This window comes from Schistocerca serialis, chromosome 1, assembly GCF_023864345.2.
Source record: "Schistocerca serialis cubense isolate TAMUIC-IGC-003099 chromosome 1, iqSchSeri2.2, whole genome shotgun sequence".
Lineage (NCBI taxonomy): Eukaryota > Metazoa > Arthropoda > Insecta > Orthoptera > Acrididae > Schistocerca > Schistocerca serialis.
Genome location: NC_064638.1, coordinates 212,848,381 through 212,920,469, shown reverse-complemented (window position 1 = coordinate 212,920,469; position 72,089 = coordinate 212,848,381).

The window sequence follows — 72,089 nt, the reverse complement described above, 5'->3', positions numbered from 1 at the left end:
CGTCAATTGGCAGCCTGGCGTCAGTTCTCAGCGGGACTCACCAGCAGAAGCAGCATTCTCCATGAAGATGGCGACCAGTTGTATAGCCGAAATTTCGAGTCAAGTTGATTTTCGGATCCGGTAGCAAACCCGAAGAGATTTTCTAAAGATCTAATTGCAGAAAGTCTTTCTGATAGTATTTGTGCGGAATATAGCTATGTCTGGATGTGAAACATGGACGATAAATAGTTTAAATAAGAGGCAAACAGAATCTTTTGGAATGTGGTGCTACAGAAGAATGCTGAAGATTAGATGGTCAAACTATGTAAATAATGAAGAGGTACGGAATAGACTTGGGTAGAAGAGCAATTTATGGAGCAACATGACTAGAAGAAGGGATCGGTTGGTGGGACACGTTCTGAGGCATCAGGGGATCACCAATTTAGCGTGGAGGGTAAAAACCGTAGAGCGAGACCAAGCGATGACCACAGTAATCTGTTTGAGAAGGATATAGGTTGCAGTAGTTACTCGGAGATGAAGTGGCTTGCACAGGATAGAGAAGCATTGAGAGCTGCATGAAAACCAGTCTTTGAACTGAAGACTACAACAACAACAAGCAGTCCAGATAGCAATTACATTTTATATAATTGTGGTAACCGGTTTCGGTCTATCAGTCCATCCTCAGAAAAAAGTCTCCAGATGATGCTAGCAGCCGGTACACGGCGTTCCTGGCTACTATTGACTGTTCAAAGTTCGAGACGCTTACTTGTCTGTACTACACAGCTGCGCTATGCATGAGGTTCTTCGTGTCAATTGGAGACTTTTGCTGAGGACGGTCTCATAGTCCGAACGCAGTTACCACGGTTAAATAAAGAGATATTTCTGTATGAATAGTTTTATATTAAAATATTAACTGTGTTTCCTGAATGAGATTTTCACTCTGCAGCGGAGTGTGCGCTGATATGAAACTTCCTGCCAGATTAAAACTGTGCGCCTGACCGAGACTCGAACTCGGGACCTTTGCCTTTCGCGGGCAAGTGCTCTACCAACTGAGCTACCGAAGCACGACTCACGGCCGGTACTCACGGCTTTACTTCTGCCAGTACCTCGTCTCCTACCTTCCAAACTTCACAGAAGCTCTCCTGCGAACCTTGCAGAACTAGCACTCCTGAAAGAAAGGATATTGCGGAGACATGGCTTAGCCACAGCCTTGGGGATGTTTCCAGAATGAGATTTTCACTCTGCAGCGGCGTGTGCGCTGATATGAAACTTCCTGGCAGATTAAAACTGTGTGCCCGACCGAGACTCGAACTCGGGACCTTCGCCTTTCGCGGGCAAGTGCTCTACCAACTTTTTTTTTTTTTTACAAACACTAAATGAAATGCATCCTCTGCCAAAAAGAAAGAAAACAGAAGATTTTAAAACAAATCACAAATTGAAAGGAACAGGGATGTTGTTTTTATTTATTTATTTTCAATAAGGATCACTCTTGCCTTTCGCGGGCAAGTGCTCTACCAACTTTTTTTTTTTTTTTTTTTTTTTTTTACAAACACTAAATGAAATGCATCCTCTGCCAAAAAGAAAGGAAACAGAAGATTTTAAAACAAATCACTAATTGAAAGGAACTGGGATGTTGTTTTTATTTATTTATTTATTAAGGATCACTCTGTTAAAAGGAACATATAGACCATTTCATCGTATAGTATGTGCATTACGTAGTGAGTGGTGAGAGAAGCGTGAGGTTCATCATCAGCTGTCAAATGTGCACACCGACTGCACCCGGCACATTCCACCTGCGTGGGGGGTCAAGGAAGACTGCCTGAAGATAATTGGCAAAGGTTTTCCGATAGTGTGACCATCTATGAACCTCACTGTGGGCTTGCTGCAAGAAATACCAAAAGTCAAGTCGCGACGTGGCAGTATCCCCATAGAGGTACGCGATCGTCCAACCTTTGATCCAGATGATCGACTGTGATTTAGTCGCCGGAAAGTAGTCACTCTCCGGATGTAAGAAGGAAGCAGGTGTAATATGTTGCGGGGTCACTCGGAGGTAGCAAGCCACCATCTGTCTTCCTAGGAGCCAGACGTCCTCCACCGCGATACAAGTTAAGCGGTGATGGTCGTCATCCACTTGGTGACATTTCGGGCATAGTGGAGTGTCCACTAGTCCAATTGCATGGAGCCGTTGGTGGGTGTTGAACTTGCCACAGGCGACAGAGAACCACAGTGCCCGAACGAAGGTAGGAAAGAATTTTTGGTGCACATGTCTCCAAATCTTCGGCCAATGCAACCTGGGGTGTTTCAGTTCAATTACACTACAACTTATCCGTCGTAGCAGCCAAACATAAAAATCCTTCGCGCATAGCGGTCTCGTGCGTGGAAGCTCGTCCCTGATATAACTAAGTTCCACGATAAATGTTGAGACATGCGCAAAATGTGGCGTAATGTTGCCCACCGGCACCGGAGGTGTGAGGGACGCTGGAACCAGGAGATCCAGTAGGCGGGATATAAGGGAATCACGCCCGCTACGCCATTGCTTATACATTGTGGCTAGAAGGAGCGCCGTCGCACGGCAGTGAACATTCGTAAGTCCGAGTCCCCCCTTGTCCGTAGGGAGAGTGAGCGTTTCGTATCGCACCTTGAGGGGCGATCCAATCATCACGAAACAGACTAGTGCTGATTGCAGTCGACGTCCGAGCGTGAGTGGTAGGGGCAGGATCTGCGAAATATGCACCATTCGAGAAACCACATAAGTGTTCAGGTACTCGACTCGCTGCAAAGGATCAAGGCGCCGTAGGAGATGTCGGACCATGGTACGTGTTGTCTGTAAAATACGTCGGAAGTTAACTGCTGCAGTATGTTTTACAGATGAGGTAAAGTCTATGCCGAGATAGCGGAATCGTTGCACACAAGGAAACGGACTGATTTCTTCCGGCGTAAGGCCCCTTCCCACCGGCATTTCCGCCGATTTGTTCATGTTCACTGCACTACCCGCGATCGCACTGTGGTCCAACAACAGTTCAAGGACCGTCTTCACCTCTTCCTCAGAACGAACGAGCAGCAGGAGGTCGTCCGCATAGGCACGACATTTGAAGGTGTAGCCCCGTAGTTCCATCCCAGAAAGAGAATTGGTGAGCCTCCCAATTAATGGTTCCAACGCTATCGCGAACAGCAGCATCGAAAGAGGGCAGCCCTGGCGAATGGATAGTCGTATTTGAATGGGCCCTGCTATACGCCCATTAACCTGTACCAAGGATTGTGCGCCCCCGTAAATCCTTCTAATGAGACCAGTAAAACGGTCTGGAAAACCCATTTGTTCCAGTACAGCATACAGATAGTTGTGGCGCACCGTATCAAAAGCACTGTCAAAATCAACCGCCACCATCGCCGCTTTAAGCCGGCACTCCTCCGCCGGCGCTATCACATCACGGCATTCGCCAGTAGCTGTTTGCACATTCACCGATCCACCCGGTGTCGTCTGTTCCGGAGAGAGAACGCTACGAATTAACATACGACATCGGGACGCTAGCAACCGTGCAAAGATCTTATAGTCGGCATTAAGCAGGGTGATGGGGCGATAATGTGTGACCGTAATTCCTGGCTTCGGTTTATGTACTGGCACCGGGAGGCTTTCCATAAAAGCCGGTGGAATAGGCGCATCGGAATTTAACATCTCGTTGTACATTTCCGTCCATCGCGGTGCCATTTCGTTGCGAAATTCGCGATAGAATTCAGCAGGGAGCCCATCAATGCCTGGGGACCGATTCAACGCACCTTGTGCGATCGCATCATGTACTTCCTCACAGCTAATGGCTTCCAGTAAGGTTCCCGCGGCTTCCACCGTCAGTGTACGGGAGACGGACGTGGCTATACGGTCGAGGTCATCGAAAGAGGCTGCTTCTTCCCGATAGATGTGTTGGTAATGGTCGACGAATGCAGAGACAATGTCCGCTTGACGCGTCACTCTTCGGTCTTCGCGGGTGATTAACTCCCGTACCAAAACGCGTCGTCAATGCTTCCGTTCATTCACGACGTGGTGCATGGAAGGAATCTCGTGCCTTATCATATCGTGACATATGGCGCGCACCATGGTTCCCTGAAGATGTTTCCGAGCTAAAGCCACTAGTTTAGCTTTTATCCTTTTCCGTTCGATCCAGATGTCCTGTCCCGGCGGGCCATCATCCAGGTCGCGCAGTGCTGCAAAATAAAAGTCGGTGGTACGGCGGCGCCATTCTGCAATTTCCCTGCTATATGAGATGAACGTAGGGCGAAGCGCCGGTTTAGCACAAGTCAGCCACCAATCAAGCTTCGTCGCATACCTTCCAACCCTTCGCTCGCACATCGTCCATGTCTCAAGGATCCGTTGACGGCATTCAGGATCATGTAGATGTTGAATGTTTAGTTTCCACGGGGCCTTACTGTTCCACACCTCTCTACGGGGAAGAAGCACCGTACAGATGTAAGCGCTGTGATCGGAAAATGCCAATGGCCAGCGTTCCGCGTCCTGGACATCATTTGCATGAGCCCGTGAGATATAAATGCGATCTAATCTGCTCGCCGAATGACTTGTCACATAGGTGTACCCCGGTGCAGCTCCATGTCGTAATTCCCACGTGTCACTAAGTACAAGGTCGTTGACAACGATTCGCAACTCCTGGCTGATGTTTGCTTGCGGCCATTGGTCTTTCTGGCTGAGAACACAGTTGAAATCTCCACCAATTATTACACATTCAGAACGTCCATGGAATAGTGGAGCAATGTCTTCTGCATAAAATCGCGCCCTTTCCCGCCGCCGATTGTTTCCCGACGGTGCATAAAGATTGATGATGCGTGTCCCAAACGTCGTGAAAGCCATTCCCCTGGCCGACGGAAGATAACACACGTTTTCCACTGGGAAGCCATCTCGCACATTAACTGCCACCCCACTCCCATTGTAATCTCCATGTGACGAATAGGATCGGTAGCCTGCGATGTATGGGAGTGCAGCTATGTGGACTTCCTGCAGCAAAGCAATATCCACATCAGATGCCCAAACCGTTTCCTTCAATAGGTGTATTTTGGCCGGTGAACGCACGTCATTGATATTTAATGTCGCCATACGGTTCGCATGGCGTTGAATCCCACTCTGTCGAGGCGCAACAACATCTCCCTGCACCGGCGCCGGGGGCTGAGTTAGAAGACGTTCTCTCGCCCCTCTCCCTTCACCTTCAGCAATTATTAGTCCGTCTTCGTGAGTGCCGGCTGCCTCTGTATGACGTCCGGCGCCTCCTCAATATCCTCATATCACATCTTTTCAGGCTGTGATATATTCGTGTCCATAGCCACAGCATCTGCGTCTGGAGAGCCAATTGGCTGTGATTTCTCTTCAGCATCACCACGTCCCGGTACCGTCAATGTGACAGACCGCTGTGGGTCGGATCGAACAGTTCCCAGTGCCTCATCCTGTTTCGTAGAGGCTGTTGTGTCGTCTTGGTCCACAGGCACATCGTCGTCGGGGCAAGGGGAGTCATCCCGAGGAGATGTCGTGCGACGCCGCCGTTTCCTCCTTTTCGGGGAACGCTGTTTGCGTGATCTTCCGTCCGTGTCCTCAGATTGCAGGGAATCACGGCTGCCCGACAGAAAAGCATTCGTAGGAACTGGAAGTGTTTCGAGTCCCATCGTTGAACTTGGGGGAGTTCGGTCGAAACTAATGATGTCGTCTCAGAGTGCGTTTCAGACGGAACAGCATCCGTAGTGGCTGGAACTGCTTCTTGTACTATCGGTGTGCTGGGTGGGAGTTCGGTCTCATCTGATGTTGTCGCCGTAGATTGTATGCTCGACGGAGCAGCATGCTCTGTCATCCCGACGTCTGCGACAATGTTTCGGAGACTGCCATCTTGATCTTCCACCGAGGCTGTGTCCTTTCGGTCATCAGCGGACGCAGTGAGGGCTTTGGCATAGGTGATCGGTAGTACTGTCGTCACCGGCGACGGCTCCCGCACATCTGAAGGCAGTTGCGTAATCCGCCGTTGCATACAGTTCGACCTGAGGTGTCCCTCCTGGCCACATCCAGAACATGTACGTGGTTGACCATCGTAAATCACAACCGCCCGACAACCACCAATTGTCAGATAGGACGGTACATGCTTCTGAAGATCAATAGTGATCTGCCGCACTCCGTTAAGAACGGGGTATGTGGCGAATTGTGTCCAGCGTTCTGCTGTGTGACCATGTACTGTGCCGTATGGCTTAAAAGCCTCGATAACTTCGTCAGCCGGGAGCTCAAATGGCAGCTCAAAAACACGTATTGTCCGTATACCCAGACCAGCATGTTCTACAGTTACCGTGCCGACATTCCCGTCACTATGGCAAAATCGGAGACCTGCTTTTGTCGCCTGTAGAATTCTCTCACACGCCGCGTCATTTACCATCTTAACATACACCATGGGACTAACGATGGATAGGTGAATTCCGATAATATCGTTTGGCGGTATCTTGACGTCCTCTCGAATGAATCGTTCCACTGCTAAAGCCTTTGGTCGTTCGTAGTCTTTGCAGAAATTGAACTGTAATGTAGTTTTCCTGTACTTGTTCGCCATGATCGGTGTTACTAGCCCGCGTGCAGACTAAGTCCACAAGTAAACAAACACTCGCACACGCCGCACAGGCGGAAGTATCGGACCTCCGCTTCGCACGGCCGCTAGCGCCGAACTGTGAGAATGAGATTTTCACTCTGTAGCGGCGTGTGCTCTGATATGAAACTTCCTGGAAGATTAAAACTGTGTGCCCGACCGAGACTCGAACTCCCTGACGTTTCGGCCACTGTTGCAGATGGCCTACCTTAGTGTGTTACGCTTTCCCCTGGGAAGGCCATTTTGCAGCAGTGACTGAAACGATGGAGAATTTTACTTACTGGAAATGCGGTCGCATACCCTGAAGAATTTTGTCGACAATCGCCACGGTTAAGGAATCCTGTACTTACAGCAGACTGTGTTGTTTTTGTGTTCTTCAATCTGAAGACTGGTCTGATTCAGCTCTCCACTCTACTCGATTTCTTCAACTCCGAATAACTATTGCAAGCCACGTCCATTTGAACATGCTTACTGAACTCGCCTCTTCATCTTCTTCTGCAGATCTTGCCACACACTTCCCTCCAGTACGAAGTTGACTATCCCTTGATGAATCAGAATGTGTCCTTACGATTGCTGTCGTCGCACAATGACTTAACAATTATTTCTTTGAGTACTACACTACTGGCCATTAAAATTGCTACACTACGCAGATGACGTGCTACAGACACGAAATTTAACCGACGGAAAGAAGATGCTGTGATATGCAATTGATTAGCTTTTCAGAGCATTCACACAAGGTTGGCGCCGGTGGCGACACCTACAACGTGCTGACATGAGGAAAGTTTCAAACCGATTTCTCATACAGAGACAGCAGTTGACCGGCGTTGAATGGTGAAACGTTGTTGTGATACCTCGTGTAACGAGGAGAAATGCGTACCATCACGATTCCGACTTTGATAAAGGTCGGATTGCAGCCTATCGCGATTACGGTTTATCGTATCGCGACATTGCTGCTCGCGTTGGTCGAGATCCCATGACTGTTAGCAGAATATGGAATCGGTGGGTTCAGGAGGGTAATACGGAACGCCGTACTGGATCCCAACGGCTTCGTATCACTAACAGTCGAGATGACAGGCGTCTTATCTGCATGGCTGTAACGGATCGTGCAGCCACGTCTCGATCCCTGAGTCAACAGCTGGGGACGTTTGCAAGACAACAACCATCGTTACGAACAGTTCGACGACGTTTGCAGCAGCATGGACTATCAGCTCGGAGACCATGGCTTCGGTTATCCTTGACGCCGCATCAGAGACAAGAGCGCCAGCGACGATGTACTCAACGACGAACATGGGTGCACGACTGGCAAAACGTCATTATTTCGGATGAATGCAGGTTCTCTTTACAGCATCATGATGGTCGCATCCGTGTGTGGCGACATCGTGGTGAACGCACATTGGAAACGTGTATTCGCCATCGCCATACTGGCGTATCACGCGGCGTGATGGTATGGTTCCACATCTCGGTCACCTGTTGTTCGCATTGATGGCACTTTGAACAGTGGACGTTACTTGTTGCTCTACCCTTCATTCGATCCCTGCGAGACCCCACATTTCAGCAGGATAATGCACGGCCGCATGTTGAAAGTCCTGTACGGGCATTTCTGGACACAGAAAATGTTCGACTGCTGCCGTGGCCAGCACATTCTCCGGATCTCTCACCAACTGAAAACGTCTGGTCAATCGTGGCCGAGCAACTGGCTCATCACAACACGCCAGTCACTACTCTTGATGAACTGTGGGATCGTGTTGAAGCTGCATGGTCAGTTGTACCCGTACACGCCATCCAAGCTCTGTTTAACTCAATGCCCAGGCGTATCAAGGCCATTATTACGGCCAGAGGTGTTTTTTCTGGGTACTGATTTCTCACGATCTATGCACCGAAATTGAATGAAAATGTAATCACATGTAATGTCCATTATAATTATCCGGGCTGTTATGCCGTGGTCGGTTGATGAATTCTGAGGTGATTCCCAACGTTTCGTCTCCGACTGCGGGAGACATCTTAGAGGGGGTCCGAAGCTTGATGGAAGGTCCAACACACACACTGGCTCGCTACTGACTGCCGGTAAATTCCGTGTCCGCGTGCCCCCGCGCCGCGGCGTGACGTCACGTGTTTAGAAAACGTCAGTGCAATTGGCCGCTGTCCGTCGCCGTCATCGCCGTTGTCATCACCCAGTAGTGGACGAGTGGTACACCTTCTTTAACACCGGCATCCATATACCGTTTAATTTGACGCCCTCCTCCTTTCGGTTGAAATTATTTGGATGTTTAGCGATTTCGATTGCCTCCCTGTAGTGCCTTTCGTAGTATCCGCTCGTGGCCGCTAGTACTGGCGTCTCCTCGAAACGAATATTGTGGTTCCCTGGCTGGAAAGCATGCTCCGCAACAGCTGATCGTTCCGTTTCTCCTCTTCTACAATTTCCCTTGCGCTCTTCCGAACGTTTAGAAACAGTTCTTTTGGTGGTACCCACATAAACATCACCACAGCTGCATGGGATCCTATACACTCCAGATTTTTCCAATGGTTTGCGAGCGTCCTTGGCAGGCCTAAGGTATTCCTGTATCTTCCTGGTGGGCTTGTAAATTACGGTAATATTCCGCTTCGTCAAGATCCTCCCTATTCTTTCCGTTACATTTTTAACAAACGGCAGGAAAACCTTAGATTTTGCAGTAGCCTGTACGTCAGTATGATTTCTGCGTGGCTGCCTCAACCCACGTTTTATTTCGTCGGACGAATATCCGTTCTTCGTTAGTGCGTTGTGGAGATGTTTCATCTCAGCGTCGAGCAACTCAGGTTCACAAATATTTCTAGCTCTGTCCGCTAACGTCTTGATGACACCCCGCTTCTGTTGTGAGTGGTGGTTCGAATCCCGGTGCAAATAACGGTCCGTGTGCGTGGGTTTGCGGTACACTGAGTGGCCCAAACAACCATTTTCGTTTCTAAACACAAGCACATCGAGGAAATGTAGTTTGCCGTCTACCTCCTCCTCCATAGTAAACTGAATTCTTGAGTTTATACTGTTCAGATGTTCGTGGAACCGGCTTAGTTCCTCCCTACCATGTCTCCACAACACAAACGTGTCATCCACGTATCGGAACCATATATTTGGTTTCTTGCTGGCAGTACCTAAGGCCTGTTCTTCGAATTTCTCCATAAAGAAGTTTGCAATTACGGGACTTAGGGGGCTTCCCATAGCTACGCCATCCGTTTGCTCATAAAACTGTTCATTCCACTTGAAGTATGTGGTCGTCAAACAACACTTAAACAGCTCTAAAATATCGGCAGGAAAAAATTCGATCCAGCCGTTCCAATACATCATTAAGTGGAACCATGGTAAACAGCGATACCACATCGAAGCTGACCAATATGTCCTCCGGCTGGACCACTATGCCATTCAATCTGCTGATGAAATGTGTCGAATTCTTTATATACGAGTCCGAACGGCCCACATGTGGTTTTAACAGCGTAGTCAAAAACTTGGCTAACGAGTAGGTGGGCGAACCAATGGCACTTAGTATCGGTCTTAACGGAACATTTTCTTTATGAATTTTGGGCAATCCATAAAGCCTCGGTGGTAGCGCAACCGAACTGCAGAGATCCTTCTGTACACTCTCTTCAATGGAGGACTATTTTATTAACCGCGACACAGTTCTGAGAACGTTGTTAGTGGGGTCCTTATTCAGCTTCCTATATGCTTGCGGATCCAGTAGATCCGTAATTTTTCTCAGATAGTCGGCCACATCCATAACCACCGTTGCGCTTCCTTTGTCAGCTGGGAGAACCAAAATTCTATCGTCTTCATTCAGGAGTTTTAAAGTTCTTCTCTCACCCACAGTTATATTACATTTCGGCGGTTTTGCATTGGCTAATATTCTCACTGTTTCTATACGGATTTCTTCAGCTGTTACAGAATCTACACTGCGAATTCCTGCTTCTACATTGGCTATAATTTCTTCCGTGGGCACAAAACGCGGACTAACAGCAAAATTTCCTCCCTTGGCAAGCACAGATGTCTCATCGTCAGATAACGAACGTTTTGACAAATTGATAACGGTCCGGGAAACGTCTAAATGCCGAACAGTCTGATTAGGTAGCAAATTAACAAACTTCTTCTTCTGTCTACTAGACGTTGTCAACATACGCTTCCCCAAAGTATCATGCAGTAGTCTATCAATTTTATCCCAGTCACAGCTGCACAGTTTATTACTGATCGTAATATGGAGAGACATTAACTTACAGTTTGTGCTTGCGAAGTCCCGTCGGGTCTGCTGAATGCGCTCTCGTAGTAAGGCCTCCTCAGTCCGTTTGAAAATGCGTTGTGTTTTTCCCGAATAGAACAGTCGCTTTATGTTCAGAAACTTCGGTATAACGCCGACGGCTCTGCAACGAGACAAGAATGTGAGGGAACACAAAAGCTGCACTCTCTTCTTCTGCAGTCCTTCCAGGCGTCGCACTTCTCTTGACTTTTCTTCCACGTAAAGGCGTCTGATACTAAAATGTAAATGTTCTAGTATAATATATTTGTCCAATGAATACCCGTTTATCATTTGCATTTCTTCTCGTTGTAGCAATTTTAATGGCCAGTAGTGTACTACTCTGGAACTAACGTCTAACTTAATTATCGAAGAAATAACCACATAAGCAACAGCATCAACTAAATAAACAACAGAACAGACGGGCAGGTACATCGACCGAATAACGGGTGAAGGTGCAGCGAAAGGTCACTCGAAACGCCACATTCAAATCCTGGCAACAAAAAACGCAGTATTTCCCAGCCGATCCTTCCTTAACGATGAGCTTTGGCTGGCAATATTCCAGCGTCGCTGGACTGGAAGCCTACAGGCTTGTCGCGCTCGGCCGCGGGCGGAACGGCAGCATTCCGACCGCTTTTTTCGCCTCATTGCTTTGTTCCAGCGAGGCCGCGCCGCTGTTTTCACAGCGCTGCGAACCTTTTATCCCCATCAGCGGGCGGAAGCACACGACAGTACGGCCGTCGTCATAAATAACATCATTCCGGCGCCTAAGTCGCTTTTAACAAGGCCCCGGTAAGCGTGGTACCATCCTCTGTCACGGGTCGACCGGCTTTCGGTGCGCCACGGAGGCTCAGGCCGAAAAGGGTGACTTATCGCTCGCGCATGGGAATCGCCGAAGAGCTGTATTAATAATTCCTTTGTCTCCCACTCTTTCGACACAGCTTCCTTTTAGAAGGTGATAGCGTTAATAATGAGCTGTGGCCTCCTCATAAATTGCTTACGAGTGTAACCTGTGTTACCACAAATCCCTTCCCTCATCTAACCATCCGTACTTTTCGTTTTGATCTTATGCTGAAGGATATATGTCAAATTTGCATTACATAGTGGTATTACTAGGTAGTGGAAGATTGAATAGGGTAACATTTTCGCAGCCTTTAGTAGTAAACTCATTAGCTGTGAAATTAAGAGCTATCTTCTGTTCCCTTTAGACACAATGAAGGCAGCGATGAAGTATCGAACGAAGTCCATGGGGTACCATCTCCATCCGTGAAGGGCCTGTAGTCGTTTCCAAATCGTGAAAATTTGTCGGAACTCTATCCATACGTTTTAGACGTGTCAGTACTATTGAGATCACGTGGTCTGGATAGCAGCATAAGCTCACACATATCTTTAAGGTGTTCCACAAACCGTCGTACAGAAGGTTAGGAAAAGGTGGAAACGGTTAAGTACCAGATATTTTATGCAAAAAAGCTTTATTTAAAAAATTCACACCTCAACAAATTACAGTTGTGTATTCAATTGAACAATTGTGTTTATCTTCAAACGTCTCTTAGGAACATGCTTTTATGTCGATAGGCCTACATGATAATTACACTCCTGGAAATTGAAATAAGAACACCGTGAATTCATTGTCCCAGGAAGGGGAAACTTTATTGACACATTCCTGGGGTCAGATACATCACATGATCACACTGACAGAACCACAGGCACATAGACACAGGCAACAGAGCATGCACAATGTCGGCACTAGTACAGTGTATATCCACCTTTCGCAGCAATGCAGGCTGCTATTCTCCCATGGAGACGATCGTAGAGATGCTGGATGTAGTCCTGTGGAACGGCTTGCCATGCCATTTCCACCTGGCGCCTCAGTTGGACCAGCGTTCGTGCTGGAGTGCAGACCGCGTGAGACGACGCTTCATCCAGTCCCAAACATGCTCAATGGGGGACAGATCCGGAGATCTTGCTGGCCAGGGTAGTTGACTTACACCTTCTAGAGCACGTTGGGTGGCACGGGATACATGCGGACGTGCATTGTCCTGTTGGAACAGCAAGTTCCCTTGCCGGTCTAGGAATGGTAGAACGATGGGTTCGATGACGGTTTGGATGTACCGTGCACTATTCAGTGTCCCCTCGACGATCACCAGTGGTGTACGGCCACTGTAGGAGATCGCTCCCCACACCATGATGCCGGGTTTTGGCCCTGTGTGCCTCGGTCGTATGCAGTCCTGATTGTGGCGCTCACCTGCACGGCGCCAAACACGCATACGACCATCATTGGCACCATGGCAGAAGCGACTCTCATCGCTGAAGACAACACGTCTCCATTCGTCCCTCCATTCACGCCTGTCGCGACACTACTGGAGGCGGGCTGCACGATGTTGGGGCGTGAGCGGAAGATGGCCTAACGGTGTGCGGGACCGTAGCCCAGCTTCACGGAGACGGTTGCGAATGGTCCTCGCCTATACCCCAAGAGCAACAGTGTCCCTAATTTGCTGGGAAGTGGCGGTGCGGTCCCCTACGGCACTGCGTAGGATCCTACGGTCTTGGCGTGCATCCGTGCGTCGCTGCGGTCCGGTCCCAGGTCGACGGGCACGTGCACCTTCCGCTGACCACTGGCGACAAAATCGATGTACTGTGGAGACCTCACGCCCCACGTGTTGAGCAATTCGGCGGTACGTCCACCCGGCCTCCCGCATGCCCACTATACGCCCTCGCTCAAAGTCCGTCAACTGCACATACGGTTCACGTCCACGCTGTCGCGGCATGCTACCAGTGTTAAAGACTGCGATGGAGCTCCGTATGCCACGGCAAACTGGCTGACACTGACGGCGGCGGTGCACAAATGCTGCGCAGCTAGCGCCATTCGACGGCCAACTTCGCGGTTCATGGTGTGTCCGCTGTGCCGTGCGTGTGATCATTGCTTGTACAGCCCTCTCGCAGTGTCCGGAGCAAGTATGGTGGGTCTGACACACCGGTGTCAATGTGTTCTTTTTTCCATTTCCAGGAGTGTATCAAACCAGCAGTATCTGAACATTATTAAACTGCTCTTGAAACAATTATTCATCCAACAGTAAAGAAGCTGACGAATTAAAACTCTATGGGACGCAGTAAAAGTTACTACCGAGAGCATCAGTTAAGATGTCAGAATTGAAATTACACTGCAAACACCAGAATGTTCGGAAGTCCCAAATTTGTGGGTAAAGCAATTGTGCGGCCGCTCATTCTAATGAGGCTGCAATTTTAAAAGAAAAATACACCTTAAATGTAAGTAATGGTATCACCAGATAGTTTTTAACAGTTCGGTAACTACAAAAACTGTACTCATAAAACCAACGTGTAATGAGCACAATCGTATATCAATCAAATTCTGCCTACTTCATCTGGCAGTCAGATAAGCATTAAAAATTGTTATTATCAACCACAATTATCAGCAAAGCTTCCTTGCCCTTTGCAATGTTCGTCCAATTCCCAGGTGCCCCTCGTTTAATGCTAACACTCGTCTGATCGGTTTCCGTGTCCTTCATACAGTATATAAATATCTCATAGTACACCTGGAACAACGCACTAGTGCATGCGCCAAGCCCAAGGTTATCGTAAATCAGCAGAATAAAGCAAGTATATTGTACGTATTTTCAATACCAATGAGGCAATGGCTACCACTGAATAAATAGGGGGAAAAGTGTCACAGTAGAATTGGTGAGCCCAATGGCATATGCGCAAATAGTAGTTGCGCGGCGTACATCAGCTTCACTCAGTTTAGCAACAAAGTCTGGAGGTGTCTATAACTAGAGAACAACAAGTAAAACAATGCGTCTTCTACAATGTGGACATCAAAGTCTCACGTGGGGCAAGAAATCTAGCAAATTCTTCACCAAAAATTGCTGTATTTGACAGCATGGAGCCATTACCGGAGACAAAATGATTATTACACAGTACCTGAAAATACTGAGTCCCCGACAGCGGTAATGTAAACAATTTCTGCATGTCTTAATCGTTCACAGTGTTCAGTGCTCGGTACACTAGTCACCAATACACACAATGACCACATCCTGTATGACACGAGCGCGGCGTCTTCCGTCTAGAACAAAGTAAACAAATTGTTTGCTCCTACCGGGCATACATCGGGGCGCGCACTTGTTGCTTACTCGCCGTCACTGTTCCGAGTCATTTCTGGTCTTCTACCGCTACACTGCCACAGATAAGGCCGCATTTCAGTCAGAGAGGGCAACTCATCACTGTCAGAGAGTATAACCAACGTAACTACAATGCAAACCGTGGCACATCATTTTGACAAAAGCTGAGATATTGTGTCCCGGACTATGGGCGACCCATCGTCTTGCTCTGCTATAGGGACAAGCTGACATGCAGTAGGGCCGGCCGAGCGGTTCTAGGCGTTACAGTCTGGAACAGCTTGACCGCTCCGGTCGCAGGTTCGAATCCTGCCTCGGGAATGGGTGTGTGTGGTTTCCTTAGGTTAGTCAGGTTTAAATAGTTCTAAGTTCTAGGGGACTGATGACCTCAGAAGTTAAGTCCCACAGAGATCAGAACCATCTGAGCCATTTGACATGCAGTACATCGCAGCCCTAGCAACATGGGGAGTGGTGCTGTCAATTACGGGGCATGGCGAGTAATTATGAGCCAGAATTGGTCATTCCATTTCATTTAAAAGTACTTTGCATCTTGTGACGTTGGCTGACATCGTCAAAACCTGCCGTCGGAATCTGACTTGGTTCTTTACTGGATTCTTGCTTTGGAGGACATTGTTATCTGTGTAGGGCGACTTGGCTTCTGATCCTTACACTTTCTGTTTACTCTGCATTGTTATGTTCTGTTTTGGGGCTATGAACCATTTGACTTACTGTACTGCGACTGTGTTTCACTTTGTGACTAATTCAGAGTATTTTTCAAACGAAGTGTTGAAATACACCATGGAATTAACAAGGCAATGTACTGCCTTGCCCATAGTACAGAGCACCTTGGCCAGCCAGAGACGATGGCCAACTATCAGGGCTCCATTTTATCCTATGAAAACAACCCCCACACGAAAATACCACAGTGGTGACTTGGCAATTTAGATGCGTCGCTTCACGTGTGTTTTGACTTACTCGGCCCTTGGCGTCGGACAGTACTGACGTGTCCCACGAGGGACCCAATGGCAGTGTTCTTTTACCTTGCTTCGAGTGTTCAGAGACAATCCTGTTTTCATACGAACGTCTGTGTCTAGCGTCATGCGAATATCAGAGTTTCACGAGTGGTGGTCGGAAACAGTCTGCAAATCTTATAAGGAAATTGCCGGTTAGGTTGTGCTGAGAAATAATTAAGAAAGAAATTTGATACATAGCGCTATTTCCGAATTAATTAGCACTGAAATTTCAAATTCGAGCGGACCGTCTGAGACGGTGTCGCCAAATACGTCCTTTGTTTGGTTTCCTGAACCGAGCAAGAAAACGATACTAAAATTGGACATGCGGCAGTGGTAAGGATCGAAACCGAGCCAATGGCTGAGCAGTCTCTTGTGCTATCATCTACGTTACAAGAACAACTGACCCTAACTGTAATCAGTAGATCGCTTGAATATGCTCGTGCAATGGCCTTCAATGCTAATTCGGTCCTAAATGGCACAACGTGTATATTTTTTTTTCTTAAAAATTACTTCTTAGCACAAACTATCCTGCAACACTCTTACACGTTTTTAAACTGCTTCTGACGACCTTTTATAGCGTAAATTGAAGAGGTAGGTCTGAATGATAGGACTGTACTAAAGTTATTGTATCCGCTGCTATAATCCATTATAGTGGTTGGCGACCTCTGCCTTCAGCGGTTTTAACAATCAGTAATGTCTGCAATTGCAGGATGAACAGGCTTAGTAGAGATGCATGTCCCAGAAAGTAAACGGATTATTATCTGTTTTAATATCAGGACAATAGACTAAAACACTGAAATAAGGAATGTGGTAAAAAAAATTTGAAGTTTGAGACCTGAAAAAGCAGAACCAGGATGCATTTATTGAGGAAAAAGGTTCTTTCAACTTACACAGTTCAGGGCACATGTTCTTAGCTAGATCCTTCGGTGGGTACAAGCAAATTATATGCCGAAAAAGAGACTGGACTCTGAACAGATTAATTAAGACTAAACTAAAAACGCTGTTCTACACCGTACTCAGGCTGCATCAGCCGGCCGAGACAAAAGCACCAATATGGAACTAAACGATTTTGTGATGTTTTACGAGTTCCTAACCAGGAAAAAATTGTATAGTTCCATCTGTGTGCTTTGGTAGTTTAGTTTCTTAAGTGCTGCATCTTAATTTAATATGTGACATATACAGTTCTCCCGTTTTCGTTTGCGTCGGAAAGTAAACTGATTTTGTGATATATTACAAGTTCGTAACTAAGTTATTAGTAATTGTAATGCCTAGGTATTAAGTTGAATTAACGGATTTCAGAATTGACTGATTTATCGTGTAACCGAAGTATAACGAAATCCTTCATGCACTCGTATGGATGACCTCACCCTTTTCGTTATTTATGCGAGGTGCCGGGGCTAGCAGTGCATTTAACACTAAATTCTTCTCGAATTTTCATATGGAAATGATGCTCTAATCCCCCCTTTTCTAACTCCTACTTTTGCTGTTGCACATGGATTAAGAACAAACGCGAACTGGCTGTAATCGACCCTGCAAGTGGAGTAGAAAAGAGTTTGGCACCTGCAATAATTTAATTTGATAGACATTAATTAAATAAATGAAAGTTTCAGTAACGTAGTGAGAAATGAAATGGTTGCTCTACCGATTAACAGAATGAAAGTTCTGTCCAAAATAACAATTTGATTTATTATGACTAAACTCAAAATCATAAACAAAACACATGAAACATTTACAATACCTAAAAATCGGATCAAATTGGATACTCAAATAAATGCTGTGAAGGTGAAGTTGTCCATAAACTAGGTTGTGACATTTATGACGAAGTGGTATGTGGAGTCAATTCCTTGCTACTCAAATCTTAAGAGAAACATTCAGCCAACTTAACATTAATTGCTGCTACGATAGTGATAACTCAGACAATGAATACCCAAGACAGAACAATGTTAGAAAAGACGAACAGGCGCGCTCTGTTGAGCTCTGATTATCACAGTGCAAATTCCCTAGTCTGCCAGTGCTGCGGACATACGTTACCAAGCTGTCTTCTTAACTGCCAGGACACGATCTGGCGTACCGGAAGCGATGGCTGGTTGCTTCGACGTCCCGTCGTGGTAATGATAATGTCGCGAGTATAGCCCGAAGCAAATTGTCCTGGTGTGGTTGTTCCAGACTAAAGACTTCCTATCAATACAAATGCGCCTCTGAGGGAGATGAAGAAGGTTCGCCACAAAATCACTGACGGTACAGTGATTGATTTTAACAAGCGAAGTCACACAGTAACTCCGATACAGTCAACTTTAGCCAAAACTGCCCAAGACAGACAACATAGCCCGCTTGTACGCAGAACGCTCAATTGCCGACTGTACTCGGAAAGTTACGTTGAAGTCGAAACTTCAGCAACTTCGTTAACAGTTACAATCAAAAGTATATTAGACGCCAACAGAAGGAAGGCTGTCCAGAACAGTGGGAGCTCGGTCTTGTAACCTACTCCGACCGAAAGGCGAAAACCGACTCCCACAAGAGCACCCGTACAAACCGAACACAGAACATTCCCGTCCCCACGACAGTGGCCGTAGTTAAACGTTCCCATCAGCAACTCGAAAACCGGTGGAAAATTTCACTCTATTGCCGAAGCACTACCATTCCACCAATGGAGATTCTTGGCGCCAATTTCTACGCCGATTTTGCTATGTCACGGATCTGTGCCCTGAGCAAGCCAATCACAGTTACGATTTTGCAGAAAACGCGGGAATTTGCCCGCCAAGACTACATGGGAACAAAAATTCATTCACACGCCTCGCTGGTAGCCCGCCAGAAAGTGTTTTCGCAAAGTTTCTGCGAAGTAACGGAATCTGTAGCCCAGTCGCTCCTTCAGGCCCCTGCGGGTGTGTCTCCGCCGCTATTATGACAATGTCGGCGTCTGGAAAGCATTCACTCGACTTCCTCACACCCGTCGGCTTAAACCCTTCAAGATCAGCAGAGCCCGCCTGTCACCGGACCACCCGGGTGACGAGAGACGCTGCGTGGGAAGTCCGCATGTGAAGGAATAGCAGCTTTTCACCGCATGCAATTAGAGAGAAAAATCGAATTACTCAGAGTAAGATAAAAATATGAGAGGGGGCTTCTGCCACCTCTCATTTACGGTCAACTACCGCATTTCGCACCATTCACATATCTTTTCTAAATTGTTTTGCAACTTGTTTTTATCTTTTGATGACTTTATTAGTCGACAACGACAGCGTCATGTGCTAACAACCTAAGACGTCTGCTCAGATTGTCTCCCAAATTGATTATATAGATAAGGAACAGCAAAGAACCTATAACACTATCTTGGAGAACGCCAGATTTTTACTCGATGACATTCCGTCAGTTACTACGAACTTTGATCTCTCTGACAGGAAATCACAAATCCAGTCACATAACTGAGACGGTATTCTGTAAGCAAGCAATTTCACTACAAGCTACTTGTATGATACAGTGTCAAAAGCCTTCCGGAAATCAAGAAATACAGAATCGATCTGAAATCTCTTGCCAATAGCACTCAATAGTTCTACATCTACATCTACATCTATACTCCGCGAGCCACCTTACGGTGTGTGGCGGAGGGTACTTATTGTACCACTATCTGATGCCCCCTTCCCTGTTCCATTCACGAATTGTGCGTGGGAAGAACGACTGCTTGTAAGTCTCCGTATTTGCTCTAATTTCTCGGATCTTATCGTTGTGATCATTACGCGAGATATATGTGGGCGGTAGTAATATGTTGCCCATCTCTTCCCGGAATGTGCTCTCTCGTAATTTCGATAATAAACCTCTCCGTATTGCGTAACGCCTTTCTTGAAGTGTCCGCCACTGGAGCTTGTTCAGCATCTCCGTAACGCTCTCGCGCTGACTAAATGTCCCCATGACGAATCGCGCTGCTTTTCGCTGGATCATGTCTATCTCTTCTATTAATCCAACCTGGTAAGGGTCCCATACTGATGAGCAATACTCAAGAATCGGACGAACAAGCGTTTTGTAAGCTACTTCTTTCGTCGATGAGTCACATTTTCTTAGAATTCTTCCTATGAATCTCAACCTGGCGCCTGCTTTTCCCACTATTTGTTTTATGTGATCATTCCACTTCAGATCGCTCCGGATAGTAACTCCTAAGTATTTTACGGTCGTTACCGCTTCCAATGATTTACCACCTATGGCATAATCGTACTGGAATGGATTTCTGCCCCTATGTATGCGCATTATATTACATTTATCTACGTTTAGGGAAAGCTGCCAGCTGTCGCACCATGCATTAATCCTCTGCAGGTCCTCCTGGAGTACGTACGAGTCTTCTGATGTTGCTACTTTCTTGTAGACAACCGTGTCATCTGCAAATAGCCTCACGGAGCTACCGATGTTGTCAACTAAGTCATTTATGTATATTGTAAACAATAAAGGTCCTATCACGCTTCCCTGCGGTACTCCCGAAATTACCTCTACATCTGCAGATTTTGAACCGTTAAGAATGACATGTTGTGTTCTTTCTTCTAGGAAATCCTGAATCCAATCACAAACCTGGTCCGATATTCCGTAAGCTCGTATTTTTTTCACTAAACGTAAGTGCGGAACCGTATCAAATGCCTTCCTGAAGTCCAGGAATACGGCATCAATCTGCTCGCCAGTGTCTACGGCACTGTGAATTTCTTGGGCAAATAGGGCGAGCTGAGTTTCACATGATCTCTGTTTGCGGAATCCATGTTGGTTATGATGAAGGAGATTTGTATTATCTAAGAACGTCATAATACGAGAACACAAAACATGTTCCATTATTCTACAACAGATTGACGTAAGCGAAATAGGCCTATAATTATTCGCATCTGATTTATGACCCTTCTTGAAAATGGGAACGACCTGCGCTTTCTTCCAGTCGCTAGGTACTTTACGTTCTTCCAGCGATCTACGATAAATTGCTGATAGAAAGGGGGCAAGTTCTTTAGCATAATCACTGTAGAATCTTAAGGGTATCTCGTCTGGTCCGGATGCTTTTCCGCTACTAAGTGATAGCAGTTGTTTTTCAATTCCGATATCGTTTATTTCAATATTTTCCATTTTGGCGTCCGTGCGACGGCTGAAGTCAGGGACCGTGTTACGATTTTCCGCAGTGAAACAGTTTCGGAACACTGAATTCAGTATTTCTGCCTTTCTTCGGTCGTCCTCTGTTTCGGTTCCATCGTGGTCAACGAGTGACTGAATAGGGGATTTAGATCCGCTTACCGATTTTACATATGACCAAAACTTTTTAGGATTCTTGTTTAGATTGTTTGCCAATGTTTTATGTTCGAATTCGTTGAATGCTTCTCTCATTGCTCTCTTTACGCTCTTTTTCGCTTCGTTCAGCTTTTCCTTATCGGCTAGGATTCGACTACTCTTAAACCTATGATGAAGCTTTCTTTGTTTCCGTAGTACCTTTCGTACATGATTGTTATACCACGGTGGATCTTTCCCCTCGCTTTGGACCTTAGTCGGTACGAACTTATCTAAGGCGTACTGGACGATGTTTCTGAATTTTTTCCATTTTTGTTCCACATCCTCTTCCTCAGAAATGAACGTTTGATGGTGGTCACTCAGATATTCTGCGATTTGTGCCCTATCACTCTTGTTAAGCAAATATATTTTCCTTCCTTTCTTGGCATTTCTTATTACACTTGTAGTCATTGATGCAACCACTGACTTATGATCACTGATACCCTCTTCTACATTCACGGAGTCGAAAAGTTCCGGTCTATTTGTTGCTATGAGGTCTAAAACGTTAGCTTCACGAGTTGGTACTCTAACTATCTGCTCGAAGTAATTCTCGGACAAGGCAGTCAGGATAATGTCACAAGAGTCTCTGTCCCTGGCTCCAGTTCTGATTGTGTGACTATCCCATTCTATACCTGGTAGATTGAAGTCTCCCCCTATTACAATAGTATGATCACGAAACTTCTTCACGACGTTCTGCAGGTTCTCTCTGAGGCGCTCAACTACTACGGTTGCTGATGCAGGTGGTCTATAGAAGCATCCGACTATCATATCTGACCCACCTTTTATACTTAACTTAACCCAGATTATTTCACATTCGCATTCGCTAATAACTTCACTGGATATTATTGAATTCTTTACTGCTATAAATACTCCTCCACCATTGGCGTTTATCCTATCCTTGCGATATATATTCCATTCTGTGTCTAGGATTTCGTTACTGTTCACTTCCGGTTTTAACCAACTTTCCGTTCCTAATACTATATGCGCACTATTTCCTTCAATAAGAGATACTAATTCAGGAACCTTGCCCTGGATACTCCTGCAGTTTACCAATATTACGTTAACTTTTCCTGTTTTTGGTCTCTGAGGACGGACATTCTTTATCAACGATGATAATGTCCTCTCTGGTAAGCCGTCAGGTATTTTATCGTTTCGCCCAAGGGGGGGTCCCTCTAACCTAAAAAACCCCCGTGTGCACGCCACACGTACTCTGCTACCCTAGTAGCTGCTTCCGGTGTGTAGTGCACGCCTGACCTGTCTAGGGGGGCCCTACAGTTCTCCACCCAATAACGGAGGTCGATGAATTTGCAACCATTATAGTCGCAGAGTCGTCTGAGCCTCTGGTTTAGACCCTCCACACGGCTCCAAACCAGAGGACCGCGATCGACTCTGGGCACTATGCTGCAGATATTAAGCTCAGCTTGCACTCCGCGTGCGATGCTGGTTGTCTTCACCAAATCAGCCAGCCGCCGGAAGGAACCAAGGATGGCCTCAGAACCCAAGCGGCAGGCGTCATTCGTTCCGACATGTGCTACTATCTGCAGCCGGTCACACCCAGTGCGTTCAATAGCTGCCGGAAGGGCCTCCTCCACATTACGGACGAGACCCCCCGGCAAGCACACCGAGTGCACACTGGCATTCTTCCCCGACCTACCCGCTATTTTCCTGAGGGGCTCCATAACCCGCCTAACGTTGGAGCTCCCTATAACTAATAGGCCCGCCCTCTGTGACTGTCGGGACCTTGCCGGAGAATCGGCCACTGGCCTAACAGGCGAGGCACCCTGTGGTGGCTTGGAAACGATGTCATCACCACTAGGAAGCACCCCGTACCTGTTGGAAAGGGGTAAGGCAGCTGCCACGCGGCCAGATCCCACCTTCGCCTTTCGGCCAGGCACGCGCGAGCCCACCACTGTCCGCCATTCACCCTGGAGTGATGGCTGACCGGTAAGATGCTCACTGCCGGAAGACGCAGCGACATCAGGGGTTCCATGTGATTCCAAGGCCACCGAAGTAGGCATAGGTCTCACCACAGTTGCCCCAACGCCACTACGAGCCGACGCCTGCGCCTCGAGCTCGATGAGCCTAACAGACAAAGCCTCCACCTGCCCCCGAAGAGTGGCCAATTCTCCTTGCGTCCGCTCACGACAACCACAGCCCCTACACATGACTATGTTTACCCTACTCTATACGGTGACAAATTCCCAAGATAATCTTCTGATGAGCTACTCTGATAATCAAGAAACACTCACTGAAATACGAGACGCGAAAACTACGCTAGGTTTTCCCAGAAAAACTATTTAAAAGCTAAGCGCAGCAAATAAGTACAAAAACGCTTTATACAAACAGTACTCGCTGCTGCTGGTGCTGTCGCTCTGGCTGTCACAAGACAACTGCTGATTCAAGTGACTAGTGGCTAACGGCCGCGAAACAAACAAAAGACGGTTTCAGGGCGCTTTCTGTTCTAAACGATCAAGAAAACACTAAGAAATCTAACACGAAAACTACGTAAAGTTTTATCAAGAACTGTTAGTTACTATGCAGAGCAGATAAACACAAATAGAACCCCTTCCTTAGTGGAAGGTCGTAAACAAAATGCAAAATAAACGCTTTATACAAACAGTACTCGCTGCTGCTGTCGCTCTGGCTGTCAAACAATGAGCTAGTTGTGTTAAAAAAGAACGATGTTTTGTAAACCCATGTTGACTGTGTTTCAATAGACCGTTTTCTTCAAGGCAATTTATAATCTTCGAACACAATATATGTTCCAAAATCCTGCTGCATATCGACTTTAATGATATGGGTCTGTAATTACGTGGATTTCTTCTACTACATTTCTTGAATATTGGTGTGACCTGTGAAACTTTCTAGTCTTTGGGTACGGATCTTTCGTCGAGCGAACGATTAATTATAGTGCCAACACATCCATTGAAGGAGAGCCTGAGGCAGGACCATGGACCAGTGACTGGAAATCAGAACGTATTGTGCGCTTAAAGGAACGCCTAGACCAAAATCCTCCAGAATCGAAGAGCTGCAAATCGATGTCTAATAAATACCCTGACGGACAGTCAGCAGATGTCACTGTGCAAATACAGAGAGCTCAGGAAGCTTTGTCCTTGTGAGGCTGGCTTCCACTAAGACGAACCAATAGATGACGCTATCAACAGGGCTCTCGACGTGGTAGACAGAATTAACAATAAAAATTGTTCAGCAATTATGACGTCACTTGCAGTTCACGCCATTAATGGGGGCCTGTCACGTTCAACCACCTAACATGTCTCCAGTCTTCAAAAGTCTTTTATTTTCCTGGGCGGTGACGTTATCACTGTAAAGGTGACAGCGATCTGGGTTAGGAAATTTTGTAAATGCCACATCAGTCACCGATCGCCAAAATTTTTTTATTCAGTTAGTAGTTTCGATCTTTCTTTATCATCCTCAGACTATTCTGTCCTCATGAAGTTACGAGAGAAGGCAAATGAATAAACATATATTTGAGACCAGTTGACTGCGGTAAGTGTCCCACACAGTCGGATGGCTTGCTGGAGGGTTGAGTGCAATTTAAATAAAAGACAAAGACCCGATAAGTTAGTGTTTTGGGACCAAGGAGTTATTGGATGGGCAGGTGAAGTGGATGGAGTGCTGGCTTACATTTATGATGAACATAGGCTCTAGATAGTCCAGAAGGAGGCGCGAAGAAAATGCTACGTGCTCCAAGAGTCGCAGCTATCATGCATGATACACAAATTAACAACAGTTGGAAGTAAATACCAGTATGTATAATGGGCAGAAAAGAAGTAAACTGTTTATTATTTCAAAAGTAATCGCACCTATGTTTTCAGGATAGATTTGACTCCACTGCAGGTAGGCAAAAAGTATATACTGCTCAAAAGAAAGTAGAGAAATGTGTGGCTCCCATTGTCGCAGATCTTGTAGGTATATCTTTAAAAGGTTAGGAATTCTTACAACAGTCTCATGGTACATTTACTAAGTAATGAAATTTGTTCCCAAGAATATGTACCAGTTTAAGAACAACAGTGACGTTCATGATTACAAAACCAGACGAAAGAAAGACTTACACTATCCTCTACTGAACCCAACTTTGCCACAGAAAGGAGTAACATATGTTGCTGTAAAACTTTTCGAGAAATTACCAGATGAAATAAAATGTCTGACAGACAATGTTTGTAAAGTGAATATTGCTTCGCCTTGTCTAAGTTGGTTTAGTGCTAGTACTTCCTATAACCCGAATCTAGTCCTTAAGCTAGATGACAGCCCAGTTATACGTAGTTCTGGTTGCATGTACTTACGCGTACCTTTTAACGAAAAAAGAAACAGTTCAGGACAATCTCAAAAAGATGCTAAATTCATTTGTAAAATTACTAGCGCCAGCAGAGCAAGGTACAAAGTACCCCTGATGTTCTGTATACGTATACCACATTGCAATCATAATAGCAAGCTCTTGCGCACATTGGCTCCAGCCTATGACGTACGCTAATAAGCCAGGAGAAGATCAAAGGAGCATTCAGTACTGTACCCATAAAGGCTCTCTTCGTCGTTCACGGCTGGCATCACAATAAGATATCTTGCGACAACATATTAGTTACGATGAAATAGATAGTGTATAATTAACAAATTACCCAAGAATAAATAAAGTCGGATCTTTGGAAACGAAACATTTGATGAATGGCAGCAGGATTAAGACAATGGAAGTACGCAACGCTGCATACGTAGTTTTCTTAGGAATGTCATATGAAGACTATAAATGAGTGACGGTAGATAGACAATGTGCTGTTTGATTGGTTGAGTTGAGTTGAGCGGACCGAAGCGCGAATTCTTCGGTCCTGTCGGTTTAGTGAAGGCTGAGGAAGGAAGTCGGCCGTCCCCTTTGAAAGGGATCATCCCGGCATTGGCCTGAAGCGATACAGGAAAATAACGAAAACCTAAATCAGGATGACCAGACGCGGCTCTGAACCATCATCCTGCCGAATGTGAATCCAGTGTGCTAACCACTGTGCCACATCACTCAGTATGCTATTCGAAGCTTAGAGGGAATCGAGAGGGATCACGAATGCTCTTCCCTTTGAGAAGGCTGACGAGTGCATAAGAGCCACCGGATACTAGGCGATAAAGTAGAATTGATATCTTGATATTGTCAGCAGCGTCTGTTGGCAGGTATTGTGCGAAGATCAGTGTGTGCACTGTCCAAATAAGTTATATCAGAAAGTACTGTGTACTCATGTGTTCAGTGATTAGCATGCTGGACACGCATTCGGGAGGATGACGGTTCAAACCCGCGTCTGGGCATCCGGATTTAAAATCTCCGTGATTTTTTTAAGTCACTCCAGGCAAATGTCTGGATGGATCCTTTGAAAGGGCAAGACCGATTTCCTCCCTCGTCCTTGAAAGAATCCGAGCTTGTGCTCCGTCTCTTATTATCTCGCTGTCGGAGAAATGTCAAACCCCTTCTTCCTTCCTTTGTTCCACTCATGTTTCATGCGGAATGTTCAAATCCTCTTTATAACTGCTACGAGATTCTTGTTATCTTGGAAGATAGTTTGTTGACGATCTTATAGACGGAAAATACATAGAATTATGTCATCGGACAATTTCGAGGATTCGTGCCCTGGAACACAGAATTTGGAAATAATTGCAATTCAAAAATCACTAATTTTATCCCTAATATCTGTGACTGCCCTCTGGTTAACCAAACGAAGATGAATTATTACGTCAGTCATGGTGTTAAAGGAGATGATGACACATCTCGAGTAGGCACTGTACGCTAGTTCAATTTACACTAAAAGTCGTCACAAAAACGTGGGATTTGAAAGAACGAAGTAAAAAAGAATCAGCGCATAACTTACACTACTCTTCCGCAGTTAGCTGTACTCTGTACTCATGTAGATAGCTGTATATTCAGGGAGGTGTCACATCTAATATACATTGATGATCCTAAGAAACTGGTACATCTGCTTAATATCGCGTAGGGCCCCCGCGAGCAAGCAGAAGTGCCGCAGAACGACGTGGCATGGAATCGACTAATGTCTGAGGTAGTGCTGAAGTGAACTGAAACCGTGAATCCTGCAGGGCTGCCTATAAATCCGTAAGAGTACGAGGGGGTGGAGATCTCTTTTAAACAGCACTTTGCAAGGCATAGCAGATATGCTAAAAAATATCCATGTCTGGTGACGTTCAAATTATCATATGTGTTTGAATTCCTAAGGGACCAAACTGCTGAGGTCATCGGTCCCTAGAGTCACACACTACCTAAACTAACTGATGATAAGAACAACACACACACACACACACACCCCTGCCCAAGGGAGGACTCGAAGCTCCGGCGGAGAGGCAGCACAGTCCGTGCATGTCGCCTCAAACCGCGCGGTCATTCCGCGTGGCATGTCTGGGTAGACTGGTGACCAACGGAAGTGTTTAAACTCTGAGGAGTGTTCCTGCAGTCACTCTGAAGCAATTCTGGACGTGTGAGACTCACATTTGCCTTCTCAAACTGCCCAAGTCCGTCGGAATGCACAATGGACGTGAACGGACGCAGGTGATCAGACAGGATGCTTGCGTACGTCACCTGTCAAAGTTGTATCTAGATGTATCAGGGGTCCCATATCACTCCAACTGCACGCGCCCCGTACCATTACACAGCCTCCCCCAGCTTGAACAGTCCCCTGATGACATGTAGGATCAATGGATACGTGAGGTTGTCTCCATACTCGTACACGTCCATCCGCTGGATACAATTTGAAAGGAGACTCGTCCGACCAGGCAACATGTTTCCAGTAATTAATAGCCCAATGTCAGTGTTGACGCGCCCAAGCGAGGTGTAAAGCATCGTGTCATGCAGCCATCAAGGGCACACGAGGGGGCCTTCGGCTCCGAAAGCCCATATCGATAATGTTTCGTTGAATGGTTCGCAAGCTGACACTTGTTGATTTCCCAGCATTGAAATCTGCAGCAACTTGCGGAAGGGTTCCACTTGTGTCACGTCAAACGATTCTCTTCAGTCGTCTTTTGTCCTGTTATTGCAGGATCTATTTCCGCCAGCAGCGGTGTCGGAGATCTGATGTTTTACCGGATTCCTGATATTGACCGTACACTCGTGAAATGGTCGTACCGGAAAATCCTCACTTCATCGCTACCTCAGAGATTCTGTGTCCCATCGCTCGTGCGCCGAGTATAACACCACGTTCAAACCCTTCAAACTCACTTAAATCTTGATAAACTGCCATTATAGCAACACTAACCGATCTAATAACTGCGTGAGACACATGTTGTCTTACATAGGCGTTGCCGACCGCAGCGCCGTATTCTGATGTTTACATATGTCTGTATTTCAATACACTTGTCCGTACCAGTTCCCTTGGCGCATCAGTGTATAACGGCAAATTAGAATGAAAGCTTGACTGTTATATTAGCAATAGAACAACCAGTGTACAGTAGAAGGTCTTCATTACTTTTCCTGATTACAGGGGTGTTTCCAGAAACACTGATCATAATTTTGCAAAGAGAAGCTTTACATGGAGTGAATAAAGGTGGGCGTTGCATTGTAATGTTTCGTTTAATATTTGTAGTATATAATCATCAACTGAAGCCAAAAGGATCGTACGACGTTCGATGGAGAACAGAACGCAAGGTGAACTTAAAGATTTTCTCAGTCTTATAATTTGAGTCCTTGTCCTCCGCTTAACTAGTTTCCTGTTTACCCATATTTACGAGAGGATGCTGAAAGAAGCCACGTTTGTGCCTTGGAGGGTTGCTCGGACGAGAACAAACCATGAGAAAGTTTTTCGGTACGGATCAAGTTGGGAGCGCTTTGGCTGGAAACTGGCGGCACGCACATCAAAGAGACGACGACCTTCCCTCCCACCCTCCCCTCCTTTGCCATCCTCATGCTTCCAGAGACGCGTTTTCCTGTATCGCTCGTACAAAGAAAGAGAAACATCCAAGTTTGTCCTTCCTAACCCTGCCACACTAATGCAATAGCCTGCGAGAGGAAAGGCAGTAACACGGCACAACACGCCAGTTACCTCTTTTACCATTCGCACAGAAAAATATTGTGAGAGTAGTAATATGCAAAAGTTAAACGTCTACGGTTGGGAGCTGCTCATGAGGAAACAAGCAGACAGAAATTACATGTAAAACGAAATTGTCGTTACAAGTCCTATACAAATACTTCTCAAGCAATGAAAAACGGCCTCCGAGGTCCGTGTAAGTATACTTTTGGAACAGAACCAGTTTACATCAGTCAGCTTGCTTTTAATTACAGTTTCCGTACGTTCCTAGGGTACAGCGGCCTTTTCTTAAAGACATCTGTCATCGGTCATCAGACGTTTGATATTGTCCGCCAAGAATCCCATCCTGTGGCAATTTCTCCATCTCACAGTACCGTTTCAACTCTACATTCTCAGTTATTTGTTCAATGGTGTTCCAGTCTCTTTCTTCCCATTGAATTTTTCCCCCTATGGCTGCCTTGGAGGCTATTTCCTGTAGTCTTAAAAAATGTCCTGTCATCCTGTCCTCTCTTCTTGTCAGTGCTTTCCGTATGTTCGTTTTCTCACCGATTCTGCGAGGAACCTCTTAATTCCTCATCGTACCAGTCCACCTGATTTTCAATATCCTTCTACTACACCACGTCTCACACACATCGACTCTCTTCATTTACGGATTTCCCACGGTCCGCGATTCACTACCAAACAATGCAATGTCCAAAGGTATATTCTAAGAAATTTGTTCTGCATATTAGCCCATATTTGATACTTCTTTTAGCAGGACACTCCTATTTGCTTGTGCTAATCATCGAATACCGTTTATGTCAACATTGTCTCATCGGTAACGTGCCATCTTGCATCCAAGGTACCATAATTCCTTAACTTCGTCGCTACTCTCGTTTCTACTACTCTCATTTCTATCATTTTTGAGTTTCTTCGATTCTCTCGCAATCCATATTCTGTAATTAAAATGTTGATCCTATTCAAAAGTTCCTGTACTGCTTCTTCAGTTTCACTGAAAATAGTACTGTCATCCACGGATATTTTCTGAGATATCTTTTCACCCAGAATTTTAATTTCACCATTGATTTTTTTTTATTTCCGTAAATGCTTCTTCAAGAATAGACTGAACAATGGGAGCATAAGACTAAATCCTCGTCGTACTCTCATTTTAATCATAGCATTTCTTTCTTGGTCTTCCTGTTTTACTGTTCCAGTAAAACTGTCACATATTGTGCATTATCCATTTTCCTCTGTGGCTTACTCCTACTCGTTATGGCTGAATCCTGCTCGTTCCTAAGCCGATACAGAATCGAGGAATAGATGTCGTTCATGATCAGAGCATTGAAACATTAACTTATTCTGTATCTAATATCAAATAGTAAAAGTAAACATACCTGTGTTGCGGTTGCGCAGCGTTAGTTGCTAACTGTAAATCTGAGTGCAGAAATATATACAGATACAAAAGATTTTTAAATCTCTCACTGTTCAGTGCATTGACTGTTCAGAAGACGTAGAGCCCTGGCCACTAAGAAAGTCCGTAAATGTTATGCAACTGACAAACACACAAAAATGGGTTCAGTCGATGAATGTTTGTACTTACGTACACCCGGCGCCGGAGCTCCGGAGAGAGGATGGTTGAATCTTATTGGCAGCGACGTAATCGTTTATGGCAGCGTCCTCGTGCCGCTGCAACGGCTGTAGGAAACATGGCGTCTTAACTAACGGCGCCCGTATTTGAAATGTGGTCGACCGGCTGGCGCCCGATACCGCATGACTACACCCAGAATTTCGAAGTCTTACACCAACTTACATCGTCGTACACATACTAGGAACGTGTCTCGATTGTTCTTACTATTAGCTTCCATTATCAACAGTTACGTCAGAGCGGCATCACTGGTTCCTTTACCTTTCCGAGAGCCAAACTGATAGTCATCTAAAAGATACTCCATTTTGTTTCCCATTCTTCTGTATATTGTCCTCGTGCACAACTTGAGTGCACGAGCTGCTAAACTGAATGCGTGTTCTCTCAGTTACGTTGTATCAACTAACCTGACTGCTACTGATTACTCCACCATGTGCGACTGCATTTGAATGAATGTTCTTTTTTCGATACCCCTTCCCTGTATTGGACTTGCTGCTTCGGAAGGAAAGGGAAGAACTCAAAGGCAACAGCGACAGCCTATAAAGACATAGAAGTCAGCGAAAATCGTGCCGAACGTATAGACACCTACATGTGCAATCCTGCAATCACCCTCAAATGACGGTTCTCTAAATCTGCGCAAGAGTGCCTTCCGGAAAGATCATCGTCTTCCCTCCAGGGAAGCATGCCTGTGAATTGCTTCGGTGTCTTCCTTTAATCCGACCTGGTGGGAATCCCAGACACTCAAACAGTATTAAGGAATAAAGTCGCACTAGCTCTCTACATTCCGTCTCTCGTTACTACATTTCCAGCTATTCTCCTCGTAACACGAAGTCGAGAATTCAGCTTCCCTACCACAAACCTGACGTGATCATAACATTTCATATCGCTTTACAGCTTTACGCATACATATTTATAGGAAGTGACTATGTCATGCTGCACCCTGCTAATGCTATATTCTAACGATACAACTCTGCTTTTCCTACTCATCCGCATTAACTTACATTTTTATGCATTTAGTGCCAGGTGCCATCAGCACACCAAGACACCAACAAAAATTTTTGTCGATGTCCCCTTGTATTTTCCTACAGTCTATCAACGACGACATCTTCCATACACCAAAATGTAATATCAGCAAACTGCTGTAAAATGCTGCTCATCATGTCCTTCATGTAATTCATATATATACGAGACTAAAAGAGGTCTTTTAAAAATTTCTCCTATTTACTCTACTACGCTAAAAAAAGGACTACTTTTCGAGGGGAACTCGATTCTAGTCCATGTCTGCCCTTTCTTATTTAGGATTTTTGTTTCTTTGGCACCCCTGTTGTTATCTTCGTATAAGTATTACCCGGAAAGTTTTTTGTTCTGGCATGCAGCTTTTATATTCAAACATCTGCGCAAAAAATTTGACTCTATTTTTCAACTCATTCTGTATAGCTTCAGGCTCATACATTTTATATAAGACGCAATCAAAAAGTTTCCGTTTGAACACAGCATGGTAAAACATCATACCCTGTTGCATGAACACATCCATGACGTCCTGTTGTACATCTTCGTACATCCTTATCCGACAGGATTTGTCGGCCCCTCAAGGCTTTTTTAAGGGAACGAAGGTGTGATAATCACATGAAAGACCAGCCCTGTATGGGGGGGGGGGGGGGCGTTGCTCGGGTGTCACTCACTTGTCTATAATCGATCAGGCCTGCCGCAACATCGACCGGCGTCTGATATCGAGTCGTAACCACAACGGAACTTGAGACACCATTCCACAACGACAGTGGTCCACGGACACGCTGCCTCATTTACATTTTTCGTTCTCTGATGGATGTCTACTGGTGATTGTCCTTCGGAACCCAAGAAAAGAATAACAATACGTTGGTCATGTTTGGATGCATTTGCTAACAACGTCGTCATTGATCACGTTCCCTATTCACCGAACGCAAGTCCAAAGGACCGGGTGCCGTATTATTCTCTTGCCTATATGTCGACTCTTATATAACCTAGTCGGAGACACGTTACATTGCATATAAGCTGCAGCAACGCCCTCAATCGTATAAGTTTTGATCGCCCCTTACAGCTTGTTACACTTGTGCCCTAGGCTCTATACAACCCAGATGTTTAAAAATTCACAACATATATTAACCTCAGTTGTAAAATTTATTTCTCCACGTCTGAGATAAATGAATATTGTAATTTAATGACAGTTAAAGTCTGTGATTGCTTATTGTTGAAAATTCTGAAGTTTCACAACAATTCAGGTCGCTTATTAAGTCCAAACTACCAAAACATCATCGCTATTATTAGTACAGCAACTGTTTGGTGCGGATGAAGTTCATATACCTAACAGTTTATGTGTGGCTATCACGATGGTAAGATTTCTTTCTGATAAGCAGATGGAAAGACTAGTAAATACATCTGACAGTGAAGAGAATATATTACCTCAAGAAGAAAATAACACCACTGACGAAAGCAGTTCTACATATGAATCAGAAGAGACAGCTATGGTACCTCAAGTGGTAACATGTATGCGGTGCAAGTGGTTCAGTAAAAGGGCAAAAATGCCATAATTAACTCAAAACTTTTTCTATAAGCTGAGACGGGGTTGGACTGAACTTTGTAAAATAGACTCCTACCTCAACAGGGTGTGCTACATCCAATATAGGTTTATTAAAATTATCTTTTCCAGCTCTTATGAACTATAGTATACTCAGTATGGCGTTGAAAATGACTAAAAATGAGGGTCAGGTTTTTTATGGTAACACATGAGAAGAATTAGATCAGATAACGTTAGAAGGCCGTGTTGGTTTTTTATTGCTGACTGGTGTGTATGAATCGCATGATAAATCATCAAAAGCCTGTGGGATCCAGAAACAGGAGAGTCATCTTTCCTATTGTAATGTCACAGAAAGGATTTAGGGAAAGCATTTACTTACATGACAATGCAAGAGAACGAAGAGAAAAACTAGTTAGCACGTACAATAGTGCTGTGGGAAAAGTGGGTGGAAGTACTTTGGAAACTATGTAATCCTGGTCCAAAAATTTTTCAACAATTTATGAGTTTATAACTTAAAATACTCATAGGATCATTATGACCCGAAAGAGTATATGTCTATAGTAAGTTCAGGTAAAGGCGTACGGTTAACTCGAAAGCTGGGCAGGAATCTTTGGAAAGGATATGTTTGACGGCTAAAGCGAACTGGTGTGTCGACTCTGATGACCATATCGTCGATGGAAAGTTAATTGCTATTAATAAAAATGTTTAAATTTATAGTAGAAAGTTTTGTGTCGGTGTTCGTGCTTAGTTACTCTAAACCATACTTGGGCGTATTACCAGACTATGGAAAACTCATAATTCCTCATTAACAATGTTCACATGCACGTTTTACAAAAGTATTCTCTTTGAGGTTACTTATTTTTCCTCCAGTCTTCCAGACTTCACATTTGTCGTCTGTTTATGACGAAACCACATCAAAATTGAGAGTGCACAATTACTTAATTTTCAATTTTCTTGGTATCTAGGTTACTAGTTGAACAAATGGAAGATTATTTTAAGGATGCAATAATATTCAGTTTTCCAATCATTTTAATTGTCGTGGTATAACAGAAAGACCATCAGTTCCAGTAAAAATAAAAAGAGCAATCCTAAATTATATTAAAACAACACTGGTATTGTTAAAAGGTCTTGGATCCTATCTTGTGCTTCACATCATTAACATCCTGCTTCTTGTATAAGTGTATACTTTCCTGAAGTCTACACTGGTGTGCAGTACACCGGAACGAAAGTAACTTGTACATAACGTTGCACTGCCAACTAACATGGCTCGATGAAACTTGAACTGCGCGTTGAAAGAACTAAAGCAGCTGAAAGCAATACGTAGTAAGACTAATAGAAATGACACATTTACTCAAAGGCAATAATGTCATTGAAGTCATTCGATTTACGATGGTCCCTACTTTACAGAAGTCGAGGAGTAGTTCTTACAGGAGCGTGCCATCACGACGGACGGAAATGCATGCTCCGCAACGTGTTCCCATGCTGAGCAGAAGGTTGGCCAGGAGTTCTTGTAGTAAGGCATTCCATTCATCCACTAGTGTGGTCGAAAATTACTGGATGGTCGCAGGTGCATATGGGCGTGTTGCAGTACGTCTAACCAACGCGTTCCAGATGTATTCGAAATGATTTAAGAGGGGTAAACAGGCAGGCTAATTCTTTCGCCATATACCCTATCGTTCCAAAGAGCTCCTCCATCTCTACTGTTCGACTCGGAATCGTATTGACATCCACAAAAATAAAGTAAGGATTGAGTGAACCCCTGAAAACCCGCACATAGGGAAGGATGTCAATATTACAGCAACGTTGACCTATGAGAGTAACCGGGTTCAGATATTGAAAGGTCAGTAGGCCCTTGCACCATTAAGCTTTCTCACACTATAATACCTGGAGAACCGAAACCATGCCTGCTATCAGGTAACTAAAATTGTAGGGTGAAAATTATTCAGGACTATTGAGATCTTACACAGACTCCTGTGAAATCAAGAACTAATGTCAGAAAACGAATATATGTTTTGGTATTAGAGTAGCAAGTTACACATGGTAGTAACAACTTACTCTCATAGGAACTGTTCAGCTTACGTTTTCCTATGTCCTACACCAATGCTATCATCTCTAACAATAAATGAATCATGTATACCAGTAAAAAGAACTCGATAGGAATGGAAACAAGAAGGGAAAAAAAATGTTTCTATCTACTCACTAGTAAAAAAGATTGGATTAGCAGTGCAGCAAAATATGAATTTTGGAGGAATGGCAACACTTTCACAGAGAAGCCACTTCAGAGTTCGGAAACTTGACTCGGAATATTTCAAGATGACCTATAGTATTTAAACATAGGAAAGCGTTCAGTATAAACAAAATAAACAGAAAATAAGTTGAATACGCAGATATATTGTTCATTGAAGGATTGCTAAAATGTAACCTGAAAAATCGTAACATCCCAAATCATGCTGCAAGAGAAAAGTAATCTCTATTTATATGATAGTTTACAAATGAAAAGTTTAAAAAACAGTAATTACTTGACTCGTTCATTATCAGCAGAAGAAAATCACCACACTGAAGCGACTATCAAACAACACTCAATAAAACTCTCTCTGCCTCTCTCTCTCTCTCTCTCTCTCTCTCTCTCTCTCTCTCTCTCCTTGACTCACTTATTAACAGCAGAAAAAAATTCACATTGAAGCGACTATCAAAGAACACGAAATAAAACTCTCTCTTCCTTCCCCCCCTTCTCTATTTCTCTCTCTCTCTCTCTCTCTCTCTCTGTCTCTCTCTCTCTCTCTCTCTCATACACACACACACACACACACACACACACACACACACACACACAATAAAAACATATCGGAACACATTCAAACCGAGGCCGCCAATCGAAAGAAAATACCGAACCAAACGACTGCCCATGGTGCAAGTATGGAGTGTAAAGTGAATTTAAGCCCAAGCTACATATAATATCCAGAATTCATCAATGAACACTATATTTTACAGATGTGCAGGTGTCATTTTAAATACAAAAACGACCATAATATGTTTAGCAGGTAAAGAGAAACTAAATACAGCTCAGAACAGGACAACAGCAATCAGCACAAGCAAGCCTAAAAAGTTGTATTCCAAACCAAAATTCAATTCAGATGTAGCCCTAACATACCTGTGTAGCAGATGAAATACTCTATTAATTTACACTTGTGGTTTATGTCTGTTGGTAGTCACATATTGTAAAAAAAATGGAGAATTCCATACATAAAGTGAACAACAACACAATCGAACTTCAACATATTCCCAACTTATATAAAAACTATATGTGTACAAAATAATACAAGATGAAGACCACTGAAGTCGTCACAACCGTGGTGAAACGTGACTGGGTATTGAACGAAACAAAAGTTGTGTTCTTGCAAGAAGATGGACCGTCTGCAATCCACTATGGAAAGCTATAAGTAGTTGACGAAAAAGTTATTTACAAGCACTTTGTAACATAGATATAAGGAAATTAAATCAAGGACTAAATATCCTCAGAGGAACTGGGTTAACAATACTTAAGTATGGATGCGCTTCCCAAACTGAAAAGAAGAATCACAGAATGAACTTTGGAACTTTTTTTTCCAGTTACTGACGTCGAACAAGCACGGATAGGATAATGTCATCGAGTATTTGTAATAGAACTAGTATACATATATCAAATGGTGAGAGCCATAACATTCTACTATGCCTTTACAATAGTTTGTATGGATATAAACAGAAAATTAATCCAGTCGTTCCCCGAAAACAAAACAGTAAAATAATAATCAATCCTTTCAGCAATACTACTTAATGCATACGTTGATGTCATGGTGAGAACACTGAAGTCCAATGTTAGTCCAAAGATAACTATTGGAGAAAATATTTCCTTAAGTGTAACACCATATGCTGATGATCTACTCTGACTCCGAACGCCACCGACAAAATAGCGTACATTTTGCAAGTACTATTATTTTGGTACGAGGGACTCAAGGTCCCTACCTGCTCGGTACTGAAAAATCGCATTTAATTTGATTCCTAATTCCTAATTTGCTTTAAGACTCTTTGACATTGGAGATATCTGGACAGAAATTCACATGTGGACGATATGCGCTGTGTCAGTTGTTTGAAGAAAACTTTTTCCATGCAATCACGGGACTGACTGTTGACAACAGTAACGCCCACTTGTCTCTCCGCCCTCAAGATTGCATACAGTGTCGCAGTCTATGTCTCGGGTTTGACTTACTGCCAGTGGTAATTGTGTGTAACGGTGATACAAGAAACTGTGAAATGACATTTCTCTGTAATGTGCATCTAGAGACCATATGTCCCTTATACTAAAATACCTATAAAATAACGATATATAAAATAACAATATATCTGAACAGCCTGCTCTTTTTTGACGGTGGAGTTAAGGTCCACCTGACGACGTTATTCATGATGATGAAGATCAACTACGGTATGAAATTTGAGTTTCAACCAGACAGCAACAGTACCACCATGCGTTAAATGTATCTACAAAGCAAAGACAATGGCTTTTAAGACAGCACATGAAGCCAACTGTAACACTGAAGGTAAGGAACATGGCATGCTTTTTATTGAATATTTAGTAACCTATACATGACATGAGAACACCACAGACCCAGATGCATACTATACCGAAGTGTGGAAGTATTTGTGGCGATGTTCCCAAAGACCTGAAAAATTACGCAATAAAAATCGGGTACAGGAATAAAACACACTTGCCGTTCAAGTTAAGTTTTTTAAGAATATACTTGTTACACGGAGTCAAACTTTCATGGCAGACAGCGTCCGGAAAACGCAACGATTCTACAGCGAAATAAGAAGAAACAACAAAGACGGTACAAAAATTTACATATGATGCCGGGACGCATACAGTAGCTGTGGACTGTATTCCAAAGAAAAAAAGAGATTCAGCAAGACAGAGGAGGAAATCTATGCAAATTAAGTCTTTGTCCTAGCTCAACCTAAGAACAGGAGCAGGAGGAAGAGATGATGACGAAGAAGAAAAATAAGAAGAAGAATAACAAACAGCAGAAATGAGATTTGGCGACTGCGTATGGAAAACGACCACCCACTCCAGCGATGAAGGAATCTCCACATCTCCACTGTGGTAAACCGTCGACTGAAGCCACATCATCTCGCAGACAGCAAGACGTACAGTCCCTAACAATTGGGGCAGTATATTTCGAAAATCAGAACGTAAATATAACTATTCAATCGGGTAGCAGCAAATAAGGTCCTATTATTGAAGACATTTTAAATGCGGCTGTGCAGGTAGCATGTAATTGTACAAATAGATGTAAAATACCTTCAGTAATCGTAATGGAACTGCGGACGCTATGGCTATACAAATGAAGAATTTCAGTTCCTATTAGTTGGTATAACACATTTCCAGGCCACATGTTCGCTGTGCATTGTTGCTAAATATCTGAGACGAGCATGGTGGTATGGATTTTTATTGCTAGAGACATGTATATTGTACGTGGTGAAAACACTACCATCGTAGAAAAGGCAACTGGTGGTGATAGATTAAGTCGATTGTCGCAACGTCCTTCATATACTGTGTTGTGACATTGATTAGTCCGACCAACTCCGGTTGGTTGAAAACATTCTTCCTTTGGCACAACACTCCTGTCTATGGCTTTTTCCTCCATGCAGATGCGTTTGCGGATATCTGGAATATATATTTCATATTTTCACGCTCTGTATAGATTCCACAAAACATGGTGGGTTTCTGACAGTACTTTAACACTATATTAATGACGTAAATTCGCCAGAACTTGGATGTGAGCTACACAGTCGTACTTATTGAGCCAACACCACACACGTGCAGCGACACTAAGGTAGGTGGCCAATGTGCTCAGGAACGCTGAAGACTCGAAACAAACGATTGTAGTAAAGAATTTTGAAGTGGGCACTACCGAACGGCCATTGCTAAGCAGTTGCAGTACTCGTCACTAAAACAAAATAATGGACGATGGCTCCATATTACAGCACTTTTTACCTACCCTTCGTGCTAAAAACTGTCAACAACTATACAGTAGTGAGAAATAAAGTGATACAGTGCTTCACTGAATGATGCTTTTGTTGGTTGGTTGATTGGTTGGTTGATTTGGGGGAGGGGACGAAACAGCGAGGTCATCGATCCCATCGAATTAGGGAAGGAATCATCCCATCATTGGCCTGAAGCGATTTATAGAAATCGTGCAAAACCTAAATCAGGATGGCAGGACACTGGTTTGAACCGTAACACACAATGCCAATAATGTTCGGAATTCGCCATGTTATGTGATAGTCAAATAGATGGGGCAGTGTTGACGCAGCATTGTGTTTGTGTATTGTGCATTAAAAGGGGATGAAGTGCGTCTTTATCTACGTCTCGCAGCTAGCGCACGTGATACCTCTCATTTGGCTTGATAACTCTGTGTTTGTGGCTGTTCTAACGTGTGTTCTTCCTTGAAACGTGGTGAAAATCGATATGGATTCAAACCATCAGGGTATGTACTGTTATTTATAATTGTTGTCATTTATAGTATTTAGTATTTTGATTAGTAGTAATTCGTTTAAAGTTAACCAGTGAAGCAAAGGAAATATATTTTGTTAGTATAAAAATGTAAAGGTTTTTTTATAGTTCACAGTGTTTCTCTGCCTCAATTTGAATGCATTGTATTAGAAAAATCATTTGTGTATTGGGAATTGTAGAACGTAGCCACAGAATATCGCCGATATATTTTATACGATTTATTAACTTTAAATTTGTGGTTATCCTAGGTTCTTCGAGCCGCAAAATTACAACAAGAAATGATCTCTATGACATTATGAAGAGATGTACTGGACACAATTTCGTAAACAAAATGGATTTTATGGAAAATCATATATTATCAGACCCTACTTTCCCTGACAAAGAGAAGAAAAATTTTAAACATAAACTGTCATACATAAAATCGCAATTAAAGAAAAGATGGCTTGCTTCACATAAAGTTGAAAGTAACTTCTTGAAAAAGAAACATAATTGGCTGAAAAAAATAGCATTGAAATTCCTTGGAACAAAACTCGAGTTGGTAGATCAACAAAATCGTTTGTAGAGTTAAGCGAACGCAGTAAAAGGCGTAAGACACAGCATTTGATAGAACTTTTTGAAGTCAAATGATGCTCCGAGAATCTGGATATGTTGAGGGTTCCAAAGTGGTGAAAGATATTACTTCATCCCCTACACGAGGAGCTAAATACAGACAAGCATTAGACCGCATTCGCAGAAGAGACTTACAAGAAAGAACACGACTTTCACCTAGCCAAGCCTTATCTATCTTTGTGGAAGCCTCGCTGACAAGGAGAAAATACGAAATAATACGAACAAGTGGTAAAAAGTCTACCCCCGTTACAGTGTCATTCAAGAAGCTAAAAAGCAGTGCTACCCTGTGACTGAATCCTATCATGTGACTGCCACATGAGCGGAGATTCAAGTGCAAGCCTAGCTTAGTAACACGAGAGAGCGATTAACATCATATGTAGAGGAGATTTTAAGTAATTTTCCATATTATGACATAAATTCATTGGAACTTATTTATAAATGGGGTTGTGATTGTTCACAGCAAGTTCAGTTTAAACTAAATTCTGAAAACACCCATGATTCTGATTCGAACATATTTCACTCATCTTTAGTGCCTCTTCAACTTATTAGTTGCAAGAACAAAGACCTCATTGTTTGGAAAAATCCCACACTATCATCACCTCGCTATTGCAGACTAATAAGAATTAGATTTATTCATGAAACAAGTGATGTTACTAATGAAAATCTAGGTTATATCCGATGATTTGTCAAAAATCAAAGAGGTAAACACAGAATCTCTTCGCTTCTGTCTGTCTGTACTCCATGCCCAAATTAAATTTTCCGAATTTTTGTTGCATTTGTCATATAAAATAAACGTAAGAAATGGCAAATTCGTTCAAAAGAAGAAAGGAAAATAGTTCAAGAGAGGAAGAAAGTCGTACAAGATAAATTTAGAAATCGTTTAGGACTAATAGTTGGTGTTCCCAAGCCGGTCTATGGAAATAGCAATGATGGAAACACCAGTGGAAGGTTTTTTGCAGACCTTGAAACATCTGCGGAAATAACAGGTGTCGATCTGCATCTCATCTATCGATTCAAGTTAATTCTAGGAAATATTTCCAATGGATATAAGATAGACACAGGCAAATTTCTGCTTATACTTGTTACCTTGTACAGCAGCAACTTCTCTGACGCTGACATTAGGGTTATCGTCAACTGCACGAAGAATTGCCTCGTCCATTGCAGGTGTCCTCGTCGTTCTAGGTCTTCCCCAGTATCGAGTCATAGGCTGGAATGTTCCGTGCTCCCTAAGACGCCCATCAATTGCTTCGAACGTCTTCCTGTCGGGACACCTTCGTTCTGTAAATCTGTCTCGATACAAACGTACCGCGCCACGGCTATTGCCCCGTGCTAATCCATACATCAAATGGGCATCTGCCAACCCCGCATTTGTAAACATTGCACTGACTGCAAAACCACGTTCGTGATGAACACTAACCTGTTGATGCTACGTACTGCTGTGCTTGATGCTAGTACTGTGGAACAATGAGTCGCATGTCAGCACAAGCACCGAAGTCAACATTACCTTCCTTAATTTGGGCCGACTGGCGGTGAATCGAGGAAGTACAGTACATACTGACGAACTGAAATGAGCTCTAACATGGAAATTAAGCGTTTCCGGACACATGTCCACATAACATCGTTTCTTTATTTGTGTGCGAGGAATGTTTCCTGAAAGTTTGGCCGTACCTTTTTGGAACACCTGTATGGGAGGAAATGTGTTACCTGAGTTTTCTTCGAAAGAAATCTCTTGAAATTTGTGCAGTAAACCTCTCCGTCATTTACACCGTCTGTGTTGTAGTCTTCCAGCGGAGTCTGTTGAGCATCTCCGAAACTCTCTCCCGCCATGTACACTCTGAAACAAAATGGAAAAAAACGATGCAACACGAAGGAATTTTTCGAATGGTACTGAAATCGGGAGACGTGATATGCATGTACAGACAAACAAATAATTGCAGTTTGAGAAAAATTGCGTGAATTATTTAAGGGAAAGAGCTCCACAAACGAGGCACGTCAATAACACGTTGCTCCGTTTTCAGCCCTTATGCAGTCAGTTATTCGGATTGGCATTGATTGATAGAGGTGTGGGGTGTCCTTCTGTGGGGTATCGTGCCAAGTTTTGCCCAAATGGCGCGTTAGATAGTCAAATTCCCGAAATGTAGGAAGGTTCTCCATTGGGGAGACATTCGTCGACCATGCTAGCCGAGACAGGGTTTGCCAAGCACGATGAAGAACACTAGAAACTCTCGCTGTGCTTGAACTGGCATTATCGTGATGAAATGAAAGCCCAGAACGGTTTGCCATGAGAAGCAACAAAAGGGGGTGTAGGAAATCGTCAATATATCGCCGTGCTTTAGGGACGTCGCGGATGACATCCCATCCTGGGATTATTTTTCAGCAAGATAATCCCAGCCCGCGGACGGCAAGAGTTTCTACTGCTTTCCTTCGTGCTTGCCAACTCCAACCTTCCCTAGGTCGCCGGATCTCTCCCCAACTGGGAACGTTCGGAGCATTATGGGGAGCCGACCGTGGTGGCCACGCGGTTCTAGGCGCTGCAGTCCGGAACCGCACGACTGCTACGGTCGCAGGTTCGAATCCTGCCTCGGGCATGGATGTGTGTGATGTCCTTAGGTTAGTCAGGTTTTAGTAGTTCTACGTTCTAGGGGACTGATGACCTCAGATGTTAAGTCCCATAGTGCTCAGAGCCATTTGAACCATTATGGGGAGGACTCTCAAATCAGCTCGGAATTTTGAGAATGTAATGCGCCAGTTGGACAGAACGTGGCAAGATATCACTCAGGACATCCAGTAAGTCTATCAGTCTCAAGCCGAATAGCTGAGGGCGTAATTGCCAGAATGGATGAAGGTGTTACTGACTTGCTCAATTTGTAAACGTCTTTCTCTAGAATAAATCATTAAATTTTTCTTAAATTGTAATCATTTAACTGTTTGCAGATGTATAACATATCTACCAATGTAGGCGTATTTCAGGTGATTTTTCTCGTGATATGTGAGTAAATGGATCACCCTTTGTTTCATCTCCATCTTTTCAACTAATCCTACTCGGTAAGAGACCACGAATGATGGGCAGTAGTCAAGAATCGGTCAACGGGTGTTTTATAATCCATTTCTTTCTTGGTTGACAAATATTTCTTTAATATTCTCCCAAATGAATTTTAATGTGGCTTCTGCTTTACCAAGTGTTAGCTTTATGTGGTCATTCCAGTTTAGGCCACTGCATATGATTACTGCTAGGTATTTTACGGTACTTGCTGTTTACAATGAATCGTGCCTGGAGTGGAATGAATAGTAGTGTATCTTTTTGCCAGATTATTGGCAATTTGTTATATTCATTTACTTTCTGAATTCACCTGCACTCCAAGCACCAATCAATGGTCATCAGCAGGCCTTTATGCGATTCGCTGTAGTTTTTGGTGTTGTTGCCCTCTTATAGACACCCGCATTATTCGCTAATAGCCCCACAGGGCCTCCAATGTTATACACTAAAATATAAATTGGCCGCTATTCTCACAAAGTTAGTGGGATAGTGATTTTATTATAGTTGTTTATCGCTGTAAATACTACATTAAATTTAAATCTGTAGTTACAATGTACTTATGTTGTGTGTTGATATCTTAGCCAGAAACAGAGTTACCAAGATATACATCACTTGCAGACAGCTTTGCGGGTGGAAGCCAGTCTTTCTAGGGGGACAACTGAGAAGGAGGTGAAATTTTTTCCAGTTGCAAGTGTGGGAAACGATCGGTTCTGTAATGGCAAGACGGCAATGAAAATTACTGCTGGACCAGGGCAAGAACTCGGATTTCTCACTTGCTGCGAGCGGTCGCCTTACCATTTGGCTGTCGGGACACGCTTCACGACCAGACCCCAAGTTCCACATGTCTATAACCTGCACCCTCACATCCATTATGTACATTCCCAGAGGAGACATTTTAATTGAAAGTTTCTTCCCCAGTGTCGGATGAACTCGATATTGCAGTGGCTGCGTTGTACAGAAGTGTGATTCAGTGTTCCTTATGACATGTATGTGTGTGCGTTCATGCATGCATGAACATAGAACAATGCATCAGACACTGCAGCATCGTACGCTAACTGAGAACGAGATTTAGTATGTCGTTTCATTAAGCTGAATAGTATTTTCGGTGCCAGCTGTTATTACCTTAATCCCTTAACTAGGTGGGGAGGCATTTAATAATTAACTTACACCTATCACAACAACTATTTCTAAGGCATAATTTCCCAAGCGTAAGAGAGTTGCACATGGTAACTAATATTTATTGGCGTCGTCCTCACTAAATCATGAAGTTGCGTAATATTACGCCAAAAGAAAGGCAAACAACCAGGCAAAGTAAATAAACCACTTCCTTCCCCGCCCTTCCACCATAGGGCCCATCCGAGGTGGTAGTTAGCTATTCGTTGCAAGACTAATTAGGACATGCTACGACCGGTGGCGAAATGGAAACCACAGTGAAAATCCGAAGAAGCTTTGCAGAGATATGTTGCTCAGTGTCTCTAGTACAACTGTAGATAGCGTCACGACACCCCTCTCAGTTTCGGGTGCACAGTGAGAGGGTGAAGATGCCTAAAGAATAGTGTCTCTCTCCAAGTATGGGTCTCTGCCAAGAGATTTCGGCTGATTTTATGCAACCTCACATAACTTAACTGTCAAGCATTTCCATCTCCATGAGGTTTATCGGCCGCACACAGCAGTCGCGATGAGGAAGCTCCTGCAGCGTTTTTGATAGGAAGTGCTTCAGCCTGCCCGAATAAACCACTGGGTATGAAGACAACATTATGGCGCATAGGACGAGCTGTAAACCAGTGTAGAAAATTATCGGAAAGCGTGGGAGACAGCCTCTCTTGACGAGGGTGTTGAAAAGTTAACGCAACGCCGCGACAGGTGCGTAAGTCGGAGCGGTGGCAATGTAGAGAAGTAGCTGGAAGGTACAGCTAACCGTTGCAAATAAAACAGTTTTGAGTTTCACTGTGGTTTCCGTTTCGCGTCAGATCGTTCCTTATATTCCGAAAAGCCCTCGTAAAGACTCAATTTCAGGTAGCCAATTGTGTCATAAAAACAGTCAAGTGTATTACCATCATTTTTCTTGTAAAGTAACATATTCGTCAGTCATGCCGCATGATGTACAGTAATACTGAGGCCTCTGTACTAGAACGCTTTGTGATGACTAACAATAGAATGTACCTCCGCTTATGGCAACTCACGCTGCGGCAATAGTCAACTATGAGTCAGTTTTATTGGGCTGGTATCTCTCTGTACCTATAACGCGAGCTCACATTTCTTGGTTAGTTTGTGCTGCTAACTTGTGGAAAGAAAGAATAAGACAAGCAGATGACATAAGTCAGAGCTTAAGGATTTCCTCTCTAGCATATACTGAACCACCATTCTAAAAAAGTTATACAGCATAGTCTCTGTATACGAAAAACAATGTGCTGATTCACTGACTGACTGACTGACCATCGCCCAGCTCAAACCGCAAAGGATGGAAAACTGACATTGGGAGGAGGTGTGGATCTTAAACCGTAGGCCGTTTAAGAAGGCATTTTTTGAAATTCCAACGTTAATGGGGTGAAATAAGGCTTGAAGGGTTTCTTTGTTTTTTGAAAAATGTCGCTATTATGGCAATTTTGAAAGTAATCCTAAGAAAATTGGTGTCTGGTTTCTCGGTCAGAAATAAAGAATAAGCCTGTGAGGGAGAAATTGTGGGGTAAGGTTTCTTTTTAATAAGTAACTGTTACAGAACTACTAAACTGTTTTTAAAGCTACATGTGGAACATTGGTACTTGACTTCTCGGTTACAAATAACAAAGTAGGTGTTTTAGTGTTTTTGAAAACTACACCTCTAAGGGGGAAAATAAGGGATGAGATTTTTACCAAAATATTTCATTATGAAATAATTTTTAAAGCTAAATCAATGAAATTTTAAATTTAGCTTCTCAATTAGAAATAAAAATATTTGTGTTTCACTATTTTAGAAAATTCACTCCAGTGGGAGTGAGTCAGGGGATGAAAATCTTTAAGGAAATACTCGTATTTCATTGTGCAAGCATTGTTGAAGCTTAGTCTGTGAAGATTTGTATTTTGCTTCCCTGTCACTGTTTTCGGAAATTAAGCCCCTAAGGGGGTGTAAAAGGGTCAGACATTCACTGACTCAGCATCGCCCAGCACAATCCGCTAAGGATAGAAATTTGAAGTTAGGAGACAGTATGGATCTTACACTGTAGACATCTTTTAAGAAGAGATTGTCCGAAATTACACATTAAAAGGGATGAAATAAGAAATGAAATGTTTTTTTTTTTTTTGAACGTATCTTGCTATTGAGGAAATTCTGAAGCTGGAATTACACTATTTGGTTTCTCAGTCAGGAAATGAAAAATTCGTGTTTCAGCATTTCTGGGAATTTAGCCACAAATGGATAAAAACATTTTTTGAAAATAAATGATTATTAAATAACTACTATAGAACTTTATTACTACGCTCATGACAGTAGGTATAACGAAAACCAAGCCAGAGTTGCAAGTTTTACTTTTTTTAATAGGTTTGATGACTAGTTTCGGGCCCACAGCCATTTTCAAACTATCGTAACATCGAAACTTATTTTCGAATCATCGTAACATGTTTTACGAAGATTTGAAAATTGGACTCGGCAGGAACCTAATCGTCGAGTGACTAAGTAAGCAAAATTTGCGACTCTGGCCTGCTTTTCGTTATACTGATTAAGGGGGTATGTAACGTAAAATGTACACATTTATTTAAAAAATCGTTACAGCCATATTTATTAATGTAGACATATAAAATTTTACATGTGTAAAGCAAAAGAGCTGTGTTATAATGGAAAAATATTATAAAATATGCAGGACTGATATTTTACCACAAATTTTAATTTTTAATTTTTTATTCTCTTTTTTATAAAAAGTCATGAATCAAATTCTAATAATGCAGTTAATGTGAAAATGTTATTGTAGTGTCCTGAGAAGATTAATAGACCATTGAACTACACTTATTAATTTATGGTATAAATTGTATCATTAACAGAGTTCTTAATTTTGCAATCCAAGATTAACTTTTTTTCTACTCTAAAAGCAGAATGTAATTACAGGATCTCGTATTTTTTAGTTTCAGGGAGACAGCAACACGTTGCGAACTCCTCTTGAAATTTGAAAATTTCATAGCATTAGCACACATGCTTTTTGAGAAAAGGCTTCTAATAACGTAAAAATTGAAAAGCAGAGAAAATGAGATTCAAAGCTTTTCTTCTCATACTTCTACAAGTAATAAGCTTACCACAGTTTAAAATCCTCCATATTGATGTTCCTCATCCTCCAGGTTTCTCTTCTCTCCTGTTCGAATCTGCCTGGCCTGTATTTGCAGGTAAGACACTGATCTGTTAGTTTTCTTGACTCTGATCCCGTCGATGGTGTAAAACGCTTTAGTTGTAAACACACCAGGATCTATACCAACTCTCTTCTGCACCTCTGCCATTCTTCCCGCTATTGCAACATAAAACAGCATAATGGACACCTATTTTGAATACTTCAAGTCCAAAGAATATCCTTTTTGAGTATCTAATCCAAATTAAATTATTGAGGCTTTCATTTGCATTTTGTGTCTTTCCGTGAAGACACTTCTTCAATAAATCAGGATTTGCAAGAAACATCAATGTAGGCTCAACTGCATTCATATCAGGTTCTGACAGTGAGTGTTTACGTAAATACGTCTCATTTTTGTTGTTGAACCTTCACCACTCGTCTTTCGGACACAGATTGTGCACTGGTGTTCGGTCAGTGGATAGTTTGTGGAAAAAAATTGCCCACACAGCACGCCTCACTGCCTCTAAATTATGTGTATTTTTCCTAATTGCTCTCCCATAAAATAACTGAAGAGAATCAATTTCTTTCCGAGTAAGCCTGCCTTTTTGTCCTAGTGGCTTTCCATTCTCAAGTACTTCACCTTTCTTCTCTTTCAGCAAGTGATAAAGCCAAAGCCTAACACCAACCCTCTTTTGGGTGTGGTGAACACATTCCAACTTTGCTATTATGGTATTTTTCGGATTTTTATCTGTTACTGCTTTGAACGAAGAGGAGTCCCCAGCACAAAGGTATTTAGTATATCTAACGCCGTACTGGCCCTCAGATCTGGAGAACATCCTCACAAGTGGAGAAGCCTCAGTGCCCCACTTGAGCCACTATAATTTTTAAAGCATGCTACTGCACTTGCCACAGTTTCTCACTGTCTTCATTGTTGGACATTTCCCTTCTTGAACACTGGTAGTAGTATTTAGAAATAAACTCTACATCTAAAACTTTATCAGATTCAATACCAATAACAGATGCAACTCCATACAGAGTTGTGTGACCCCTTTTCATTCACGTCCCATCTACAGACACACAGGTCAGTAAAATTTGAAGGAGATTCACTGTCATGAATATCTACCAAAGGATCTATTTCTTTTTGGTTTATTTACACCAAATCCTCCACTGCTTTCTTCATAGAAACTGTGGCAGTATCGCATACAGCACGAGACAATTCTATATTTATTTTTTCAAACCTTTCAGAAGGTGGAGGCATGTTCAGAAAACCACACAATAAATTAACTCCTTCATTCATAGCCACACGAATTACTAATTAATTAAAGTCACAAGCTATTCCCACTCTTCTTTCTTCAACAAAAATCATGCATCCCGTATTTTTACAGCTATCACATGAACATGAAAACCTTGTAGCCTGTCAGAGACGCTCTAAATCAGTAAGTCTGAATCCAGCGGATTTCATATCAACATCATTTACGCACCTGTACAATTCTTCTGTCTCAGGTTTCGAGCCGCTTCCTCTTTTTCGTTGGTAAACTGATTGCCATGAAACCTTCGTTTCCAAAACACAGTTTTTCTGCCACCCATTATGCATAAATCTTGACTTCCACGTAAAAGTTTGCGAATTCAACCTTCCACCTACTAATACGTGTTAGCATTGTCAAAACGTAAATAAACCACACGAAGAAAGTTTTCAAGCGAAGATAGAGATGTCAGACAAAGATACAGATCACAGCTAAAGACATTTAAAGAAAATGCTTTCACACTGACAAAAATTCCGCTGATGAAAAGCAGTTTTCCAAATGTTGGAAAAAGCGGGAGTGACCGCCAGTGCAGAGTTAATCAGTTTAACAGTTTAAAGGCATTTCTAAAGCTGCTATCAGGATAAAATTCACACACAACATAGATTAAACTGTGTAAATCAAAAAAATTATATTTTCGAAATATCGAGTTTTTGGACCAATATCCAAAACATTTCCCCTGAACAAAAGTTACTGCTCCACGGCTATTCTACAAAGGTGAAAGTTCGTGTAAGACTGGTGTTTGACTTCTCAGTTACAAAAAAAAAAAAAAAAAAAAAAAAAAAAAGTATGTGTTTCAGTGATTCTGGAAATTCAGCCCCTAAGGGAGAGCAATTTTTTCTTTTCTCTTTCTTTTTATTCTTTTTTTCTTTTTTGGGTCATCTGTCTTCCGAGTGGTTTGATGCGGTCCGCCACGAATTCCTCTCTTGTTCTAACCCCAGAGTAGCACTTGCAACGTACGTCCTCCATTATTTGTTGTCTTCTACAGCTCCCTCCAGTACCATGGAAGCCATTCCCTCATATCTGAACAGACGTCCTGTCATCCTGTCCCTTCTCCATGTCAGTGTCTTCTACATATTCCTTTCCTCCCCGATTCTCCACAGAACCTCCTCATTCCTTACCTTATCAGTCCATCTAATTTTCAAAATTCGTATGCAGCACCACATCTCAAACGCTTCGATTTCCTTCTGTACCATACAATGCTGTACTCCAGACGTACATTCTCATAAATTTCTTCCTCAAATTAAGGCCAATATTTTGATATTGGGAGACTTCTCTTGGCCCGGAATGCCCTGTTTGCAATTGCTAGTGTGGTTTTCATGTCGTCGTTGCTCCGTCCGCAATTAGTTATGTTACTGCCTGGGTTGCAGAATTGCTTAACTTCGTCTACGACGTGACCATCAATCCTGATCTAAGTTTCTCACTGTTCTCATTTCTACTGCTTCTCATTACCTTCGTCTCTCTTCGATTTACTGTCAATCCATACTCTGTACTCATTAGACAGTGCATTCCGTTCAGCAGATTATGTAATTCTTCTTCACTTTCGCCCAGGATAGCAATCTCATCAGCGAATTGCATCACTGATATCCTTTCACCTTGAATTTTAATTCCACTCCTGAATCTTTATTTTATAGTGTAATTGGGGGTGAACATTTCTAAGAATACATTTCGTTACATAAAAAAATTTAAAGCTAAGTTTAAGAGAATTAGTATTTTAGCTTCTCGGTTAGATGCAAGGAAATATGTGTTATGTGATGAAGTCTGCTCTGGAAATATCTCCATAAGAACACAGATGGAATGATTAGCAAAACGTTTTCATTACAGCTGCCAAAATCGCTTTTTTCTCAGAAGTTAATTCGGAAAATACCATACTTAAATGTCTTCAATTAGCGTGTAAAAGTTGGTAAGTGTTGCAGTTTATGAACAACACAAAAATTATATTAAATACTAAAAAAAAATCTCTGCAGGCAACACAGTCTACATGAGCGAAGCAGCGTGCGCTAAGCAACAGGCACCTCAAATTAGTTAACAATGTTCGTAACAGGTATGCCATGTGAAGGTCTGATAATGTGTTGCTTTGTAAAGATTACGTTTGAGGAAAATGGAAACATAAATATTCCCTTTTCCGGATGCAGTTCTAGAGGTATATTTCCTTTTTGATGTGTGTATGTGTGTGTTGGTCAGAAATTGCTAGAGACAAGAAATTTTCTTCCCGTCAGATTGATCAAAGTACAACAGGATTATGGACACGAGTCACTAGGTATATAATTCCAAATAGGTAGGTTAACGTGGCTTCACGTCTTCTATACAGTTTTCGGTTATCTATTGCTAATCGTCAGACACGCATTTTTATGATATTTTTATAGCATGTCAACGACTTCCTATCTCCATAAACATTTTTATATCGGCGAAGGTAGCCTCATGTCTTCCATAAGATTGCAAGGAAGTTAGAAAGTATCGATGAACGTGGGCTAGTTCTCTGTCATTCTCCTAACTTCGAAACTTTTACATCGTTCCTCAGACACACGGAGTTTCTGTAAGGGAGAACAGCGCTTCATACTGGACTCCAAGTATATGGGAGCAGAATATGTTGATGGGACGAGACTTTACGCAGCGACTTTACGCAGTTGTAAAGTAGCGAGTAGTATTTACGATGGTACTTCGAGAACGGCTGCGCTTCTACAATGTAATTTACTGTGTGTAACATGGTGTGGATCATGTGACAGAAACGCCTGTTCTGCGAAGTTGCTTTACGATGCAGTAAATCGACTGGGTACTGTGTAAAATCATAAATTTTTCTTGTAACATGAAAAATTTACTGAAACTATTCTGGTAGATGTAACACATATTGTACCGTATTACTTGAAACTGAAGATAATCAGCTGCAGCCAGTTCTTCAGGATTTTATTTTAAGAAAAATATGGACAATACTCCTCGCAGTCTTCTAGCTTTCAGTTTCAAATGGACTTTGTGCTTGAAATTATACTTTATAAAATTCTGGGAACGAGTGCCTGAAGGTATTTTTAAATGTCTCATAAACTACTGTACAATTTCCGTGTGTTGCTTGAGGCTTTCCCGACGGACATGTTGTATATATGTGGTTGCTAAGAGACTACGTACACAGGCGCCCGTACCTCCCAAGCTATACGGATTGCCCAAATTTCACAAGGATAATGTGCCACTGCGGCCTATTGTGAGTAATATTGAGGCAGCAACGTAATATCTCGCGAAACATCTGGCAGCGCACCTGAGCCCTTTAGTAGGAAAGTGTGAGCATCATATCTTTAATTCACAAGACTTTATTCGTCGGCTCAAGAACTTACGACTCGCACCATCAGATATACTCATAAGTTTTGACGTAGTCTCACTTTTTACTCGAGTAGCATTGCAGGAATTGTTGTTGCTCATTAGCGAGAAGCTGGATGGGGAACTTTTAGACTTATGCCAACATGTGCTAACCTCGACGTACTTTTTATTTAATGGACAATACTTTGAACAGACTGACGGTGTCGCAATGGGTAGTCCCTTGTCACCCATTGTGGCTAATCTTTTCATGGAAGACTTCGAGGAGAGAGCACTCCAGACGTCGGATTTGAAACCTACATGTTTTTGGCGATATGTGGACGACACCTTTGTTATCTGGCCTCAGGGCATTGCATCGCTGAATGTTTTTCTTGAGCATCTTAACTCGCTTCATTCCAACACCAAGTTCACCATGGAGATGAAGAAAAACGCCGAACTTCCGTTCCGGGACGTGTTGGTACGGAGAAAAGAAGATGGCACATTAGGTCACGCAGTGTACCGTAAATCAACACACACGGACTTATACTTACAGGCCACCAGCTGCCACCATCCTTCGCAACGAAGTGGCGTACTGAGGACGTTGGTTCACAGAGCACGAGCCATATGAGACTCAGATAGCTTATCCAATGAGCTACTCCATCTGCATACCACTTTCCAACAAAATGGATACTCCGAACGGGAGATTCGCCGTGCCTTACAACCGAAGCTGGTTACCCAACGTGAGGAAGTGGAAGAAGGCGAAGAACAAAGGGGAATGGTCATCTTGCCATACATCGGCGGTGTCTCTTCAAAAATAGGAAGATTATTGAATAGGCATAAAGTTAAATGTGTCTTTCGTTCGTCGGCAAAACTCAGAGCTCTCTTGGGCTCATCTAAGGACAGTCTTGGCCTAAGAAGACCCGGTGTTTACGAGATTCCTTGTAGCTGCGGCGTGTCGTACATCGGACAAACTTGTCGCACTGTAGAAGAGAGATGTACTGAACACCGACGATACACTCGTCTGGAGCAACCAGAAAAGTCTGCAGTGGCCGAGCATTGTCTCAGTATAGGCCATTCTATGAATTATCAACATACCAAAATTCTCGCATCGACGAGTTCGTACTGGGACAGTGTTATTAAGGAAGCAGTGGAAATACGGAGCTCGACGAATCTTGTAAACAGAGACATGGGCTTTCAGCTTAGTACAGCTTGGGATCCAGCACTGGCCATATTGAAGTCGCTTGGAGCAGAGAGGAGTACTATTGGTTATACGACGGATGACGATTCGCCAACAACATAAATATCTTGTTGACAACGGGAGGGTAGTCACGCGCCTACGCGGAAGCGTGTTTTTGCTTGCGGCTTCCGACAGGTCGCTGGGGTGGCCGATGGCAGCGCAGAGCAGCAGCGGCAGCCTCCGCGCGTGCGCCGAAGTCTTTGGTTCTTCTTCCTGTAGGTGGCGTTGCTGTCCTTCCAGCTATCGGTTAATATCGTCGCTATTGGCCATCGAATTTGGCGCCTCCACGTATGCGCACTTCATGCCTAACACCGGCATAAATAGGGGCTCTGGTCCTGCCTTAGCAGTGTGTTCGTCGCTCCTGAAGATGTCGGCCAGTTGCGCTGATGAAATATTGTGGAGTTTTCACTATGACAACTCAGAGCCTGACTGCCACGAAGTTTTCTTTTGTTGTGGGCTTTTGTGTTTTGCTGGCGCCTTAATTCTACCTTGTATTTTCTTTGCATGATGTATTTACGTGTCTTAATAGTTTTTTCTCTATTCGGTGTTTTCAGGTGGGCATTGCAGAAACTTTCTTTGCTTGTGTGCTTACTTTTATTGCTTGCATTGTCTGGATATTGCGTTTATGTATTCCAAAAGGAGCAATCCACTCCTCCTGCCTCCCTGCTCAGGTCCTTCAGCTAAAAGCGATGGATACAACAGAGCTATCTCAGATGTTTCAGTTTCAGACGCAGTAGATAGCCATGCTGCTAAACACGGTACAGCAGCTATTAACCAATACTAAATACAATTATAGCTCCATGTGCCATATCTCCTTTTCGCCAGTTGAGTGAAAAAGAAGAGGAATCGCTCGAGTAGTTGCAAGAGTATGAAGCCAACATAATTGCTCACAACGTATCAGGTACTGTGAAACTACGTTACTTTCTGTAAACGGTAGAAAGTTCAGCTTTTCGCCTCATTGAGAACCTGTTCCCTAACGTCACTCCAAGTGAACGTTCCTATGATCAGGTTGTACATTCGCTAACTGTTATGACCAACAAGTGAATGTGATGGCAGCTAGTTACCAATTCTTCCGTTGCAAGAAACGCTCAGAACAAACTTACGCAGCGCGGGATTAGCCGAGCGGTCTAGGGCGATGCAGTCATGGACTGTGCGGCTGATCCCGGCGGAGGTTCGAGTCCTCCCTCGGGCATGGGTGTGGATGTTTGTCCTTAGAATAATTTTGGTTAAGTAGCGTGTAAGATTAGGGACTCATGACGTTAGCAGTTAAGTGCCATAAGATTTCACACACATTTGAACATTTTTGAACAAACGGATCGTGTACGGGTAACAGATTTGCAGGGTATGATGAGGAAATGCAAATTCAAATGTGCTTATTGTGCTTTATATTCAGATGTTACGTTGCATGATGTTGTCATGTACAATGTAACTGACATACTTGGAAAACAGATTTTGAAACAGTTACATCCATCATTTCAGCACGTAGTGCTAATTCTACATCAGTGTGATCCAGGTGCCGCAGCGGCCGTAAAATTTGAGCAGCCACCAATCTGTTCGGTTGAGTCATCCCTTGCTTACGACCAGCCCTAAAGGCAGCAACAGTTCTGTACATAGGCAAACAGAATTAAGTCATGCGGTTAGTGCTGTTCATTGCACTAACGCCACGATTGTATGTCCAGATAAGCACAGTGCTACGTTAGTGGCAAGAAACGTCACGTACAATATGCATGTTTGCAACGGAAAAACATAATAATTATGCCCACTCATAAAAAATCAAGTCAGAACGCTCATGTAATCAACGCAGTGTATTCCAACCCGGCTGCAGGCATTAGCAAAACTAACAAGCGAACAATTTCTTCATTGCTACAGATGTCCAACAAATACTTTGTTCATATTAATGGAAAACTTGTAAAATTTCAGTTGGAAACGTGCGCCACTGTTACATTGCTGAATCGTAACACATATGACTGTTAAGCTCCCCCACACCTGTCTAAAACTAGCACGTACCTGACGGCTTATTATGGACAAGACACTGTGAGTTTCACTGTGCTCCAGTCACGTGACTGTGGGAACATTACTGGCCTTGATTCGTTTAATTTGCTTGACTTTTCAAATTCAGGACAATGTGTTGTCAGTGACTGTATTCAATGTCAATATTCCTCTGAACTCTTTTCTGAAGCTTTAGGCAAGGCTAACAATTTTGTGGCACATGTTGCTATGAAAGACAATGATCAGCTGAAATTTTGCCCAGCCAGAACTGTTCCCATTGCATTATCGGACAAAGTGACTGCTGAACTTAAAAAACTGCAAAACAGCGGAGGTATTGCACCCATACAAGCTAGTCATTGGGCAAGTCCACTGGTTTTGCTCCCCAAACCTTCAGGTGTCATTCGCCTCTGTGTTGACTTTAAGTCTGCGGTCAACCCACAAACTGTGATTGATACTTCTCCATTGCCTTGCCCAGAGGATCTCATGGACAGATTATGCGCTTGTCGGTACTTTCCAAAAATTGATTTGCGCGACGCGTACCTTCAAATACCACTAGATGAGGAATCTGGAACCGTGTGTGTTGTTTACACTCATTTGGGCTTGTTTAAATATCTGAGTTTGCCTTTTGGCAGTGCTTCCGCACCAGACATTTTTCAACGGTATTTGGAGCAGCTGACTGCTCATGTAAACTATTTGGATGATATTGTTGTACGAGGTCGTCCACCTGAAGAACACATTGAAAACTTGAGTGCTTTGTTGCGTACTACTGTACAACTGATCTACCGTTTACTGGAAGCACACGTATATTTGTGCCGGGCTGGGGCTCGAACCCGAATTTCCGGTATATCACGAGCGGACGCCTCTACCACGTCGCCTATCTGAGCACGTCTCCAGGACCGATCCAAACTTCCACATGTACCAGTGTCTCCATGAGCTGCTGGTCGCACATTGATTCCCACACAGGAAGGGATTATGTTTCTTGTTCGCCTTTTTTCTTCGCTTTCGCGTGACATGCCGTACTGGGAGTGACTGTATTTTACAGTGCCTGTGTAGTTCCATGCAGGCGCCTTTCAGATAAGCATGGATATCTGCAGGAACATATACCACTGACGGTTTACAGCCATATAAACTACATGAAATGTATTCGAAAATTGCGAATACGATTATACGTCAGCTGTACTGTTACCCCAAAGAGCTATTTCACCCAAAACTGAGAAAAAACCTCAATCTGGAGTCAGTGTCTGGAGCACCACAGTCGTCAATATGGTGACCGTTGTTGCGACTTTCCTTGACGAAGCGACAGAGACGTGCTATCTGACAGTGTTGCGCGCAACAACAGACACAGGACAGCACTACGTCGACTGTTTGGACGACGCCAAGTTCTGCATACAGTACCACGACGAACGTAGCCATGAGTGCATGCACCGAGGAGAACTAGCATTGCCAAATTAGATTCGTCTTCGTCATTCACGCAAGGCATTATACAGTCTGTAATTCACACCGCAGGCATTACATTTACACTGAGGTGACAAAAGTCAAGAGATACCTGTTGATATTGGGTCGGGTCTGCTTTTTCTCGGTGTAGTGGAGCAACTCCACGTGGTGCAGACCCAACAAGTTGTTGAAATATTGAGCCTTGCTGCCTGTGTAGCCATCGATCTTGGCGAAAATGAAGCCGATGCAGGATTTTAGGCACAAACCCACTTCTCGACTATGTACCATAAATTTTCGATGGGTGTGAGCAATGGCCAAATGCGGATGCGGGACGATTGGGTTACACTTCGCCCTCACCTCCAGGCTGTGATGGCTTCGGCTACACAGCTTGAAGCAGCAGTGGATGGGCACCATTATTGTCGGCCGGATGTGAGGACCCAAAGGACGTCCAGCACTTCACAATACTCCGATCGATCCTCACCGGTGGCCAGTTCAGTTCGCACTGAGGTTGACCCCTCACCGGCGGTCGAGTAGAAGATCGCCTCAGCACGTGGCAGGCGGCTGTCGCACAAGTAAGGTCTTTCCAGTTAGTCTGACATCAGATTCTAGGTGCTATCTGTGGCTGGCACTGTTCCACAGCCAGATTCAGACGCTTGCCTGTTTCAGAGAATACGTCTCAGCCTGCAAGATATGGGCAATCACAGGGGCTAAGATTATTGATAGTTGAACGCACTAACTTTAACCGCCTTAAGGGGCCACTTACGGACAGGGCTGTTAAGGAGAGGAAGAAATTCATTGTACAATCCTGTGCATCCCGGTTGGTGTCATTCGAGTCTAAGAACAAGTCCTTAAAGATGCCATAAAAAGCACAGAGCGCACCCAAATGCATGTGGTGGCTCACGTCGGTATCAGTGATGTGTGTAGCTTTTGATCGCAAGAGATTCTCTCCGGTTTCGTGATGCTAACAGAAGTGGTAATGGCTGCCAGTCTTGCTTGCAAGAAGCTCACCATTTGCCGCAAAGTCGACAGGACCGATAGCGGGCCTCTGGTAGAGTGGCGGGGGCTGTGCCGTGGAATTGGTGATTTTTTTTAGGTTAAAGGGTCTCGGGGAAACACAAGAAGAACTTCAGCCTCAAAGGGTGCTCGTCGAAGAGAGTAAGAACGTAGATACAGGAACCATCGGTATAACAGTTGTAAATTGTCGTAGGTGAGTTGGGATAGAACCAGAGTTCCTAGCGCTAACAGAAAGCACTGATGCTCAAATAGTTATAATCACAGAAATCCGGCTAAGGATAAGTTCAGCCGAATCTTTTGCGAAGAATCTAACGGTGGTGGAAAGGATAGGCTAAACACAATTGGCCGTGGCGTGGTTGTTGCTGTTAGAAGTAATTTATCCTGTAGCGAAATTGAAGTAGATAGTTCCTGTGAGCTAGTATGGGCAGAGATCATTCATGGCAACCAGAATATAATTCATCAGCCCACGCGAATGTAAACGATTGCGAAACACACTTGACCTCTTAGCAACAAATAATCCTGAGCTAATAACGAGCGTGAAAACGGACATAGGGATTCGTTAACACAGGGTTGTTGTAGCGAGATTGAATATTGTAACCCCCGATTGCCCCAAAAAGAAACGACAATTATACATATTCAAAAAAGCAGATAAAAGTTCCGTTGACGCATTCCTGAGAGACAATTTCCACTCCTTCCAAATTAACAGTGTAAGTGTAGGCCAGATATGGCTTGAATTCAAATAGTGTCGACACCAATTGAGAGATCTGTACCAAACAAATTAAGAAACGACGGAGCTGATCCCTCTTGGTATACAAAACGGATCAGAAGACTGTTGCAGAAACAACGAAAAAATCATGCAAAATTTAAACGAACACAAAATCTCCAATACTGGCGATCTTTTATAGAAACTCGAAATTTAGCGCTGAATTCAATGTGAGACGTTTATAGTAGTTTCCACAAAGGCACTTTATCTCGAAACCTGTCAGAAAAGCCAATGAGATTCTAGTCGTATGTAAAGTATGCTAGTGGCAAGACACTTCCAGTACCTTCTTTGCACGATAGCAATGTAAATACTATCAATGATAATGCTGCCAAAGCAGAGTTACTATACTCTTACACGCTTTCTGAAATTCCTTCACCAAAGAAGACGAGTAGTTACACAAGAATCCGAATCAAGTACAGCTGCTAGCATGAGTAACTTAGAAATATATATCCTCGGAGTAGTGAAGCAACTTCAATCACTTAATAAAAGCAAATTTTCCAATCCAGTCTATATACCAATTAGGTTCCATTTAGAGTACGCTCAGGGAATAGCCGCCTACTTAATAACCATATGCAACCACTCGCTTGAGGAAAGATCCGTCCCCGAAGACTGGATAGTTGCACTGGTCACATCAATATTCAGGAAAAGTGTTAGGAGTAATCCACTAAATTACAGGCCCATATCATTAATGTCAATATGCAGCAGCATTCTGGAGCGTATACTGTGCTCGAACATTATGATTTACCTCGAAGAGAACGATCTATTGTCACGTAGTCCATACGGATTTATAAAACATCATTCTTGTGAAACACGACTAGCTCTTTACTTACGCGAAGTGTTGAGTGCTAGTGACGATGGATTTCAGATTGATTCCGTATTTCTAGATTTCTAGAAGGCTTTTTATATTGTACCACACACGAGGCCTGTAATGAAATTGCGTGCTCCTAATTGTGTGACTGGGTTAGTGATTTCTTCTCAGAGAGGTCACAGTTAGAGGTAACTGACGAAAAGTCATTGGGTAAAACAGAAGTGATTTTTAGCGTTCCCCAAGGTAGAGCTGTAAGCCCTGTGCTGTTCCTTATCTACATAAACGATTTCGGAGACAGTCTGAGCAGCCGTCTTAGGCTGTTTGAAGATGTCGCTGACGTTTATCGTCTACTAAAGTCTTCAGAAGATCAAAATCAGTCAAAAACGAATTAAAAATATATATGTATGGTGCCAGAACTGGCAATTTACAGTACATAATGAGAAGTGTGAGGTCATTCACATGAGTGTCAAAAGGAGTCCCTTAAATGTTGTTTAAACGATAAATCAGTCAAATCTGAAGCCCGAAAATTCACCTAAATACGTAGGAAATAAAATTACCAACTTTTTGAGTTAGAAACAACAAACAGAAAATGTTGTGGGGAAGGAAAACCAAATACTGCGAATTATTGGTAGATCGCTTAGAAAATATAACAGGTCTACTAAAGAAACTGCCTACACTACGCTTGTCCTTCATCTTTTTGAGTACAGCTGCACGGTCTGGGATCCTTATCACATAGGATTAACCGAGTACATCAAGCAAGTTCAAAGAAGACCACCACGTCTTGTGTTATCGCGAAATAGGGGAGAGAATATCATTGTCATGATGCAGGATTTGTGGTGGACGTCATTGGTACAAAGGCGTTTCGCTTTGCAACGGAATTTTGGCCTAATTTTTAGATATTCTGCAGCACTATGAATTTCTTGTGGTTTTCACAACACACTTTTATGCAAACGATTGTATTCTGTTTGTTTTAGTACTTCAAGTATTTGTGGTTGTTTGTGTTTTGTGGTGTTGCCAACATAAACTTTACACTACTTCGTCTTTGCCCTGCAACATTTTTTTAATTTTAGATTATTGTATGTGTGTAATTCTATTTGATTATGTTTCTGTGTATCTATCTACTGTGTACGAGAAGAGAAGGAATAGCGGCACAAGATTTTTTTTTAGGGGAGGGGGAAACGATGATGAATGGACATAAGTATATAGCAGTGCGATGGAGTGTAGTTAGAGGAGAAGGTGAGGAGCAAGAAGTGAAACGAAACTGTGAGTGGAAGGGGGAGGGGGAAGTGGGAGAGGGTGAAGGATGGAAAAGGCTCTTTTCTTTTTCATGTAATTGCATCAATTATTCTATATAGAGTCTGGTTTCCAATATTTATCTGCTCACTGAGAAAGTGTTTATTTTTTGTTAATGCTTTTTGTATGCGGAAATTTTCTTGGAATGGGAGGAGGTATTTGTCTTTACTGATTTTTATGTTAGTCATATATTTTTCAATATTGATTGGTCTATGGTGTTCTTCTCTTAGATGGTCGCGAATCTTGAATGACCTGTACCGTATTTAAATGCTCTGATGTGTTCCTTATATCTTCTGTCTGATGTCCTGGCAGTCATTCCAATGTATATCTGCTCACAATCTATGCAGATGAGCTGATAGATACCACATTGTTGGTATCCGTCTGGTTTTGATTTTAGTTTTGGGATGTGTTTTTGTATGGAATTGTTTGTATTGTAAGCAATGTTTATGCCTTGTTTTTTGAATATGTTAACTATTTTATGAGTGAATTTATTGTGGTCGGTCATTGTATGCTTTTTTGTTTTAGTGCAAGTTGTATGAGTTAGTGGGGTTTGATTAATTTTTTCATTATTTATCTCTTTATTTTTTTGTTTAGTTCATCTACCATTGTTGCTTTGTCCATTTTTAATACTATTTGTTTTATAATGACTAACTCTTCCTGGTAATTGGAAGTGTTTAGTGGGACATCTTTCAGCATGTTTAACATGTATCTGATTGCTGCTTATTTGTGGTTGTGTTTCTGTGGGTGGTTTGAAGTTGCATTTCAGATGATGTCATTTGCTGTGGGTTTTCTGTGTATGTAAAATGTGTGTTTATTATTGTCTTTTCTTATGGATATGTCTAAAAAGTTGAGTTTTTCTTGTTCTTGTTTTTTTGAACAGTATTTATGTCTTTGTGTAGTTGTTGGATTATGTTTTTAGGTTCATCTAACATGCATGTTATGTCATTCATGTATATGCATGAGTAGACGACATTGTAGCTTTTCTTTGTTATTATGTCTTCAAATATTAATTTTTCCATGTGATTCGTGAAAATGTTGGCTAATGTTCCTGAACGAGATGAACCCATTGGTAAAGCTCCTTCTTGTATGTAGTATTCTTGATTGAATTCAAAATAGTTTTGTTGTGTTATTAACTGTAATAATTGTATGGTTTCATCTGTGTGTTCATGAGGTAGCTGGTTGTGTGTTTTCAGATTTTCTTAAATTATTTTTATGGTTCCATTAACAGGGATGCATTTTTACATACTTTCTCATCAAAGTAGGGCAATGTTGCTGTGTATGGGATTTTGGTGTTCTACAAGTTGAGAAGTATTTATGATTGTAGTATTATTTTCTAGTTTATAATATTGGGTGACCTGTGACTGTATTTCTCTTGCTACTACTAGCAAGAATATACAGTCACAGGTATGAAGGAGCTGCTCTGAAATTAGCTATTGGATGGACTGGATGATTTTATTTATGGACCTTTGATTGGCGTCTTGTGTTAAGGGCTTGAGGTTTCTTTTGTATAAGTTTATGTTTCTCTCTGTCTGTAAATGTATACTCTTTGTTTCTGAATGTGTTTTAACATATGTCTTAAATCTATTAGTTAGTTTAGATTTTAACATTTTTATGTCGTTTTCGCTAACGTATTCTTCCGTTTTCTCTATGTATTCTTTTGTTTTCATGAGGACAACTCTATTACCTTTGTCAGCTTTTGTTGTAACGATATTTTCTGCTTGCAGTTTTTTTCTTTAGATTTTTAAGATGTGTTTCATCACAATTATTTTTTAATTCACTGTTTTCTTTTTTAATCTGTGTTGCTATATTTTTAATTTCATCTTTTATTAACTTTCTAGTTAGCCCTATGTTTACACTGCTGTTTTCATTGTTTCCTTCTACAGTGAGAATATATTTAGATTCTATAATGAGATCTTGTTTCTGTTGTTCACTTGCTGGTGAGTCAATATTGTGTTTTAGATCTTTTTCTAAGAGCTGTTTTTCGTTTTCGTTTAGTATCACATCGGTAAGGTTGACCACCCTAGGAGTCCGCCCCCGGTAGCTGAGTGGTCAGCGTGACAGAATGTCAATCCTAAGGGCCCGCTCAGGGGCTGGTTGTTGTGTTGTCCTGATCATCATCATTTCATTCTCATCAACGCGCAAGTCGCCGAAGTGGCGTCAAATCGAAAGACTTGCACCCAGCGAACGGTCTACCCGACGGGAGGCCCTAGTCACACGACATTGTTATTATGCCCCCCTAGTATGGAAATAGTGTGTGTGAATGTGTCTGCTGTTATGGTTTTTGTGTGGCGCAATTTGAGGTTTTCAGTATTCTTATTGTGCTTTAGTCGCATTTTGTTTATAGCTCTGCATGTGCAGCCTTGGACTTTTTCCAAAATGGAAGCAAAAATATCCCGATTATTTAATTTTTGTGCTATCTGAAGGTGAGTTTCGTATAATTCTTCGTTTAATGTGTGTTTCTTTGCATACAGTAATTCAATCCGGTATTTCAGCCAGGAATTTTTAGCGGCCTGTCTGGCAAGTTTTGCTGACTGCAAACTCTTTGACATGAGCTGTTTTTCGTATAGATCTACTACACAATGAATTTCCCGCTTATCATGAGCGAGCCTGTTAACCAATTCGGCTATCGGTACACCTTCCTCGGACCGACCCAAACTTCCATATGTGATAGTGTCGACATCTCTGTGTCATATCGTAATCCGCTAAACTGATCACCTAATGCTGGCAATAAGTGAGAAATGTGGTTGTAGTCCCATTCCGGCTCAGATTTTCATATATTAGTATTGAGTTGTAGATTAATATCTAATACAGCTAATTTCAAAGAATTCATAGTTAGGGAATTAATTTTGAATTTTAGTTTGGAATCACCATACCACAATGCAAAAGTCCTACAACTTGCTGAAAGATGTAATCTGAATAATACGTATCAAGCTCTGGCCTCAGCCATTGGTCAGGCGTGTCAGGATAATGTTCGTTGAAACACCTAGCTCGTTGAGAAAACTAAAAAACTGGACACTACATCTTTTCGTTTACACGTCAGCTTTCACTACCTCACCACGAGGAGCAGTTACACATTAAGGCTTTTCTACACTCAATATTCAGATAATGTGCCGGTTAACTATGCCACTTACATGAAACGTTTGTTCTCTGGCCGACCGGTCCGTTCTGTTTTGCACAACTATCCTTTATGTTCAAACTCGTGATGGCATCTGAGGCTGTAGTTGACATTTGGATGTGTCGGATTGTATTACTGACGAAGTCTTCGATGCACTGTGATGGCAGAAGGACGAATGTTAAACCATAACACGCTGAGTACCTTCTGTATGGAACCGCCATTTCACTTACGACATGGAAATTTTCTCGTATGTATCATCGCACATAAGCAGGGTTCCGATTCATTGCACTTGGTCAAGGATCTATATTTTGAACTTTCTTTTAGATCTTCTGTAACTCTTATCTACTTTTTATTGTGCATTCAGTACACTGACGCAAATAAATCTTAACACCAATAAGGAGTTGTGCGACATAAATGAAATTTCACAGTCGTGTTTCTACGTCTGAAAGATAACGTCTATTCAGATTTCTCGCCAGTCATATAATACTGACGGAAGTAACGCCACTATGACGACCCAAATACATTGGCTTCAAATACAGTCTGTAATTGTCGTGAGCGTTAGTTACCCTTGAGACTGGACATGGTAAGATGGTGTTAGTCATATTTTTTAAGAGGACAAGGACGCCATTATCAACACGTCACTCAGTTCGAGCGAGGCCAAGTAGTAGGGCGGCGGAGAGCTGGATGTGCCCTCTGTAGTATTGCAGAAGACTTCGCAGGAATGTAACTACTGTACGTGATTGTTGATGGTGTTGGTCACGAGACTGTACAGTCACAAGAAGACTGGTCTCCAGACGGTAAACTGGCACTACCACTAAGGAAGACTATCGCGTTCGCCGTATGGCTCCGACGCATCATACTGCATCTGCAGTAGGACTCTGAGTAGCAGTGGGCGCCACAGGGTTAAAACGAACTGCTGTGAATCGTTTACTTCAAGAACATCTCCGAGGCTGACGCCCTGCGTCATGCATCCCACTGGTCCCAAACCACCAGCCTTTGCTACTTCAGTGGTGTCAAGCGGTGGAATGCGGTGAAATGCTGGATGAAGTTGTTACGTTTTCTGACGAAAGCTGGCTCTTTGTCGGTGCCAATGATGGCCGTGAGTCTATTAGGAGGAGGCGGTTTAGTCCGGAATCGCGCGACTGCTACAGTCGCAGGTTCGAATGCTGCCTCGGGCATGGATGTGTGTGTGATGTCCTTAGGTTAGTTAGGTTTAAGTAGTTCTAAGTTCTAGTGGACTGATGACCTGAGATGTTAGGTTACATAGTGCTCACAACCATTTGAACCATTTGAGGAGGCCCCTGGAACTTGCACCTAACCTGTCTGCATGTTAGTCACACTGGACCTAAATCTGGAGTCATGGTCTGGGGCGCCATTTCTTTTGATTGCAGGAACACTCGCATTTATCCCACGCACGCTGACTACTTTAACCTGGTTATTTGACCAATTCTGCTGCCATTCTTGAAAAGCATTCCGACGAGAACGCTCGCCCACATAGCGCTGTTGTAGCCCAGCACACTCTTCAGAGGCCCTACATGTTGTCTTGGCCTACTCGATCACCAGATCTGTCTCCGAGCAAGCACATAAGACACGTCATCTGACGACAACTCCAGCGTCATCAAAAACCAGCATTAACCGCCACTGTGTTGATCTACCAATTGCAGCATGGAACTCTATCCGGCACCTGAACAACTCAGTGCATCCATGGTTGCAGGCTTGCATTGAACATTCTAGCAGTCACATGGGTTATTAATGAACCAATATTTTACATTTGCAATATCTTATTCGTCGCTTACATTGACCTGTGATCTAGCAATGTTAATTTTTTAGCTAGAAAAATGTATTGTCGAAATTTCATTACTCTACATTAATAATAGTTTGCCATCTGTATAGTCACAGCCGTTTGTGACACATGTTTTCAGTTAGCATGGCTACTTATTTCTGTGAAAAGTAAATTACGGATACCCCTCTCAACCTCTAATGCCGCTGCCGACTTGAACAAGTGTCGGACAGAGGTGTCGCCGCTGCGCCACCTGCTGCTGGAGCGTCGCCAGCGCAGACGGCGCTGTCAGCCGTAAAGCCGCTCCCGTGTAGGATTTGCCGCCGCGTCCCCCGGCGCTATCTGAGAAATATTGCGGTGGCCGGGATCCGCCGCTAACGCCGGCTGATGTACAGGGCGCGCCCGCCGCCGGCTGCGCCGCTTTTTCGCTTCGCGGCGGCACCGCGCACCTGCTGGCTTCGGGCCGGAATGCGGCCGCCGCGCCGGGCGTCCTCGTTACACAAAAGCCGTTCGGCGGACAGGCGGCGCAACGGACGCTCCGCATAAAGTTCCGGCCGCCGGGCGTCGCTCGCACCGCGTCGCGGCGCCTGCTTCCTCTTCGCGCTCGCCGCGTCGCGGCGCCAGATTTAGTGCGCGGTGGCGCACCGCTCAGCTCAAGTTATGACGCGCCCGTGTCTCGCTGTGTTCTCTAGCTCCCACTTCCCCGCTGTCTCTGTGTGGATTACGCAGTGCGCCAACGTTTACTCATCCCACCTCCCGTCTGCATGTTGAATAACCGGTCTTCCATGTCCAATTAGAAGTGCGCGCAGAGTAATGCGGCCGGCCGATGAGCAATCGTTTGGACACGCGTGGGGAGAGTGGTTGAGGTAGGGGTTGCGGACAGCCACTGTAGGGGAGATATCGACATACCCTGCGCTACAGGGGCAAGTGCCGCTGTAAACTGAAGCCTCCGCTCGTATGTTTTGTAAGTGTTAAGTGGAGCTCCTCCACTCTTAACACTTGCATAGTGACCATTCGAAAATATCTACTGTCACCTATGCTTCTCTGTAGGTCTAGAAGGAATTACACTGAAAATTCTGCAAGAGTAGTGATTTATTTTCGCCTGGTTTGTTAACCATTTGTAACTTTCACAGAAGTATCATGATTGGTGAATTTTGAGTAAATCCTGTATTTCTCATCAAAGCACATAGGTATTTACACAATGTCACCTCGGTAGCATGTTGTACAGACATGTTGTACAGATGCAGCTGTGAAAGAAGTCCGAAACAGTAGTTTATCAGGAATGAGATTTTCACTCTGCAGCGGAGTGTGCGCTGATATGAAACTTCCTGGCAGATTAAAACTGTGTGCTCGACCGAGACTCGAACTCGGGACCTTTGCCTTTCGCGGGGAAGTGCTCTACCAACTGAGATACCGAAGCACGACTCACGCCCGGTACTCACAGCTTTACTTCTGCCAGTACCTCGGTACCAAACTGTAGCACCTAGAACCGCACGGCCACTCCGGCCGGCTCACAATAAATATGACTATTAATGAAGTGACGGACACGTCATCATGAAGCTGACATATAAAGCTGTAAGTTGTTGTTGTTGTGGTCTTCAGTCCTGAGACTTGTTTGATGCAGCTCTCCATGCTACTCTATCCTGTGCAAGCTTCTTCATCTCCCAGTACATACTGCAACCGACATCCTTCTGAATCTGCTTAGTGTATTGATCTCTTGGTCTCCCTCTACGGTTTTTACCCTCCACGCTGCCCTCCAATGCTAAATTTGTGATCCCTTGATGCCTCAAGACATGTCCTACCAACCGATCCCTTCTTCTAGTCAAGTTATGGCACAAACTTCTCTTCTCCCCAATCCTATTCAATACCTCGTCATTAGTTACGTGATCTACCCACCTTATCTTCAGCATTCTTCTGTAGCACCACATTTCGAAAGCTTCTATTCTCTTCTTGTCCAAACTGGTTATCGTCCATGTTTCACTTCCATACATGGCTACACTCCATACAAATACTTTCAGAAACGACTTCCTGACACTTAAATCTATACTCGATGTTAACAAATTTCTATTCTTCAGAAACGATTTCCTTGCCATTGCCAGTCTACATTTTATATCCTCTCTACTTCGACCATCATCAGTTATTTTACTCCCTAAATAGCAAAACTCCTTTACTACGTTAAGTGTCTCATTTCCTAATCTAATCCCCTCAGCATCACCCGATTTAATTTGACTACATTCCATTATCCTCGTTTTGCTGTTGTTGATGTTCATCTTATATCCTCCTTTCAAGACACTGTCCATTCCGTTCAACTGCTCTTCCAAGTCCTTTGCTGTCTCTGACAGAATTACAATGTCATCGGCGAACCTTAGTTTTTATTTCTTCTCCATGGATTTTAATACCTACCCCGAATTTTTCTTTTGTTTCCTTTACTGCTTGCTCAATATACAGATTGAATAACATCGGGGAGAGGCTACAACCCTGTCTCACTCCTTTCCCAACCATTGCTTCCCTTTCATGCCCCTCGACTCTTATAACTGCCATCTGGTTTCTGTACAAATTGTAAATAGCCTTTCGCTCCCTGTATTTTACCCCTGCCACCTTCAGAATTTGAAAGAGAGTATTCCAGTTACCGTTGTCAAAAGCTTTCTCTAAGTCTACAAATGCTAGAAACGTAGGTTTGCCTTTCCTTAATCTTTTTCTAAGATAAGTCGTAGGGTCAGTGTTGCCTCACGTGTTCCAACATTTCTACGGAATCCAAACTGATCTTCCCCGAGGTCAGCTTCTACCAGTTTTTCCATTCGTCTGTAAAGAATTCGTGTTAGTATTTTGCAGCTGTGACTTATTAAACTGATAGTTCGGTAATTTTCGCATCTGTCAACACCTGCTTTCTTTGGGATTGGAATTATTATATTCTTCTTGAAGTCTGTGGGTATTTCGCCTGTCTCATACATCTTGCTCACCAGATGGTAGAGTTTTGTCATGACTGGCTCTCCCAAGGCCATCAGTAGTTCTAATGGAATGTTGTCTACTCCTGGGGCCTTGTTTCGACTCAGGTCTTTCAGTGCTCTGTCAAGCTCTTCACGCAGTATCTTATCTCCCATTTCATCTTCATCTACATCCTCTTCCATTTCCATTATATTGTCCTCAAGTACATCGCCCTTGTATAAACCCTCTATATACTACTTCCACCTTTCTGCCTTCCCTTCTTTGCTTAGAACTGGGTTGCCATCTGAGCTCTTGATATTCATACAAGTGGTTCTCTTCTCTCCAAAGGTCTCTTTAATTTTCCTGTAGGAAGTATCTATCTTACCCCTAGTGAGACAAGCCTCTACATCCTCACATTTGTCCTCTAGCCATCTCTGCTTAGCCATTTTGCACTTCCTGTCGATCTCATTTTTGAGACGTTTGTATTCCTTTTTGCCTGCTTGATTTACTACATTTTTATATTTTCTCCTTTCATCAATTAAATTCAGTATTTCTTCTGTTACCCAAGGATTTCTATTAGCCCTCGTGTTTTTACCTACTTGATCCTCTGCTGCCTTCACTACTTCATCCCTCAGAGCTACCCATTCTTCTTCTACTGTATTTCTTTCCCCCATTCCTGTCAATTGTTCCCTTATGCAATCCCTGAAACTCTGTACAACCTCTGGTTCCTTCAGTTTATCCAGGTCCCATCTCCTCAAATTCCCGCCTTTTTGCAGTTTCTTCAGTTTCAATCTGCAGTTCATAACCAATAGATTGTGGTCTGAATCCACATCTGCCCCTGGAAATGTCTTACAATTTAAAACCTGGTTCCTAAGTCTCTGTCTTACCATTATGTAATCTATCTGATACCTTTTAGTATCTCCAGGATTCTTCCAGGTATACAACCTTCTTTCATGATTCTTGAACCAAGTGTTAGCTATGATTAAGTTATGCTCTGTGCAAAATTCTACAAGGCAGCTTCCTCTTTCATTTCTTCCCCCCAATCCATATTCACCCACTATGTTTCCTTTTCTCCCTTTTCCTACTGACGAATTCCAGTCACCCATGACTATTAAAGTTTCGTCTCCCTTCACTACCTAAATAATTTCTTTTATCTCGCCATACATTTCATCAATTTCTTCATCATCTGCAGAGCTAGTTGGCATATAAACTTGTACTACTGTAGTAGGCATGGGCTTTGTGTCTATCTTGGCCACAATAATGCGTTCACTATGCTGTTTGTAGTAGCTAACCCGCACTCCTATTTTTTTATTCATTATTAAACCTACTCCTGCATTACCCCTATATGATTTTGTATTTATAACCCTGTAATCACCTGACCAAAAGTCTTGTTCCTCCTGCCACCGAACTTCATTAATTCCCACTATATCTAACTTTAATCCATCCATTTCCCTTTTTAAATTTTCTAACCTACCTGCCCGATTAAGGGATCTGACATTCCACGCTCCGATCCGTAGAATGCCAGTTTTCTTTCTCCTGATAACGATGTCCTCTTGAGTAGTCCCCGCCCGGAGATCCGAATGGGGGACTATTTTACCTCCGAAATATTAACAGCAAAACACCACGTCTTACAAAAAGTCTCTCCTTGTGAGCAAAAAATCAGCGAACCAATGGATCCTCGATCCGTGACTTTGACAAGGGCCATTGCGTGGCAACAAAACGTAGAACGGTAGCAAGGACAGGGTCAGCAGCTGTGGCTGTAGCTACACGACGAAAATCAATCGGAAACGATTCTACTACGTCATCGGTTTCCGCATCAATGAACATGCAAGCAAGTTCGGAGGAATCGAATGCTCTATCCTCAGCAACAGGCAAACGGGACAAAGCATCGGCGTTTCCGTGCTTAGCAGTGGACAGATACCAGATATCGTAGCGGTACTGCGAGAGGACAATAGACCAGCTAATGAATTTCTGCGCTGTACTTGGAGGTACAGGCTTGTTCGGATGAAAAAGCGATGTCAAAGGTTGGTCGTCTGTGATGATGGTAAAGTGACGACCATACAAGAAATCATGAAACTTTGTAACACCAAATACGAGAACCAATGCTTCTTTCTCGATCTGTGAATAATTTCTTTGCGCAGATGAGAGCAATTTGGACGCAAAGGCAATAGGTCGATCGTGCGATCCATCTTTGTGCGCAAGCACAGCACCGATCCCGAAATCCGATGCATGCACCATCAACAAAAGGGGTTTCTGGGGATCGAATGGCGTAAGGCAAGTATTGGAAAGCAACGCCGATTTCAACTGGCGAAAGGCGTGTTCGCATTCCGTCGTCCAGACGAACGGAACACCTTTACGGCGTAAGCAATGAAGCGGAGCTGAAATGGAAGAGGCGTGGCGCACATAGCGATGATAATAATTTATTTTTCCCAGCACACTCTGTAGCTGCTTCAAATTCTGCGGCGAAGGCAAGTCGTGTATGGCACGAAGGTGCTCGGGGCTAGGATGTATGCCTTGGGCATTGAGTACATGTCCCAGGTAGGGTAAGTCACGAGCAAAAAACACAGATTTGTCCTTCCGCAAGCGAAGACCATTTTGTCGCAAGACCTGAAATAATGTTCTGAGATTGGCTAAATGTTCTTCTTCCGTCTGTCCGGAGATCACTATATCGTCCAGATAGTTTGCTGCAGTAGGGACCGACGCACAAACAGTTTGCAGATATTGCTGAAACAATGCAGGGGCGGATGCACACCCGAATGGCAGTCGTGTGAATCGATACAAACCAAGATGCGTGTTAACACCAAAACGCGCTGGGATTCTTCGTCCACCGGTTTTTGCAAGTACGCATCTGCTAGGTCCAACTTTGAAAAATATTTACCCGGGCACAGTTTGTCAAAAAGATCTTCCAGGTGGAGTAAAGGAAAAGTTGCAATCACTAGTTGTGGATTCACTGTTGCCTTGAAGTCCACACAAAGTCTCAATTTTCCAGAAGTTTTTGGCAAAATTACTAAGGGTGATGCCCAGAGAGAAGCCTGCACGCGTTCAATCACACCTTTTGATTCCAAATCGTGTAATATTTTTGCGACCTCATCACGCAATGCATGGGGAACATTGCGCGCTCTGAAAAATTTTGGTTGCACGTTTACTTGCAGTTCCAAATGTGCTTTATAGTTCTTAGTGCAACCAAGGCCCAGTGCAAAAATG